This window comes from Callorhinus ursinus, unplaced genomic scaffold, assembly GCF_003265705.2.
Source record: "Callorhinus ursinus isolate GAN/ISIS: 27379988/994484 unplaced genomic scaffold, GSC_fseal_2.0 scaffold54, whole genome shotgun sequence".
Lineage (NCBI taxonomy): Eukaryota > Metazoa > Chordata > Mammalia > Carnivora > Otariidae > Callorhinus > Callorhinus ursinus.
In genome coordinates, this window is record NW_027397116.1 from 15,928,170 (window position 1) to 16,000,258 (window position 72,089).

Sequence of the window (72,089 nt, forward strand, 5' to 3'; positions counted from 1 at the left end):
TACATTTGTATCTTTGGGATAAATACCCAGTCGTGCAATTGCTGGGTCGTAGGGTAGCTCTATTTTCAACTTTTTGAGGAACCTCCATACTGTTTTCCAGAGTGGCTGCACCAGCTTGCATTCCCACCAACAGTGTAGGAGAGTTCCCCTTTCTCCACATCCCCGCCAACATCTGTCATTTCCTGACTTGTTAATTTTAGCCATTCTGACGGGTGTGAGGTGGTATCTCATTGAGGTTTTGATTTGGATTTCCCTGATGCCGAGCGATGTTGAGCACTTTTTCATGTGCCTGTTGGCCATTTGGATGTCTTCTTTGGAAAAATGTCTGTTCATGTCTTCTGCCCATTTCTTGATTGGATTATTTGTTCTTTGAGTGTTGAGTTGGATAAGTTCTTTATAGATTTTGGATACTAGCCCTTTATCTGATATGTCATTTGCAAATATCTTCTCCTATTCTGTCGGTTGTCTTTTGGTTTTGTTGACTGTTTCTTTTGCTGTGCAAAAGCTTTTTATCTTGATGGAATTCCAATAGTTCATTTTTGCCCTTGCTTCCCTTGCCTTTGGCGATGTTTCTAGGAAGTAGTTGCTGCGGCTGAGATCGAAGAGGTTGCTGCCTGTGTTCTCCTTTAGGATTTTGATGGATTCCTGTCTCACGTTTAGGTCTTTCAACCATTTGGAGTCTATATTTGTGTGTGGTGTTAGGAAATGGTCCAGTTTCATTCTTCTGCATGTGGCTGTCCAATTTTCCCAAGACCATTTGTTGAAGAGACTGTCTTTTTCCATTGGACATTCTTTCCTGCTTTGTTGAAGATTAGTTGACCATAGAGTTGAGGGTCCATTTCTGGGCTCTCAATTCTGTTCCATTGATCTATGTGTCTGTTTTTGTGTCAGTACCATACTGTCTTGATGATGACAGCTTTGTAATAGAGCTGGAAGTCCGGAATTGTGATGCCGCCAGCTTTGCTTTTCTTTTTCAGTATTCCTCTGGCTATTCGGGGTCTCTTCTGGTTCCATACAAATTTTAGGATTATTTGTTCCATTTCTTTGAAAAAAGTGGATGGTATTTTGATGGGGAGTGCATTGAATGTGTAGATTGCTCTAGGTAGCATTGACATCTTCACAGTGTTTGTTCTTCCAATCCATGAGCATGGAAAGTTTTTCCATTTCTTTTGTGTCTTCCTCAATTTCTTTCAGGAGTATTTTATAGTTTTCTGAGTACAGATCCTTTGCCTCTTTGGTTGAATTTATTCCTAGGTATCTTCTGGTTTGGGGTGCAATTGTAAATGGGATCAACTCCTTAATTTGTCTCTCTTCTGTCTTGTTGTTGGTGTATAGGAATGCCACTGATCTCTGTGCATTGATTTTATATCCTGCCACTTGGCTGAATTCCTGTATGAGTTCTAGCAGTTTTGGGGTGGAGTCTTTTGGGTTTTCCACGTAAAGTATCATATCATCTGCAAAGAGTGAGAGTTTGACTTCCTCTTTGCCAATTTAGATGCCTTTGATTTCTTTTTGTTGTCTAATTGCTGTGGCTAGGACTTCTAATACTTTGTTGAATAGCAGTGGTGATAGTGGACATCCCTGCCGCGTTCCTGACCTTAGGGGGAAAGCTCTCAGCTTTTCCCCATTGAGAATGATATTTGCTGTAGGTTTTTCATAGATGGAGCTTATGATATTGAGGTATGTATCCTCTATCCCTATACTCTGAAGAGTTTTGACCAAGAAAGGATGCTGTACTTTGTCAAATGCTTTTTCTGTATCTATTGAGAGGATCATATGGTTCTTGTTCTTTCTTTTGTTAATGTATTGTATCACGTTGATTGATTTGCGGATGTTGAACCAACCTTGCAGCCCAGGGATAAATCCCACTTGGTCGTGGTGAATAATCCTTTTAATGTACCGTTGGATCCTCTTGGCTAGTATTTTGGTGAGAATATTTGCATCCATGTTCATCAAGGATATTGGTCTGTAATTCTCCCTTTTGATGGGGTCTTTGTCTGGTTTGGGGAGCAAGGTAATGCGGGCCTTATAAAATGAGTTTGGAAGTTTTCCTTTCATTTCTATTTTTTGGAACAGTTTCAGGAGAATAGGTATTAATTCTTCTTGAAATGTTTGGAAGAATTCCCCTGGGAAGCCATCTGGCCCTGGGCTTTTGTTTCTTGGGAGATTTTTGATGACTGCTTCCATTTCCTTAGTGGTTATAGGTCTGTTCAGGTTTTCTCTTTCTTCCTGGTTCAGTTTTGGTAGTTGATACATCTCTAGGAATGCATCCATTTCTTCCAGGTTATCTAAGTTGCTGGCATGGAGTTGCTCATAATATGTTCTTATAATTGTTTGTATTTCTTTGGTGTTGGTTGTGATCTCTCCTCTTTCATTCATGATTTTATTGATTTGGGTCATTTCTCTTTTCTTTTTGATAAGTCTGGCCAGGGGTTTATCAATCTTGTTAATTCTTTCAAAGAACCAGCTCCTAGTTTCGTTGATCTGTTCTACTGTTCTTTTGGTTTCTAGTTCATTGATTTCTGCTCTGATCTTTATTATTTCTCTTCTCCTGCTGGGTTTAGGCTTTATTTGCTGTTTTTTCTCTAGCTCCTTTAGGTGTAGGGTTAGGTTGTGTATTTGAGACTTTTGTTGTTTCTTGAGAAAGGCTTGTATTGCTATATACTTTCCTCTTAGGACTGCCTTTGCTGTATCCCAAAGATTTTGAACAGTTTGTTTTCATTTTCATTTGTGTCCATGAATTTTTTAAATTCTTCTTTAATTTCCTGGTTGACCCATTCATTCTTTAGTAGGATGTTCTTTAGCCTCCATGTCTTTGAGTTCTTTCTGACTTTCCTCTTGTGATTGAGTTCTAGTTTCAAAGCATTGTGGTCTGAAAATATGCAGGGAATAATCTGGATTTGGGTCATTCTAATAGGTGTACAGTAATGGCTTTTTGTTGTCTTAATTTGCATTTTCCTGATGACATATGAGGTGGAATATCCTTTCATGTGCTTATTTGACATCCGTGTATCTTTTTTGGTCTTTGGCCTATTTTTAAATCATTTTAAAAAAAATTTTTGTAAGCTTTATGTATTTTGGATAATGTTCCTTTATCAGATATGTCTTTTGTGAACATTTTCCCAGTTTGTGTGTTGTCTTCTCTCTCAACATTGTTTTTCACAGGGCAGAATATTTAAATTTTAATTAAGTCCAGCTTGTTTAATTATTTCTTTCATGGATTATGCTTTTGATGTTGTCTAAAAGTCATTGCCAAGTTCTTCTAGGTATTGTTGTATGTTCTAGGAGTTTATAATTTTACATTTTACATTTAGATCTGTAATCCATTTTGTGTTAATTTCTGTGAAAGATGTAAGGTTTGTGTCTAGATTCTTCCTCTTTTTTTTTTTTTTCAAATGGATATCCGGTTCTCTAGATAGGTTTTCCTTTTTTTTTTTTTAAGATTTTATTTATTTGTCCAAGAAAGAGGGCACAAGCAGGGGGAGTGGCAGGCGGAGGGAGAAGCAGGCTCCCCGCTGAGCAAGGAGCCAGATGTGGGACTTGATCCCAGGACCCTGGGATCATGACCTGAGTCAAAGGCAGAGCTCAACCGGCTGAATCATCCAGGCATCCTTTTTTTTTTTTAATTAAAAGTTATGTGTTCATTTCTGAAAAAGAAAAATGAAAACTCACATCTAAATCTCAACATCTGGTGAAATAATCTATTTAAACCTGCAATATCTAAGAATTGTGCAGTTATATACAATTATATACAATTCATTATATAGAATAATGGACATTCTGTACCTTGTACAATAACACGCAGCACCTATGAGGTAGAATGTAAGACTAAACTTTGTAGGTTAACAGCTCTAAATATCAGTGAAGGCTTGTAATTCTATCAATAATTTTAGCAGTATAAATTGTATTTTCATAAGAATACACTATATTTTGTCTTTTATTTTTTTCTTACAATATCCAAGTTCAAATGATTACTTTATCTTACAAGATTCAAGATCAATTACATTTATAGCATTAAATTAATTAATATATTTTAAATTGTGTAAACATCCTTTGTTACCAGAGCACTGCCTAACACAGATATGTAGTTATTAATTTTTATTGAATAAATCAATACATCCTTATATTTGTGGTTGTTGACCCATAAGTGGGTCAATAAATAATTAAGTACTCAACATTTTCACTTCAACGTATTTTATACTGTTAGGATACAAAAATGAAGTATGACCCTTGTTTCAGGTTCATAACAAAATCAAGTAGACATGAAAATTTTCAACAAGGAATAGTTTTTTGATAATAGCCAGTATAAATAGATGAATTCTACATTTATTTTCTTCTGTTTTCCTCACATACATCATTAAATTAGTTGTGATTTCTATTTATGTATAAATTAATGATTAGTTCAGGTGAGCGCCTTGCTCTTAAATGATTCTAGTTGGGCTCTACTAATTATAATTCTAGACTATATATATAAATGAAAATCAATATGTACTACATTCAGATAAGTGAAAAAAATACTTTGTCCAGGAATTCCATAGTTTGGGTTGATCACTGAGGACTGGATGGTTGGGGGGAGTCTTAGACCAGTTAAGTATTGGATGAAGAATATGTGACTTCCAGGGGGAGAAGGAATTCAAACCCTGATAGTTTAGAACCAAAACAGGCTGAAGGATTTGATCTTTTCTGCTCTTTTAACCTAGATTGCAGGCCTGGATATGACTGCTTCAGTGCTAGGAAAGATCAGTTAGTCCTATGGCAGAAAGAAGAAATTAAATGACATGTGTCCATATGTTTGTGGCCCATCTGTGCCGGGTGTTGTTCGTTTTTAATTAGGGATTGTTTTAGACTGTTCAGGTTGATAAAACAAAGTACCATAGACTGGGTGGCTTATAAACAATAGAAACTTAATTTTTTAAAAGATTTTACTTATTTATTTGATCGAGAGAGAGAGAGAGAGAGCGCGCACGCACAAGCAGGGGGAGCAGCAGAGGCAGAGGGAGAAGCAGGCTATCCACTGAGCAGGGAGCCCCATGCGGGGCTTGATCCTGGGATCCTGGGATCATGAGCTGAGCCGACGGCAGAGGCTCAACTGACTGAGCCACCCAGGTGCCCCAATAGTAGAAACTTATTTACTTGTGGAGGCTGTAAAGTCAGATCAGGATGCCAATATGGATGAGTTCTCATGAGGGCTCCCTTCCAGGTTGCAATCTGCCAACTTCTTTTCCTGTCATCACATAGTGGAAAGAAAGTGAGCTTGCTTTCTGGCCTGGTCTTATGAGGTCACTAATCCCATTCACTAGGGCTCCACTCTTATAATCTAATTATTTTCTCAAGTTCTTACCTCCCAATACCATCCCACTGGGGTTTAGGTTTCAACATACGAATTTTGGGGGAGGAAAACATTCAGCTATTAACAGGGAGGATGAAGAGTCGGTGGTTCTCAAAGCAGTTGCATCTGGGACCCAGGGCTAAGACCCTTATGTGTAGCATCCAAAGAAAGCCAATTCAAGCCAAGTGTGATGTGACCCATAAAATGTTTTAAAACCTGTTCAATCAAAACAGTACTTTCTCTGTCTCTCTCTCTATTTTTTGAAGGTTTTATTTATTTAAGTAATCTCTACACCTAACCTGGGGCTCGAACTCATGACCCGAAGATCAAGAGTCACATGCTCTTCTGACTAAGCCAGCCAGGCACCTGATTCTCTTTGGAGGTAGAATGTTGCATGGAGGACAGAGTATTGCATGGGAGATAGAATGGTTGGAGAAGAGCCATGAGCTTTCCTTTGAGCTGTGGTCCTCATTGTTTCCCAACACACACAAAAAAGTATGATACAAGACCATTAGTAAAAATGGATCTTGGTGGCAGTGATTTCTAAATAGGGCAAGGGAAAGAAAGCATTCTCCCTCAGGAAAATGATTCAGACTCTGAGGGAGGAGTAGGTACTTTGAAAAAGTCCCTTCCTGCCCAGGGGATTCTGATGCACCATCCTTTCTAATTCGTTATGAATCTTGCCTTAATTTCATCCACAGTGAAAACACAATGTAGGGAGGGTGGTGAATACAGAAGAAATAAAATGTAATCGTTATCGTCCTATTGGTTGTGACCGATACTAAAACAGAGGGGAATATGTGAAAATATAAGCGATAGCCTGAGATGGAGGGAAAACAGCTAAAATGGAAAGATAAATAATAGTTCTGACTATATGTTGTCTAAAAATGTACTATTCTTAATAAGAATAATGAACTGTGGAAGATGTGTTGGCATTTGTGGGTAATTGAGGTACGGATCACTGAACAAGTCAATGCGATTTCTGTCATGTATGACAGATGGATCAGCTGGATTCTATAAGAAATCTGACAATTCTGTGAAGTCTGGATAAAGATTTTTCTAGATTTATTCTGTGGTCCCATTGAATTCTTTAAAATATTATCAAAATTTGTTATTTAAATGATATTTGTCTGTTTTGGTCATTAAAATATTTTATAAGGACATTTCCCACTTTTAAATTAGGGAAGTGCCAGTTAAAATCACATAAGTACCTTTAACTGGAATTCAATAGTTTCTGCAAGTTCTCATTCAGCAGTGAAGTGCTAATATTCAGATACTGTGGAACTGCCCCAGGGAAAAGTTTGTAATACTAGGAGATTTCCTGTGCTCATTTGGATTTACCCAGTGTTGTTAAATTGAATCATTGTGAAATATCAGACATTCCCTGAATGATTTCATCTTACTATAAGATTCCTCACCAGAGCATTTCAACCAGTTCTTGGCTGATGTTATTACTGCAGTGATGTTTGAGAAGGGAAATGGAGCAAATTTCTTTGTGCGTATTTATGGACCTGAAAAGACAGTTCTCTGGCCAAAATAGGATGATCTTGAAATTAGAGCTTTCCATCTAGACAAGTCCCAGCATTTTAGAAATAACACAACTTAACCTGGAGACTATTCTTAAAGTCTGCATCATGTAAGCCTCTAAATATTCATGTTAATTGGTGAGTAACTACAATATGGAAAACTTTCTCTTATGAGTTTATTTTGACTATTTTTTTTTTTTTAGAGAGAGCAGTAGAGGGGCAGAGGGAAAGGTAGAGAGAGAATTTTAAGCAGGCTTCACGTCCAGTGAGGAGCCCATCCTGGGGCTGGATTTCATGACCCTGAGATCACTACCTGAGCCAAAATCAAAAGTCAGAGGCTTAACTAGCTGAGCCACCCAGGCCCCCCTTATTTTGCTTTGGCCAATTCAGAGCATACTCTGGTAACTGGCACTTTTGTGTTCTTACAGTACAGTGGTGAGTGATGTTTACGTAGTATCTCAAAGGTACCATAAAAATCAAGTTCTTCCGTGTCGTCAAAGAAGCATAAAACTAATCAAAATAATTGTGTGAAACATGCTTTATTATGTTGATTTTTTATTTTGAAAATGTAAGATATTTAACTGGAATTCTCCACTTCTGAACCATATTATATAATTTACTATACTGATTTGATTTACTGTATTTATATATTATTACGTTTGTCCCAAATTGTATTACTCATGTACATTGCTAGCAAAACAACATGCAAGTCTTTTCTTTTTGAAGAGAATAGAGGCTAGTAAGACCAGCAGAGATCTCATAAGGAATTGAAAAAAAATTTATAAGATACTAAAAAAATGTTACATTGCATGATTCCAGAAGTATTTATGTATGTAACTAAAAAGAATATAAATTTATGCAATTTCCATCGTGATTTTTGTGTCCAATTGGATATCTCTATATAAACATCCTTTAGTCATTTCAGGAACAAGGTATAAATGTAATCACGTACCATTACATTGAAGATTAGTAACCCAGAAAAAAAAATAAATCTTGTTTAAACACATTCTGTAAGAGAAATGTTAATATATCCCTCACCCAGCTACACAGCATATACTAAAATCTGGTTAGCAAAAGTCAGGTGTGGTTTATTTGGCGATACCTGTTTTTTTTTTTTTTTCTTAAACAATTGAAGGACTAGTATAAAATGCATGAATTTATAATGTGGAATGGAAACTATAGGCATTTTCTTATACAATTAAACATAATTATACACAACTGTATATAAACTGTATCCAGTGAGGTTTTGTTTTTCTCTCATTTTATGCTAAGTTCTGCTTTGGAAATAGGCAACCCTCACATCTTAGTTGCTTCACATGCCGACGTTGATTTCATCCCTGTCTTCCTGTCTGACAGAGGTTGGCCTTTTCTCTGCTCCATGTTATCTGCACACAAGCACCGGACCGACTGGCTGGTTATCTCTGGAAGTTGCTGGTCTGAAGGCAGAGGGGAAAAAAATGACAAATCATGAGCTTTAAGGTTTACGGTTTGGCTTAGAAATAACACACTTCTCTTCAGCAAGTATCTCACATTTCCTGTCAGCGTGGCAATGGATAATCTTCCCATAGGGAGGGCTTCCTGGTGGGGTAAACATACAGAGAGGGGCAGCAAATATTCTGAACAGTAATATATTCTAACAAAATCCACAATAATATATTTTAATAATATATTCCAATAAACTTCTGGTTACTTCTCATTAAAGAACTGATAAAAATCCTTAGACCAAGTGTGGTTAAATGTGATTCAATTCATATTAATTTGTGATTTTGTTTTGTGAATCCACTGCTTTTACTGCCCAACTGTACCTTAATGGATTCTTTAAATAATTTTTTCTTATTATATAAAACTCTAGTATCTTTATCTGTAGCTGCTCCAAGTTATTTTATTCGGCAGTTGCTTAAGACACACTCTTAAATATTCACGGATATGGTAGAGTTCCTACTCCTCAGAAGCTCACAGTTTGGGGAAATAATTACGTTGAATATTGTGATGATAATAAAAAGAAAGTCTATGTAAGTTGTTCTGGTGAATATTATTGCAAAAATTGTGAAATGTGCTTTAGGTAGATTTTCTCATCTAATTTAAGAGGCCTGCCATGTAGATATCATTAGTTTTTCATGATTACAGATGAGGCTTAAGGTGGGTAAGGGATGTGCCCGAGGTCAGATAGCTATGCTTAGCTCAAACCAGGTCATGTGCTCTACAGCTTAAACTCTTCCACCACACTCTCCTCTCAGCCCCTATTTTTATTTCTCTGAGATTGTGTTGCTTTCAGTTTGTGTGATCCTAAGGTTATTTACTTTGTGTTCTGCATCTGGGTTATTGGCCATACAGATGGCTAGTCTACCACTTTTGATAGGATAAGTACCTGTCCTCTCTGCTTTAGGTTCAAAACTGAAATGTACATCCCACATGAGAAGAACCTGACCTTCTGTACATCTTTATTCAACTTTCCCTGTGGCAGCTGTTTAGGAGTCTTTTATTATTTATCCACTCCAAAATGGTGGATCAATTTATGTTCAATGTACTTATTCTAAAATGAAAAAAAAAAACAACAAAACTTTATGATGAAAATAGGTTTAAGTACATATAGTAGTACTTAAGTACTACTTAAGTAGTACTTATAGTTTTAGATACTCTCACTTTGAATTACTAAGCCTCACTTCATGGACAGTAAATTTATCCAAAATATTTCTATTGAATAGAGTACAATCTACTTTTTAATAAAACTGTTGGACACTTTTCTGGTGCTCTGCGTGAAGCTTTCATGCTCCCAAAAGACTGATGAAAATTGTGAAAAACTCAATTGCTTTTATGAATTCTAAAGATTTGAGGACCGTAATAATTTCCTTAGTATATTTTTTTAAAAGGGGAGGTAAATTTTTTCTCTGTAAGCATGGAGAATAAACTTAGAGATAACTACATGGAGTCATATAATGCCTAAGTATAAGGAAAATAATTTTCTTCTTCTTCTTCTTCTTCTTCTTTTTTTTTAATTAGAGTTTTTCACCAAAAAATTGAACACTTTTGGAGGTGGAGAATTTTTTAAATCATTGCAGATGTCTGGGAGAATCCAGATACCTACTTGCAGAGATGTGATGGAAGGAATGTAGCATTAGATAAAATGCAAAATATACTGTAAGTCTTTCCTTGCAGACTTTGTCTTTCATCACTGAAGCAGGACTCCTCTGTCTTCTACCCATTCCTTCCTAATGTAAATTTATTCCCCAGACACAAATGAGAGATGGACATTTTTTTTGAGTTTTTATTTAAATTCCAGTTAACATACAGTGTAATATTAGTTTCAGGTGTACAATATAGTGATTTAATATTTTTATATATCACCCCATGCTCGTTACAACAAGTGTACTACTTAATCCCTGTCACCTATTTAACCCATACCCCCAGTCATCTCCCCCCTGGTATCCTTCAATTCGTTCTCTATAGTTAAGATTCTGTTTCTTGGTTTGCCCCCTTTGTTCATTTTTTTTCTTACATTCCACATATGGGTGAAATCATGTAGTATTTGTTTTTCTCTCACTCTTGACTTATTTCTCTTATCGTAATACTCTAGCTCCAACCATGTTATTGCAAATGGCAAGATTTCATTCTTTTTTATGGCTGAGTAATATTCCATCGTTCACATATATACCACTTCTTTATCCATTTATCTATGGATGGATACTTGGGCTGCTTCCATAATTTGGGTATTGTAAATAATGCTGCTATAAATACAGGGGTGCATATATCTCTTTGAATTAGTGTTTTTGTATTCTTTGGGTAAATACGCAGTGATGGGATTCCTAGATAGTAGTTGGGGAGCTCTTTTTTTAACTTTTTGAGGAACCTCCATACTGTCTTCCAAGGTGGCTGCCCCAGTGTGTATTCCCACCAACAGTGCAAGAGAGATTCCCTTTCTCGACATCCTCATCAACATTTGTTTCTTGTGTTGTTGATTTTAGCCATTCTGACAGGTGTGAGGTGATATCTCATTGTGGTTTTGATTTGATGATGAGTGATATGAGTAATGTTGAGCATCTATTCATGTGTCTGTTGGCCATCTGATTGTCTTTGGAGAAATGTCTGTTCATGTCTTCTACCCATTTTTAATTGGGTTATTATTTTTGGTGTTGAGTTGTGTCAGTATTTTTTAATATATTTTTTGATACCCCTTAGTGGCTATGTCATTTGCAAATATATTCTCCCATTCACTAGGTTGCCTTTTAGTATTGTCAGTTGTTTCCTTTGCTGTGCAGAATCTTTTTATTTTGATGTAGTCCCAGTATTTTATTTTTGCTCTTGTTTCCCTTGCCTCAAGAGACATATCCAGGAGGATGTAGCTACAACCAATGTCAGAGAAGTTACTGACTGTGCTCTCTTCTAGGATTTTTATGGTTTCCTCTCACATTTAGGTCTTTCATCCATTTTGAGTTTACTTTTGTGAGTGGTGTAAGAAAGTGGTCCAATTTCATTCTTTTGCATGTAGTTGTCCTGTTTTCCCAGCACCATTTGTTGAAGAGGCTGTCTTTTCCCCATTGCTCTTTTGTCGAAGATTAATTGACCGTGTAATTGTGGATTTCTGGCTTTCTATTCTTTTCTATTGATCTATGTGTCTGTTTTTGTGCCAACTGTTTTGATTACTACAGCTTTGTAATATCAGTTGATGTCTGGAATTGTGATGCTTCCAGTTTTGCTCTTGCTTTTCTTTTTCAAGGTTTCTTTGGCCATTTGGGGTCTTTTGTGTTTCCATACAAATTTTAGGATTGTTTGTTGTAATTCTGGGAAAAATGCTATTGGTATTTAGATTGGGATTGCATTAAGTCCATAGACTGCTGTGGGTAGTATAGACATTTTAAAAATATTTGTCCTTCCAGTCCATAAGCATGAAATGTCTTTCCGTTTTTTTGTGTGTCATCTTCTATTTCTTTCAGCAGTGTTTTAGAGTTTTCAGAGTATAGATCTTTCAACTCTTTGATTAAGTTTATTCCTAGATATTTTATTATTTTTGGTGCAATTGTAAATAGGATTATTTCCTTAATTTCTTTCTGCTGCTTCATTATTGATTTATAGAAATGCAATGGATTTCTAGACATGGATTTTGTGTACTGTGACTTTACTGAATTAATCAGTTCTAGTAGTTTTTTGGTGGAGTCTTCAAAGTTTTCTATATGTAGCATGATGTCATCTGCAAATAGTGGGAGTTGTACTTCCTTGCAGATTTGGATGCCTTTTATTTCTCTTTGTTGTCTGATTGCTGTGGCTAGAATTTCCAGTACTATGTTAAATGCAATTGGTGAGAGTGGATGCTATCCTTGTCTTGTTCCTGACATTAGGGGAAAAGCTTTCACTTTTTCCCTTTTGAGGATAATGTTAACTATCGGTTTTTCATATAAGGCCTTTATTATATTCAACTATCTTCCCTCTAAACCTACTGTGTTGTGTTTTCTTTTAGTTTTTTTTTTTTTTTTTAGTTATTCATTCGAGACACAAAGATACAGAGAGAGAGAGAGAATGTGAGCAGGGGGAGAAGCAGAGGGAAGGGGAGAAGCAGGCCCCCCGCCGAGCAGGGAGCCCGATGCGGGGCTCGATCCCAGGACCCTGGGATCATGACCTGAGCCGAAGGCAGACGCCTAACCATCTGAGCCACCCAGGTGCTCTTGTGTTGAGGGTTTTTATCATGAATCGATGTACTTCGTCAAATGCTTTTTCTGTGTCTATTGAAATATACTGTTTTTATCCTCTCTTATTAATATAATGTATCACCTTGATTGATTTGTGAATATTGAACCACTCTTGCATCCCAAGAATAAACCCGACTTGATCATAGTGAATGATTTTTTTTAATGTATTATTGCATTTGGTATGCTCATATTTTGTTGAGGACTTTTACGTCTATGTTCATCAGAGATATTGGCCTGCAGTTCTCTTTCTTCGTGGTATGTTTATTTGGTTTTAGTATCAGGGTAATGCTGGCCTCATAGAACGCATTTGGAAATTTCCTTATGTATTTTTTGGAAATGTTTGAGAAAAATAGTATCAACTCTTCTTTAAATATTTGGTAGAATTCACCTGTGAAGCTGTGTGGGCCTAGATTTTCGTTTCTAGGGAGTTTTTTAATTATTCACTTTCATTGCTGGTAATCAGTCTGTTCAAATTATCTACTTCTTTTTTGGTAGGTTATAGATTTCTGGATATGTATCCATTTTTTCTAGCTTCTTTAATTAGTTAGCATATAATTTTCCATAATACTCTGTTACAATTGTTTGTGTTCTGTGGTGTCAGTTGTTATTTAACCTCTTTCATTTGTGATTTTGAGTCCTTTTTTTTTTAATGAGTTTGACTAGAGGCTTATCAATTTTGATCTTTCCAAAAACCAGCTCCTGTTTCAATGGATCTGTTCTTTTTTTTTTTCTCCTGTTATTGGTTTTCTGATTTTTTTTGGTTTTGTTTTTGTTTTTTTCCTAGCTCCTGCGCATTTGAGGCTAGGTTGTTTATTTGAGATATTTCTTGCTTCTTCAGGTGGGCCTGTATTGCTATAACCTTCCCTCTTGGAACTGCTTTTGCTGAATCACAAAGATTTTGGACCATTGTGTTTTCATTTTCATTTTTCTCCATGTTATTTTTGATTTCTTCTTTGATTTCTTGGTTGACCCATTCATTGCTTAGTAGCACGTTATTTAACCTCCATGTATTTGTGCTCTTTCCAGATTTTTTCTTGTGGTTGGTTTCCAGTTTCATAGTGTTGTCATAAAAGATGCATGGTGTAACTTTGATCTTTTTGTATTTGTTGAGACTTGTTTTGTGGCCTAATATGTGATATATTATGGAGAATGTTTCATGTGAACTTGAAAAGTATGTATTATGCTGTTTTAGGATGGAATGTTTTGAATATGTCAAATCTATCTGGGCCAGTGTGTCAGTCAAAGTCATTGTTTCCTTATTGATTTTCTATTTGGATGATCTGTCCATTGGTGTAAGTGGGGTGTTAAAGTCCCCTACTATTATTGTATTACTATGAATTAGTTACCTTATGTTTGTTATTAACTGTTGTATGTATTTGGGTGCTTCCATGTTGGGTGCATAAATATTTACAATTGTTATTTCTTTTTATTGGATTTCTCCATTATTATACAGTGTCCTTCTTTGTCCCTTGTTACAGTCTTTGTTTTAAAGTGTATTTTCTCAGTATAATTATTGATATCCCAGCTTTCTTTTCACATACATTTTCATGATAAATGTTTTTCCATCCCCTCACTTTCAATCTGTGTGTGTCTGAAATGAGTCTCTTGCAGGCAGCATGTACATGGGTCTCACTGTTTTATCCATTCTGTCACCTTTTGTTGTTTGGAGAGTTTAGTTCATTTACATTCAAGGTAATTTTTAAAAAAATATTATTTATTTGAGAGATATAAAGAGAGAGAGAGAACACAAGCAGAGGGAGAGAGAGAAGCACGCTCCCCACTGATCAGCAAGCCCAATATGGGGCTCAATCCCAGGACCCTGGGATTGTGACCTGAGCCGAAGGCAAACGCTTAACTGACTGAGACACCAGGTGCCATTCAAGGTAATTCTTGATAGATATGTATTTATTGCCATTTTGTTATTTTGTTTTGGTTGTTTCTATAGATTTTCTCTAATTTCATGGTTTACTGGCTTTCTTTAGTGATACAGTTGGATTTCTTTCTCTTCATTGTTTGCATATTTATTAGTGGTTTTTGTTTGTGGTTCCATTAGGTTTGTATTATAACATCTTCAGCATATAGCAGTCTATAGGAACTTGGTGGTTGCTTGAGTTTAAATCATTCTTTACTCCTCTCCCCCTGACATTTTAGGTATATGGTATTATATTTTACATCCTTCTATTTTATGAATCCCTTGACTGGCTTTTACAGATACATTTATTTTTTGCTGCTTTTGTATTTCCTACTTTTCTTACTCTTGCTTATGGTTTTCCTTTCCACTCAAAGAATCCCATTTAACATTTACTGTAGATTTTGTTTAGTGATTATGAACTCCTTTAGCTTTTGTTTTACTGAGAAATTCTCTTCTCCTATTCTGAATGATAGCCTTGCTGGATAGAGTATTCTTGGGTACAGATTTTTCTCTTTACCCTTTGAATATATCATGACACTCTCTTCTGGCCTACAAAGTTTCTGCTAAAAAAATTTGCCAGTAGCCTTATGAAGTTTCTCTTATGTGTAACTGTTTTCTCTGGTGTTTTAAAAATTCTCTTTTTATCACTACTTTTTGCCATTTTAATTAATATGTGTCTTGGTGTGGATCTTTTGGTTTGATTTTGTTGGGGATTCTCTATGCCTCCTGGTTTAGATATGTTTCCTTCTCCAAACTAGGGAAATTGTCAGCTATTATTTCTTCAAATAAATATTCTGCTCCCTTTTGTCTCTCTCCTTCTTCTGAGAGCCCTATAATCCAAATGTTATTATGCTGGATGGAATTGCTGAGCTCCCTACATTTATTCTCATTTTGCATAATTTTTCTTTTTTCTTTTCACTGCTTGATTACTTTCCATTACTGTCTTCCAGGTCATTAACTCATGTCTCTGCTTTTAGTCTCTTATTTATTCCATGAAGTGTATTTTTAAATTTTTTAAAGATTTATTTATGTATTTGAGAGAGACAGTGAGAGAGAATGCACACTCAAGTGGGGGGAGAGGCAGAGGGAGAGAATCTCAAGCAGACTCCCTCCTGAGCACAGAGCCGAATATGGGGCTCGATCTCAGACTGTGAGATCATGACCTGAGTCAAAATCAAGAGTTGGGCCTTAACAAACTAAGCCACTCAGGCACCCCTGTATTTTTAATTTTATTTATTGTGTTCTTCATCTCTGATTTTTCTTTTTAATCTCTGTTTTAAGGGTCTCACTGGTGTCCTCCACTCTTCTCAAATCCAGTATCTTTATGATCATTACATTAAATTCTCTATGGGGCATTTTAATTATATCCATTTTGCTTATGTTTTTTGCTGTGGTTTTGTCCTGTTCTTTCATTTGGAACACATTCCTCTGTCTCCTCATTTTGTCTAACTCTGGGTATGTTAGGAAAGTGTTCTATGTCTCCTGCTCTTGAAAGTAATGGCCTTATGGCCTTATGAAGAAGATGTGCTATAATGCCTTGCAGTACAGTGTCCCCTGTTCAAGAGAATCTGGTGCTTGAGGAGTATCTCCTGTGTGTGTTGTGTGCGCCCTGCTGTTGTGTCCTGGCTACTTTTCCCTTCAGTTCAGTCATCTGCAGAGCCTCTCTTTGCCTATTGTGATCTCCAGTTGGGCTTGGCAGGTAGTTTTAACAAGATACACCTGGATCTGCTTGTGAACTGAGACTTGCTATTGTGAACCCACCAGGACTGGGGAGGTCTGTGTGGAACTGCAAAGTGTGGGATGTAGGTGGGGCATACAGTTTTAACAAGTTGTGCCTGGGGCTTCCACAGGGCCTCCCACCTCACCAGGACCAAGGCCCCACAAAGTGCCTGGGTCAGGAGATTAACAGGTCTTCTGGGGGAGGATACTCACAGCACTAGGACTAAGGCAAAGGTAACTGGAAAGGGTAGATCCACGGAAGCTGGGGGTTGTGAGGCTTGGTGTAAGCAAGTTAGGTAGTCAGTATCAGTGCTTTGCTGGATCCCACAGTTGGCTGTGTGTTTATGCTGGTGGGGGGCAGGTGTGCACAGGTGAAGGAGATGGTACTTGCCAGCTCCTTGTCCCTGGAGAAGACTTTAGAGATCCCTGCCCCTCTGGGACAAGCTCTGAAATGAGTAAACTACTCTCCTTTTGGTATGCCCCAGGCATTTTTCAATGGCTGCTTCTAGGCTGTATCATGGAGGGTTGTTTGTTGTGCTCTCTAATGGTGGGGATTCAGCTTTCTGTTGCCCCCAGGGTTCTGCTAGAACTAAGCCTGATGATTTTAAGAATTCCAGGTTTTAAGTCCCTCTGGTTGTAAGAGCTCATGAAATCCAGCCCCTCTCACTTTCAAAGCAAATGTTATAAGAATTTGTCTTCTGCACATGGGCTCCCTGGTATGACAGTCTGTTTCTCTTCTCTGTCATGCCAGCGACTCCCCGTGTGCCTCCCCACCCCACCTGTAACAGCTTCCTCACACATGGCCATTGTCCACTTTGCTCCCCATGGTGTCTTTGCCCTTTCTACCCTCTTCGAGGTGGCCACTTCTCTACCTTTATTTGTGGAGTTTGTTCTGCCATTTTTGGGGTCATTTTCTGGGTTATTTATGTTGATGTGTTACCTGGCTGTATTTGTAGGATGATGTGATCTTAGGGTACTCTTATTCCACCATCCTCCCAGCCTTGTTGCAGAATTGTTTTTAAAGAATCCCAGTATCCCAACAGATACTTGGAACATTTAGAAATTAGGCAATAGATTTTGTCTGCAGTAAAACACCTGCCATGTTAATATTTTGTGGTATTTTTATAATATAGGTTCACTATTTGTGTTCTACATACGAAATGCCAATATGAAGATTTAAATATAGATTTCATGGTTAGTTTCTTCACTGAATCATCAGTATTCAGTACCTTCACACTTTGAAATATTTTGAAATAAATTTATTTTCCATGTAGTTGAGGCTTAGTAATTTAAGTGAGGTTATATAGAACTATTATATGTATTTAACTTTATTTAATATACCCTAACATTTTCAATTTCTTTTCATTGTAGAGCATACTGAACATAAATTGGTATTTTATTTGAATCTCAAAGAGTATAAACATGCCACTTTCATTTGCTGCTTTTTGGGTTTGAATATTAGATTAGGCCTGTATTGGTTGACTAGGTCTTGATGTCAACTCTGGCTTTAAATCTTTCCAAGTGATTCTTTAATATAAAAATTAGTGAAGTATTGTTTGGTTGATTGATCTTGCTAGGTAAAATTATTGGACATTGTTAAGTGGGAACCTGTTATATCTAAATTATAAAGATAATTCCTTTGAATAGATTAAAACTACCTGACTCATGATACATATTCACATAAAGATTTATTGAATGAATTAATGGATGAATGCATAAAATGATATAAACCTATTCTGTATTAATACTTTAACCTTTTTTCTTTCTTGCCATTTTCTATATAGATAGCCATGTCCTTTAGATTGCTGCATTTTAAAAACACATTTGTTTTGGGAGCCTGGATGGCTCAGTTTGTTAGGTCTCCCACTCTTGATTTCAGCTCAGCTCATGATCTCAGAGTTGTGAGATGGAGCCTCACATTGTGCTCCACACTAGGCATGTGGAGCCTGCTTAAGATTCTCTCTCTCTTTCTCCCTCTGCCCCTCCTCCCTCAAAATATATTTGTTTTACTTTTTATTAAAATGTGTATTCCTCTGTTATGTTCCTATCTGTATACTACAGTAAAGGGTATGGGATTACTGTATTGTTTTATAGTTTATTTTATCTTAATTTACTCACTAATCTTACATTATTTCTGTATGCTTGATCCTTTGCTAGGAGGGGAAGATACATAAATAAGACATACCCTCAAGAAGTGAGGAAATAGAAGTGTTCACATTTAATTATAAAACAGTCTAGAGCATACATACTGTGCAAAACATAGGCACTCTAGAGAAAGGGTGACTTTATCGTAGAGGAAGTCAAAAGAAGATAAGTAGAACTTTCCCAGGAACAATGGAAGACAATAAATTCCAGGTCCAGAGGATTGAGTAAACAGAGATAATCAGAAAAGTGGGAGTGAAGGAAAGCAGAAAGAAGGAAAGTAGAAAGAATCAGCTCTAAGTTTGAAGGAGAGGGTATGGACATAAGAGACTGGAAGAGACTGAAGAAACCCAGACTTGTGAGTGAATATTCCAGAAGGGAACTAAATGACCAGTGTATTTCTCTAAAAAATGGACCCCGGGGCTGTCAGGAGACTTTGCCTAGGCATAGCCTAGGAGAATGAGGTAATCATTCTGTAGGACACTGGATAGCTTCTCTTCTCCAAGTTGTATCATGTTTCCATTACTTCTAACTGGTTACAAACATTAATGAAAATTTAATCTTTTGATATACATGCATTCCAAAGAGTGCCCTCACTAGCCCTTTCCTTTTTCCCATATGGCTTGACATTGCTTTCAATCTTTGGATGAGTCCAAATTCTAGTGTGCCTCTGAGTTGGCAAGAGTGTGAGAAGCCAGGGGTGGGTGTGTAGATGTGGTGGGAGAGCAACTGTTTCTCATGTTAATTTTATTTTCCTTAAGTTAGCTTTGGATCATTCCCACCACTGAGATTTCTTACTGTGGTCTGTGGATGTCTCACTGTTGACATTGCTCCCTGCTGGAAACCTAGTGCATAGTATTTGTTTTCTGCTTCATGGTGTTCATCGGTATAATGTCCCTTCTTCAACTGACTGCCAGCTTGGTCAAGATAAAGATCTTGTGCTGCTTGATACATAATAAAATTTCAATAAATGCTGAAAAATGTTCCTGTTATATTAATGATTACATGGATGAACACATGAAAGAAAAGTGTCTATTATCCAGGCCATGGAATATTAGAGAGTAGAATCTAGGTTTCCAATTCCCAGCCCACTTTTATTCTCACTCTGCTTCTGTTTTCTTTTACCTAAGTTCTTTTTCTTTTCTTTTTTTTTTTAAGATTTTATTTATTTGAGACAGAGAAGAGAACATGGGTTGGGGGGGAGCGGGGCAGAGGGAGAGGAAGAGCGAGAAGCAGACTCCCCACTGCGCAGGGAGCCCGACGTGGGGCTCGATCCCAGGACCCTGGGACCTGAGCTGAAGGCAGACGCTTAATGACTGAGCCACCCAGGTGCCTCCTAACAATTATTTCTTATGAAATTCTCTGCTTATTTACCTTTTAATATGAGTGAAGCTAGGTACTCTTACGTGCTTAAAAAGCATGTGTATTTTCTGTAAACTGTTTATGTCCTTTATGCATTCTTCTTATTCTTGGCTTTTTTTCCCTTTTTCTCATTTTATGGCTCACTTTATATTAGGGAACATCATCTTTTGCCATAAATATTTTCCCAGTTTGTGGTTAGCATTTTGACTTTTCTCATGGTGTTTTGCCATATGGAAGCTTTCATTCACTGTTAGGGGAATTTATCAGTCTCCTGTGACTTTTGGATTTTGAGGCATGATTATGTTCAATGTTGACTCCTCAAAAGAGTAGGAAAAAAATCTGTTTATCAAGTATAGTTAAACTAATTAGTTAATTAATGCAGTAAGGGAGAACAGCAAGAGTTCTTAAAGTAATATCTCAAAATGAAGAAATTAGGGAAGAGTATTACAGGGTTTTAGAGTCTGGGTGGTTGAATAGAAGGCGGGTCTTAAGGGAGGACTTGGCTGAGACTGGGTAAGATGCATGCTAAAATTGTTTTGTGTTGTGACTACTGAAATGAGGATCTTGAAATGAGCCTGTTAATGTCTGTTAATCATGATAAGTAAGTTTATAATCTTATCTTTTAGTAGCTATTTCCTGGAGAAAGCAGCCAAGATATTTTCGCCTGGTCCTAATATTTAGTATAGAAAGAGTAAATTATGTCCATTCCATATTGAACACAAAGAAAGATAATTGTTAGATTCACTTCTCACTTATAAAGAAATTCACTCATTTTACCTTTTATTATTACTGTTATAATTTGTTTTTTACACTTAAGTCTTTGTTGTTAATGTAATTCATTCTGGTGGATTGTGTAGATTCTGACCTAACCAGCCTTCTTATCACAAAATAACTACTTGATTATCTTAGTACTATTTACTGAATAATGTTACTCCAGTGAATTGAGATGCCATCTTTATTATGTATAAATATTTACACATATTTGCCTCTATTTCTGCACAGTGTCTCTTGTTCCATTAGTTTATTATTTGCCTTTGTATCACTGTTATGCTGTGAATTATGGAAGCTGTGTATATTTTAAAATTTGGTAGTGATCATTCTCCTTCATTGCACTTCCTTTTCAGAAACATTTTCCTGGCTCTTCCTATTTATTTTTCCACAGGAACTGTGGAGTCAACTCTTCTTCTAAGCTGCTATTTTTAAGAAATTTTAGAATAGAATTAGAATATTTTCTAATAAAATACTCATTTAGAAAAAACTGACTAATTTTTCACAACTTGGATTCTGTTCCTCTAAGACCATCTATACCTTTCAGAGTGTTTTGATATTTTCCTTGTACAATACTTGCATAATTCTTTAAAAACTTGTAGCTTGCTGTCTGTTAGCCTTTGCATTATAAGTGAAGGAGTTTTTCTCTAGCTATATGTATACATTCAAGTTCATGGTTGCTTTCATTAATTAAAGCTATTATACTTTATATGTCATTTACTCTATTGAATTCTCTCATAACATTTTTGAGTTTATTGTTTTGATTTTCAAGATGTTCACTTACATCATCAGTACTGTTAGTTTCACATCTAATTAATTTATATACACCTTTATTTTTTTAGCTACCTGAACTGACTAGTTCCTTCAGTACTGTGTTAAATAACAGTGGTGGTAGTGGGCATTACTTGTTTTTCACATCTGTGGTAATGCCTCTAGATTTTCCTCATTAAAGATAAACCTGCCTTTTAGGCAGCATATCAGTGTTTCAGAATATCAAGAATCTTTCTAGTCCTCTATCAATGTCCAGTAACTTAACAAAGTTATGTCTTCTAGCAGAAAGTTTTAGGTCCATTTCCCCTGCTGTGTGTCCTTTTTAATAGTGCTGGATTCAAGTCATCTTTCTTTCATGGGGCTTTTTTTTTTTTCTTTTTGAGATATAATTGACATATTACATTAGTTTCAGGTGTACAACATAATCTTTTGATGTATGAATATGTTGTGAAATGATCACTGCAAAAGTCTAGTTAAGATTTACCACCACACATAGTTACAAAATTTTTCTCCTGTGATGAGAACTTTTAAGATATACTCTAACAACCTTCAAAAATACAATACAGCATTATTGACTATAATTAATGGGACTCTTTTTAAATTATAAATTGTAATTTTTTTCTGTGCCGTACTTTTGGGTTTTTTTTGAGGGTTCCAAGCATGAATGTGTTGAGTCTGCTTTACATATCTTTTACATATTATCTCTATTTTCTCCTCCTTTATTTTTCTTTATTTTCTCAATTTTTCTCAGTTATGACCATCTTATGCTTCCTGTAGTATTTATTCTTTATCCAAACTCTAGTTATTATCTTTATTACTGTGAATTTGTTTTCTTCAAGTCTTTTAATGTCAGTTCAGTTTCTTCTCCTGTTTTATTCATTGGTCTTTATGCTGAGTTCCATCATGCAAGTTTTGCAGTCTGTTTGTAGCAATTGCTTTTTTTTTTCTCCAATGATAGAATTTATATTCACAGATTTCATATGCTCTGTAGCACATATTTTCTCTTCTATATTTCTCGACTGTAATAATTTTATTATTTTCTACAGTTTTCTTAGGGTAACTTTGTGTTGAATCTGTACCATGTTACTATATATTTCCCTTTCATAGCTTTTTGAAAGAGGCTCCTTTGGTGATGTGGGCATAGTTTTTTAATCTTTACAACCCAAACCTCCCTCCTACCCCAATTGAGATGACAGAGAGACAAACCGCATATATTTCTGCATATATGGTTCTACTTTGTGTGTGTGTATGCGTGTGATGCTCCACTTCTTCTGTTCTCTTGTGAACCAGGTACATTAAAGAGCATAGCCCCCATTCTTCAAGGTAAACCTCTCATTTTCAAAAACATGTTTTTGTTGTCACCTTTTCAAGTCTTCCATCTGTGATCCCCTGAACACTCTTCTGGACCTCTTTACTCAGGGATTCTGTCCTGTCTGAGATGTGTCATGCTGCTCCTTCTGTATTTTGAAGTCTGAAGTTTAAATTGATGTTGTGGAACTTTAAAAATTCTTGTAACTCTATACAGTTTCCAGAAAAAGGAAAGTTTTTGAATTATTATGGTAGTATGTTTAGGTCAGAAATCTGAGTGTCCTTTTACTAATTAAAGGAGAGAAACAGCTAGAAAACTGAATGCTCATTATTATAAGATGTGACCATTATAGGATGGGGTAGGATGTATTACTCATAACTAGGTTAAAAGTTACTTTGAAAATTTTTCATCTTTCACACTATTTGTATTTTGGCAGATTGTATCAAATGGCCACAAATTTCTCCCATCTCTTTATGTACACACCCTTTTGTCTAGTACTTTGACTGTCTTCCCATCAGGAGGTGGAATCTGTTTTTCCACCCCTTTGTAACTTGTTCTGGTCAATAGATTAGAGCAGAAGTGCTATCATAGGAGTTCTAAGCTTAGATCTCAAAGACCTCTTAGCTTCTACTCTTACTCCTGAGGAACTCTGTGCTGACAGAGTTCCTTAAGACAACAGGCTTAGCCTTTTTGAAGGTTTTCAAAGACATAGGAGAGTGGCCCAACTGACCTTGAGCACCAACTGCCAGACAAGTGTTTGAAGCCATTTGAGATCATTCAGTTGCATTGGAACTACCAGGTGATTACAACTGTGTGAATGACCCTAGGTGTGACCAGTTGAACATCTGCACAGTTGAGCCTAACCCAAATTGCTGACCTACAGAACTGTGAGCATATAAAATGGTGGTTGTTTTTATCCTATGTATTTTCGGGTTTTTGTTTTAGAGCAATAGAAAACTGATGTAATAGTTTAGTATATTTAATATTTTATTATATATGTGGTATACGTCCTCATGATATGCAAATAGCTCATGTATTATTACTATTTTTAAATAATTATACTACATTATAGAATATGGTCTAATGATGTGCTGAAAATAAGTCCTTTGACAGTATATAAAATTAGACTTGTTAATGTATTCAGAATTGTTTTATGAAAGATTCAGCAGCATTCCAAATTATTGCTCTCATTCCAGTCCTTTGTTGGCACTATGTGGCAATACATGTAAATGTGTCAACATTTAATAATTTATCTAATAAATTTTATATATGATTAAAATTATTCTAAGATTATGAAATAAATTTTATATATACTAGTTGGGATATATTTATCACTTTTTGACTTGTCTCCAGAGCTTTTCAGTCCTTCCAAATAGCAAGGCCTTAAATTGATTTCTAGGCAGAATTTCTCTGAAGATATATAGAACTTATGGTGAGTAAATAATCAAAGAAAAGTTTTAGTTCCAGGGCAAAGGTGAGCAAGTTTTGAAAAAGAAAGCTAGCCTTCTCTCTAATAAATCTCCTTCACATAATAACTTGTATTTAAATTAGGTTACTTCTTCTTTTGTTGAGATAAATAAGTTTTTAAAATGCCAACTGGGAACACCTGGTGGCTCAGTCAGTTAACCATCTGAGTCTTGATTTTGGCTCAAGTCATGATCTCAGGGTTGTGAGATCCAGCCCAGGCTGGGCCCCATGCTGGGTGTGGAGCCTGGTTGGGATTCTCTTTCTCCCTGTCCTCTCCCCCAACTTGTAGACACACACACACACACACACACACACTCACTCTCTCTCTAAAAAAATAAAATGTCCACTGTTTCATGTATAATGTATATAAATAAACTGCATTCATTTTTAGTATAGATTTTGATGAGTTTTGATAAAGGTATACACCACATAATAATTCAATCAAGATCTAGAACATTTTAATCACCTTGGAAGTTATACTTGTATTCCTTCCTAGTTAATATTCACCCCCAGTCCTTAGCCTTAAGCAACCACTCTTTTGTACTCCATCACAATTGATTATAGTCCCATTTAAATGGAATCATGTGGTCTTTATTTTTTGTGTCTGAGTTCTTTCACTTAGCATAATATTTTAAGGATTCATTCATGTTGTTATATGTATCAGTGGCTTGTTCCTTTTTCTTGCTCAGTATTATCTGTTGTGTGGATATACTACAGGTTGTTTATCCATTTACCTGTTGATGGGTGTTTGAGTTGTTTCCAGTTTTTCACTATCAATACAACTTTTGTGAACATTTGTGTACAAGTCTGCATTGATAGAGGTTTTCATTTCTCTTAGGTAACTATTGGAGTGACCTGGTCAAAGGGTAAGTGCATATTTCACTTTGTGAATTACCAAACTGTTTTCCAAAGTAGCTTTACTATTTTACATCACCACCAGCAGTGTATGAGAGTCATAGTGGCTCTATGTCCTTGCATTGTTACTTGTCTTCTAAATTTTAGCTTTTCTAGTGAGTATGTAGTGATGTCTCATTATGCTTTAACTTGAAATTCTCTGATAGTTTAGAACATTTTTTTAAAATATTCTTTTGGTCAATCTTATTTTCCAAAGTATCCATTGAAATGTTTTGCTCTTTTATTTCCTTGGTGTTTGTCTTAATGATTTGTGAGAGTTTTTAAAAATATTTTCTGGATATAAATCCTTTGATATTTATAGGATATTTTCTCCCTGTCAGTGGCTTACCTTTTATTCTCTTAGTATATGAAGAAGAGCTAAAGTTTTAGATTTTGATGAAGTCTGGTTTATTAATGTTTTTCTTTAATGGCATATGCTTCTTGTGTCACATCTAAAATATCTTTGATTATGCCCAAGGTTGCAAAATTTTTCTCTTATGTTTTCTTATCTTTTTGTAGTTTTAACTTTTACATTTAGATCTTTGGTCCATTTTAAGATTTTTTTGTGTATTACGTGTGGTAAAGGTCAAGATGCATTTATTTTTTCCATATGGTTATGCATATGGTTCCACATGGTGCTTTGCTCCACATGGTTGTTAAAGCACTATTTGAAAGCTCTCTTTCTGCATTGAATAACTTGGTCCACTGTGCTGCAATTGAATATATGGGTATGGATCTATTTATGCACTCTTCATTAGAACAGGACACTTAAAAAATAAATATATTAAATACCATTTTTATTTTGCTTTTATCCCAATTACCTTTTAACACTTAATGATAATTTAAGAGACGCTGAGGAACCAATCAGCGAAGGGAAAGAGAACTGGGAAGGAGGCATTGTAAAGACTGAAACATAGCAGTGGGGCAGCGTCAGTAAGAAATGAAGATGTGCAGCAACCTGCATGCACTGAAGACTGGCCATTAGAAGGATATTCCATAACAAAGCTTTGTCTAGATTTAATAGATTCTTAGTAAATATGTATTTTAATTAAATAGTGGATGATAGGTGAATAAATGTGGGAAGTGGAGTGGCAAATTTTCTCTCCTTATAAATTACTGGTATTTCTACTTTTTTTTTAAGGCTTTAAACAGGTTTTATTCTGAGGCACATTTTGCATAGTGTCAATAACTAGAATAAATTTAGATACCATCTGGTAAAAGTTTTACATTTTACATATTAAGAAAACATTTCAGCCATGAGGGAGATAGTGTTCAAGGCACTTCACGAAGGGAAGACAGAATCTTGATCTAGATCTTTGGACATTTTGTGCAGGTTTTCAGTTCCTTCCACTATAAAAGTTTTGTTTCAAACACCATAAAAGGTGCTTTAAAATAAATAATTGAATCAACTTTGGTAGGCTAATTTTTTTTTAATTTCTAAGGGAAATATTTTAGAAAGAAATGGTCCAGGGAGTGAGTCTATTGCTAATAGTTAAATCTAATTCTTCCACCCAAGATTAGTTTGCTTCTAAATAATGCTTAAAGGTTTTGTAGGACTATGTGTTGATATAATAATGTTTAATTGTCTAGTACCCAAATCAAGCAAGGGGTACGTGCACAATCCCAAGGAATTAAACTCTTTGTATTTTTAAAAAAATATTTTGTGTATTTATTTGAGAGAGAGAGAGAGAGCTCGAGCAAGCAAGCAGGAACAGGAGGAGGGGCAGAGGGAGAAACAGACTCCCTGCTGAGCAGGGGTGCCTGATATGAGGGTCAATCCCAGGACCTCAAGATCATGACCTGAGCCAAAGTCAGACACTTAACTGACTGAGGCACCCAGGTGCCCCTCTTCTGTATTTTTTAGTAGAGTTACTCTGCAGAAATCAAGTATCTGTGGTAGAAATGAGAAGGTGAGAAGTTGTGAATAGTTGTTTCTATCTTTTGACTGTATATAAACTGTTATATTTACTGAAAAAGAGATCCCCACTCAAGAACATGGAATTAAGACTGCTTTCTGCAAACTAAATTATACAATCAATACATCATATATCAAAATAGAGATACTCAACATTAGATTAGGGAACACAGTGGCTTTCACAGAGTTAGTTTTGAGGCTAAAATAATTTGAAGGCAGTAATCTGTTTAAAGAATGAATTTGTCATTCAGGAGAGGGGCTGGTCAGTAGTGGAAGGATGCACAAAGAAAGATGGGGATTCACACACATGCAGAGACCGAGTCGGTGGTGCTGAGAGAAGAGAATGTTCTTTTTCTTTTTCTCTTTTTCTTTTCCTTCTTCTCCTCTCTCCCTCTCTCTCTTACTTTCAGTTAGAACATAGAAGTTCTACTCTCTTAGCAAATTTCCATTCTACAATACAGTGTAATAAACTATAGTCTCAATATTATACATTAGATCATCAGAACCTATTCATCTTATAACTGAAAGTTGATACTCTTTCCCTATTTCCCCAACCTCCCAGCTTCTGGCAGCCACTTTTCTACTCCTCTATGAGTTATTTTTTTCCTTTTTAGATTTTGCATGTAAGTGATACCATGTGGTACTCCTATCTCTCTGGCTTATTTCACTTAGCATAATGCCCTTGAGGTTTATCTATGTTGTTGCAAACACCAGAATTTCCTTCCTTTTTAAAGGCTGAATAGTATTTCATTGCATGTATATTCCACATTTTCTTTATCCATTCATCCTTTGGACACTTAGGTTGTTTCTATACCTTAGCTATTGGGAATTATGCTGCTGTGAACATGAGAGTACAGTTATCTTTTTGAGATGATGGTTTCATTTCCTTTGGGAAGTGAGATGGCTAGAAGTGAGATTGCTGTACTTTTGGTAGTTCTATTTTTAATTTCTGGAGAAACCTCCGTACTCTTTCACAGTGGCTATAACTGTTTATTTTCCCACACATGTTACATGAGGTCCCATTTTCTCCACATCCTTGCCAGCATTTGGTGTCTCTTGTCTTTTTGATAATAGATATCCTAACAGGTATGAGGTGATACCTCGTTGTGGTTTTGTTTTGCATTTCCCTGCCAAGTGATGTTGAACACATTTCCATGCACCTTTTGGCTCTTTAGATGTCATCTTTGGAAAAATGTTTATTTAGGTACTTTGCTTATTTTAAAATTTTGTTCGTTTTGTGTGTGTGTGTGTGTGTGTGTGTGTGTGTGTGTGTGTGTGTGTTGCTACTGAGTTACCTGAGTTCCTTGTATATTTTGGATATTAACTCCTTATCAGATATATCTTTGCAAATGTTTTCTCCCATTTCGTGGGTTGCCCTTTCGTTTTGTTGGTAGTTTCCTTTGCTGTGCAGAAGCTCTTTAGTTTGCTACAATCCCCAAATCCCAATTGTTTATTTTTGACTGTTTTTTTTTCTTTCTTTTGCTTTTGGTGTCAAATTGTTGTTAAAGTCAAGGAGTTTGTCCCTCATGTTTTCATCTAGGAGTTACTGGATTTCAGGTATTACATTCATGTCTTTAATTCATTTTGAGTTGATTTTTGTGTAAAAGATAGTAGTCCACTTTTACTCTTTTGCATGTGCCTATCCATTTTTCCCAGCACCATTTATTGAAGTGACTGTTCTTTCCCTATTTTTGGTTCCTTTATTATAAATTAATTGATCATATATGTGTGAGTTTGTTTCTAGGCCCTCTCTTCACATTGATCTATGTGTCTGTTTTATGCCCATGACATATTGTTTTGATTAAAATAGCTTATAATACTCTTTGAAATCAAGAAGTGTGATAACTCCAGCTTGTCGTTTTTTCAAGATTGGTTTTGATTATTCAAGGTCTTTTGCTGTTCCATTCACATTTTAGGATTGTTTGTTATAGTTCTGTGAAAAAACACCCTTCTAATTTTGGTATGGATTGCATTGAATCTGTAGATCAATCTCAGTATTAAAGAATTTAAGCAATATTTATTTGTTCAGTCCATGAACATGGAATATCTTTCCATTTATTTGTATCTTCAGTTTCATTCATTAATGTCTTACAGTTTTCAATGTACAAAACTTTTACCTCCTTGGTTAAATTTATTCCTAAGTATTTTTTCTCATGTTGTTGTTAAGTGGGATTATTTTTCTTAATTTCCCTTTCTGATAGCTGTTGGTGTATAGAAATGCAACTGAGTTTTTTTATGTTTTTGTATCCTACAATTTTACTGAATTCTTTTAACAGTGTTTTTTTTGAAGTCTTAGGGCTTTCTATATATAATCTGTAATAGAGACAGTTTTACATCTTCCCAATATGGAAGCTTTTTATTTCTTGCCTAAGTGCTCTAAGACTTTCAATAGTATGTTGAATAAAAGTAGTGACAGTGGGAGTCCTTGTCTTGTTCCTTGTCTTAGATGAAACGCTTTCAGCATTTCACTATTGAGTGTGATGTTAGCTGTGGACTTGTCATTATAGGGCCTTTATTCTGTTGAAGTATATTCCTTCCATACCCAGTGTGTTGAGAATTTTTGTTATAAAAGGATGTTAAATTTTGTCAAATACTTTTTCTCCATCTGGTGAGATGATCATATGATTTTTATTTTTCATTTTGTTAATGTGTGGCATATCACATCAATTGATTGGCGGATGTTGAACCACTCCTCTTTTCCTGGAATAAATCCCACTTTATCATGGTGTATGTATTGCATTGCTCGATGTATTCTAATGTGTTGTTGGGTTTGGTTTGCTAACAGTTTGTTGATGATTTTTGCTTCTGTGTTCATCAGGGATATTGGTCTGTAATTTTCTTGTGGTGTCCTCATCTGGCTTTGGTCTCAGGATAATGCTGGCCTTGTAAAATGAGTTTGGAAATGTTCCCTCCTCTTCTGTTGTTTTGGAAGCATTTGAAAAGGATTGGCATTTATTCTTTTTAAAATACTTGGTAGAATTAACCACTGAAGCTCTCTGGTCCTGGACTCTTTTTCTGTTGAGAGGTTTTTGATTAGTGATTCAGTCTCCTTTCTCATTATTGGTCTCTTCAGATTTTGTGCCTCTCCATGATTCATCTTGGTAGCATCTTAGTCTATAGGAATTTATTCATTTATTTTAGATTGTCCAGTTTGTTGCCACATATTATTCATCATAGTCTCATGATTTTTTGTGTTTCTGCAGTATCAAGTGTAATGTGTCTTCTTTGATGTCCAATTTTGAGTCCTCTCTCTTCTTAGTCTAGGTAAACACTTGCCAATTTTGTTTATCTTTAAAAAAAAACAGTTCTTAGTTTCATTGATCTTTTCTATTATTTTTCTGATCTTTATTTCATTTATTTCCTTTGTTATGTCCTTCTGCTAACTTTGGGCTTAGTTCTCTTCTTTCTAATTCTTTGATGTGTAAAGTATGGTCATTTTGTATGAGACCTTTCTTGTTTCTTAATGTGGGTGTTTATTACTATAAACTTCCATCTTAGAATTATTTTGCTACATCCCATAAGTTTTCTTTATACTTATATCAGCTAAAGTAGACTTTAAGCTAAACACTGTAACAAGGGACCAAGATAGTCATTATGTAATGATAAAGAGGTTAATTCATCAAGAGGATGTAACAGTTATAAATATTTATGCACTGAACATATATGGGCACCTAAAAATATAAAGTAAATATTAACAGATCTGAAGGGAGAAATAGAGAGCAATACAATAATAGCAAGAGATTTCAGTACTCCACTTTCAGCAATAGATAAATCATTGAGACAGAAAATCAATAAGGAAACATTGGATTTAAACTATACATTCAAACAGACCTAACAGACATATACAAAACATTCCATGTAACAGCAGCAGAATACACATTCTGCACATGGAATGCTCTCCAGAATAGATCATATACTATGCCACAGAACAAATCTTAATAAATTTAAGAAGATGGAAATCATATTAAGCATCCTTATGACCAAAATTGTGTAAATAGAAATTTTTAACAAGAAAATTGGAAAGTTCACAAATATGTAGAGATTAAACAGCATGCTCCAGAACAATGAATGGGTCAAAGAAGAAATCAAAAGAGAAATAAAAAAATATCATGAGATAAATGAAAATAGAAACACAACATAACAAAACTTTTGGGAGGGTGTTCTGATCTATAGACATTGTGTGTCTTATTTGGGTGTCTAGTATATTGCTTTTGTGAAGAGGGTTGCTTTAGGTTTCCTGATGCTATTTAAACATTTGATTTTTATGTTTCACTTCCCTTGCTCTGATTTGTGGATATCAGGTGATCTTCAGTTTATATTTTGGTTTCCCAGAAGCACACTCACATTGACAGTGTTACTGGACAGGGGATATTAGTTTCTGGTTCTATGAGTCATTAATATTCTAAAAGCTATTGAGTAAAGTGCCAACTTGATTTCACATCTCTATTTACAGTATATTTGGGTAGAGAGTCTGCATTCATGAATCTGATAGGCAGCTGAGGAGGTGAACAACTGTGAGTCAGTGAGGGAGAAGTAGGGATGTGGTAGAAAGAAACTTTACCTTGTGGGGGATAAATCATGGCATCATGTCAGAAGTTACATAGCCTGGCGGCTATGGGTTTGTCTGTGAAGGGACTCCGGAAACAGTAATATTTGGGATTCAGTTTTAAATTTTCCTTATCTGTGCTATAGTTCACTTACATGATCTGCATTTCAATAGCAACTTATGTAGATATGCGTTGGAGAGAAGGGAACATAACTCCGTTCACCTGTGTAGCAAAATGGATTCAACTCAACTCCAGAAGAGCTAAGAATTGTTTATGCATATAAGAAGGGGCTGAGAGAAGCCTGGAGCTGCTATCTGCAATAGCCCCAAATCATTACGTGTAGATTTGCCAAGTAACAAAGCAAAAGAGTGAGTGTCCTTTCATCCTCAATAAAATTGTTCAACACAAAGAAGTATTGGATGTATTGTTTTTGTTATTTCTATTTGTGCAACGATTTTCTTTTAAGAACTAAGTTGAATTGATAGTCACATAGAATTATTTTTAAAATCCCAGGTAGCATTTATATTCTTTAAAAATGCAGTTGCTTGTAAGAAAAACATGCTTATAAGGTCAAGATAGAAGCACAGATGACTTCTTTTTCTCAAGGGTGTTATTAGATGTGCAGAAAAAAAAATATTAAAGTTGTCAGCTGACATTGGTGATAGTCCTTTGTCACCACCCTGGCTCAAATGGGTATGTTTTAAACTTAGATTTTGGAACAAGAAAGACATAGCTATGAAAAATGATCTCATCATTTTCATCAGGATAATCTCTAGTGACTTTCAATAATGATAGAGTCTGACAAAGTATTTCCATTTAAAAATGCACTTTTTTTGTGAAGTAATACAGTAAAGAGGTTCACTATCATTCTTCTACCTAAGCAGGATTGAAGTTTCTGGTGAGCGCTTCCCCCGGACTGAGTTAGGTTACATGTTTGTAGTCAAATGAGGTATATTCTTCTTAGTTTAAAAAAAACAAAAACAAAAACAAAACATATACCTCATTCTCTTTGCTCACTGCCGATGAAATTGGGCACTTTACTATCCCCTTAATAATGTATAGACAGTACCATGTCATGGATTGTGAGAGGGTATTTGGTAAATTAGTGAAAGCATAAGCTTTAGCATTACTTCTATGAAAATTAAATGTGGAATTCAATAGAGTGTGTCTAAACTGAACAGAGCATTAAATTAAATTTGTATTCCTTCATTTTGGTTTAAGAAAATAAAGGAATTATTGGTGGAGCATAGAATGTGGATTATTCATAGAACTGAAGCAAATTATTAATTTTAGATGGAAGACTTATTCCTATTTAAAAGAATGCTTGGTTATTTAATGTAAGCCATAATTTGTGAGCTTAAACATACAGCAAGAGAAAAAAATGTTAAGCCTGAAAAGTTGGAAATTGATTTTGTTTTTATCATTTATTTGGAGGAGGGAAAGTTTACAAAAAATTAGAATTAGAAAACAGATTCCAAACGGAAAATACAGGTTACTGATTGGGGAAGAGACTTAAGGGGAAAACTGGGTCTCATATAAAAACTCTCAATTCCTGCTGCTGCTGCTGCTGTTGCTGCTGCTGCTGCTGCTGCTGCTGCTGCTGCTGCTGCTGCTGGAGGATTGGTTGTAGACTGGCCTTCATGCCACGAAACAGCTAGAAAACTGAGGAAAATATAGGACACATCTGTTTGTTATATAGAACAGCCAGCGTATGATTCTGATCCCTAAGAGAAGGGAAACAAGCACCATGAGCTCTCCTCACCATGGCTTTCTGACTAAAGGAAATGTCTGAATTGCAGTGCGGGGATGTATAGCCAAACAGACCCTGGCATTCTTACTGAATTGAGGACATAGAGATAGTAGTTCAGGGAGGTCAAAGTAGGTGGAATTTGTAGGGCAGAGTGTTAGAGAATTTTGGTTTACATAGAGAGCTCCAAAAGCCAGCAAATTGGACCTGTCAAGTGTTTGTGTAGGAGGAAATTCCACAAGGCCAAGCAAAGAACAGTTGTGAGGAAGCCATCACTTATACCTGCCAGAGAGATATCAGCATTCCTACTAGTCAGAGTCAAGAGACCTTTTAAAATACCACAGGCCTTTGATAGAGGAATCTATAAAGGTCTCACACCTTAGTAGTACAGTCTCACACCTTTTGCGCGCGAGAGAGGTTATTCTAGAACCACACTAACACCACTTAAAACACAAGCCTTGAAAAGATTAAGCTGGGGCGCCTGGGTGGCTCAGTTGGTTAAGCGACTGCCTTCGGCTCAGGTCATGATCCTGGAGTCCTGGGATCGAGTCCCGCATCGGGCTCCCTGCTCAGCAGGGAGTCTGCTTCTCCCTCTGACCCTCTTCCCTCTCGTACTCTCTATCTCTCATTCTCTCTCTCTCAAATAAATAAATAAAATCTTTAAAAAAAATAAAAAAAAGAAAAGATTAAGCTGATTTGCAAGAAACTTAGTGTCACAAACTCTAAATTTTTGATTGAAATTTTACCCTACTTGTATGTTAACCTGTCAGCCTGCCATACTTTCATAGAAGCTGGTAGGAGACATAAGACTACTGGATTTGAGACAAAGGATAGTTTATTATTTGTAGCAATAATAGTAACTAGAATATAAGTATTTTTGTGTTGGTTTCCTGAGTCTCAGTTCCCACAGGCAATGCAGAGAATTGTCTATAATGTGGGTCATGGTACAGGAGAGGAATCTAGATCTTAAGGAATCAGAATCTTTTATAATGGGAAATAAGCATGCTTCTTCTTGGCTCTTTATTTATAGTGGACACTGAGGATACCTGACATTTGTTCCAGAGGGAGACAATTTTTCTATATTCCAAGGTTGGTTGCTATGAAAACATCATTGAAAAGAGAGAACAAAACAAGGGGCAGTTTGTCCTCGCTCACGACATTTGCAGAAATGTGAGAGACCTGTGGAGGATTGTCCCAACAATATTCACCATCATTTTTATACCGTTTTGCCTTAAGTAAGCAACTCTGTTGGCCACTCTGATTTATGTAGCTGACAGAGTCTGGGACCAAATTCAGTCTATTTATCTCATGGAATATTTAATTAATATCAATAGGACTTAAAACAACAGAATATGGCCAACCTGCTGTTTTGACCTCAGTCACGCCCCCAACCAGCTTAAATTCTCATAAACCATTAGAATCCACTTTAGAAAGCAGTTTTGAGCAGCCTATAGCTCTAAGATACTGAGTTATACTGAAAAATTTTTGAAATTGGATGATAATGAAAACAAAATATAAAAAAGTCAGGAATGCAGTTAAAATAGTGTTTGGACAGATTTATAGCTTAAATGCTTATGCTAGAAGATAAGATCTAAAGCCAGTGATTTAACGATCTGTTTTAAAAGTTGAAAGGGCAAATTAAACTCAAAATATGTAGAATAAGGGGAAAAAGGGATATCAACAAAATAGAAAACAGTACAGAAAAAGCAACAACACTAAAAGCTAGTTCTTGAAAAGATAATTAAAATTGATAAAACTGTAGCCAAACTGTTAAAGAAAAAAGAGAAAGGACACAAATTATGAATATCAGGGGTGAAAGAAGTGATAGTCCCAGAGATCATAGAGAAATTAAGTGGCGAATAAGAGTATTATGAGCACCTAAATTGCCAGTAAAATATGTCGGATGAAATGGACAAACTCTTGAAACAGAAAAATAACCAAGCTGATACATGAAGAAATAGAAAAGCTTAACAAATTTATTTTCTCACAGTTATGGAAGCTGGAAGTCTGAGATCAAGGTATAGGCACATTTAATTTCTTCTGAAGCCTTTATCCATGGCTTGTAGATGGATGTCTTCTTCCTTTCTGTCTTCACATGATCTTTATTCTGCGTGTACCTGCCCTAATTTCCCTTTTATATAAGGTTGCCAGTCACATTAGATGAAGTCTGATGATCTCATTTTAATTAAATTACCTCTTTAAAGACACTATATTCAAACACTGTCAAATTCTGAGGTACTGGTAGAGCTTCAACATTAGTTTTGGGGGGATACAGATCAGCTTATAACACCCTATAAAAGAAATCAAATTTGTAAACAAAAATGTTCCCTCAAAAAGCCTAGATCCTGATGGTTTCACTCATGAACTTTATTACACATTAAAGAAATAATACCAATCCTACACAAGCATTTGGGAGAAAACAGAGGAAGAGAGAATGTGTACCATCTTGTTTTATGAGACCATCATAACTCTAACCCAAAGACATTAAAGATAGAGGAGATACAAATACTCTTTAAAAAATGGCAAATTGAATCCAGCAATATATAAACATAATACATTATGACCAATAATTATAATTATTCCAGTAATGCAAGTTTGGTTATACATTTGAAAATCAATGTAACTTATCCTTATTAAGAGAAAAAAAGGAAAAAAAAAACCCTGTACAGTCATAGTAATCTTTCCAAAAAAAAAGAAAAAAAAATTAGGCACCAATTCATGATTAAAAAAAAAAAATTCTTTAAACTCAGAGTAGAAGGGAACTTCTTCATACTGATAAAGATAATCTCCAGTCATCCTAAGCTAACATCATACTTAATGGTGAAAATTCAAATTCTTTTCCTGCAAGTACAAAAATGTTTGCTTTCATTCCTGTGTAGTATTATACAGAAAGTTCTGACCAGTGTAATAAAGCAAGGAATAGACATAAAGGCACACAGATTTTAAGTGAAGAGGTAAAACTATATTTGCAGACAACATGATCATGTGCATAGAAAAATCTGTCATCTTTAAAAAGGCAATTATCACAAATAAATGAATGTTTTAAAAATATTTTATTTATTCATGAGAGACAGAGAGAGAGAGAGAGAGAGAGAGAGAGAGGTAGAGGGAGAAGCAGGCTCCCAAGGAGCAAGGAGCCCGATGTGGAACTCGATCCCAGAACCCTGGGATCATGACCTGAGCCGAAGGCAAATGTTTAACCATCTGAGCCACCCAGGCTCCCACAAATAAATGAATTTTTTTTAACAAGATTGAAAAATCTTAGGTCAATATAAAAAAATCACTTCTATATACTAACAGCAAATAAACACTGATATTAAAAAAAAACGAGAGTAAATTCATGAAATACGTAAGAATAAATTTAACAAAATACATAAATGACATTTATACTGAAAACTATAAAATACTGCCAAGAGAAATTAACAAAGACCTAAATAACTGGAGAAACATGCTACATTCATGCTTATAAGAGTCAATATTGCTGAAAATTAATTGCACCAAAATTTGTACAATCAATTAAATCTTAATAGACTTTAATTTTGTTGAAATTGACAAGTGAATTCTAAAATCCAAAAGGAAATTAAAAGGACCTTTATGTAGTTGCTAAAATAATTTTGGAAAAAAATTGAAGATTTATACTACATAATTTTAAGACGTACTATAAAGCTATGGTAATAAAGACAATGTAATTTTGGCACAAGGGTGTATATATATCCCAATAAACATATTAGAACCCAGAAATAGACCTAGGCATATGTCAGTTAAGATATTACAAAGCTCATAATAGAGTTAGGATTGTCTTTACTATAAATGGTACCTGAACAACTGGGTATCTTAGAAATAAATAAACCTTGAATTTACCACATACCATACACAAAAAAGAACCCTGGATTTTAATATAAAAGCTAAACTTACACAATTCTTAAGAAAACAAAGGAGATCATTTTCATAAACTTGAAGTGGGTGACATTTTTTTAGATAGGAAAACAAAATCAAAACCATAAGAAACTAATTGACAAATTGAACTTGATCAAAGTAAAAAACATCTGTTCAAGTGACATCATTAAGAAAGTGAAAAGGTAAGGCACAAACTGGGAGAAAATATTTGTTAGTAACATTTATATTTGGCTTAGGATTTATATCCAAAATATATTAACTTCTAAGCTCAATAATAAGACAAAAAAGTGAAAGATTTGGACCGTTTCCCAAGGATGACATAAAGATGGCCAGAAAGCATATGCTAAGCTGCCAAATATCCCAGTTTTCAGGAAGATGCAAATTAAAATCACAGTGATACATTACCACTAGCTACCAGACTACTGATGAGAATGTGGAGCAACTGGAATGCTCCTACATTAAGGTGAGAATGTAAAATGGCACACTGCAATTCTACATTCCTGAAAGGAATAAAAACAAATGTCTACACAGGTCCATGTTTCTGAATATTCATAGCCCTCTGAATAGTAATAACTTCAGAAACTGGACACAACCTAAATGTTCATAAGTAAGTAGCTAAACATATAATGGAATACTACTTAGAAGTAAAAACAAATGAACTATAGATACACATATTGATATGGAGGAGCCTCAAAACATTTGTGCTAGTGTAGGAAGCCAGATCAAAAGATTATATCCTGTGACATTTACATAAAATTCTGAAAGAGGGAAAACCATCTATGGTGACAAATGTTTGCTCGGAGTCAGTGTTGGGGATATGAGACTAATGGCAAAAGAGCCCTAGAGGACTTTTTCAGGTAATAGAATCGTTCTTTGTTGTGATGGTCATTATAGTTATACATATAGATCCACAGACACTTTTCGAAAAAAACACATTCTATACTTAAAATTGGTGCATTTAATTGTATATAAATTATCAATGAAGTTGATTTTAAAAAACTGGAAGAGTAAAATATTCTTGGTGTTAGGAAAACAATTGACTTACCTTGATTTATTCAAAATATTAGAGTTGGCCAAGATTTTCTTTGGTTCAGGAAATGTGAGCATAGGTCACATGTGTCATTTCTTGTTGGGGGATTAAAACACGTTAAGTGCTTCCCGGTGCTCTCTTTTTCCTCTTGTATCATAACCAGTAGTATTTGGAATGGCGGTTTCTTCATTGGCCTGGATTTCTGAGTGACTCGGATGAGCAGAAGCTTCCTGTTGATATAGGATGGATATATATACAGTAAAACTTTGTTTTTAAACTACTAAGATTTTTTTTTGTTTTGTTTTTGTTTTAGATTAAAAATAACCTACTTGGATGGACACAAAGATTTTTCCTTTCTTAGATGTGCCTGGCCTAATCATAGTTTTACTATGTATTTGAGCCCATATCTTCCTTTATGGGGTATAATCTATTTATGTAGTCTTGGCCATGATTTCTCTCCTTAGATGTGCCTTCTTGGTGTCTTTGTTTCATGACTATGTCCCATAATTCTTACATTCATTGTGGTGGAGAAGGAGATGTGACAGAAAATGGCCGGGTCAGCCAAATGTATCTTCATAACCGTCATATCTTTCTGATGGTCAACTGGTGTAACCATATTTGTATAAACCAATTCTCAGTGTCAATTATATGAGTTCTTAAAGTGGAAACTTTTATAATAGTTCATAAGTGGATAGAGTCAGACAGAATTTTGGCTACCTAGAAATCGTTCTGGGATATTATATATTTTTGAGTCATATAACATTATGGCCATTTGTGTTTGACTTCTACTTGCCATGATACTTTTGAGTTGTATGCTTGTTGTTTTATATATATATATAGTTATATATATATAGTTAGTTAGTTAGTTAGTTAGTACTGTCCTTTTTTATTCCAGAATATTGTTCTATTGTATAGATATACCACTATTTATCCTTTCTGTAATTCATGGACAGAGTTTTAAATTGCCTATTTAAGACTTTAAGGAACATTAACTTTTAATTATTCATATTATTAAGCATTATTATTTGGGATGATGTCAGATCCAGAATAAGGAAAATACAGTAGATTCAAAATGGATAGGAATTTGATATAAGAAGTTTTGCAGTATTTACAACAGAATGATATAAATTCTGTATTCTAATTCCAGAGGCCAAGAGTTACTGACTTTTTAAATGTTAAATCATGGTAAAACACTGGTTAAGTGGATGGATTCCCAGGTCAGATTTCTTCAGTTGACATCCCAGTTGTGGCACTTACTCATCACTGAACATTATTTTGGTTGATTAAACCTGTTTCCTTCATGCCTAAATTAGACATAATGTCTCTACATCGTAGTGTGGTCTTACCAGCATCACAGTGGTGCTATGGTGGATTGAATGAACTAACACTTAGAAAGAAATTAGAACAATGCTTCTATTAGCTATTATTTTCCTTCTCTTACATTCCTGCAACTACACATTTCAAACCAGCACCATTCCTCTCAAGCCTGCTTCCTCAGCACTTTGTACCATTGCTTGAAGCTATTTTTCATCAGCAGTCAACTGATCAGTAAAGAGTAGTCTCCGTCATTGCAAATTTGTTTGCCTATAGAATACTGCTGATGGATTCTATCTGTATGGATGTGGAGGTATTTATACTCTGAAAGATCAGTGTTCTGTATATTCTAAATTAGAGACTAACTTACTAGATATTCTATACACACACAAAAGAGTTTCAGCTCTGATGATATATAAATCCATTTTTCAGTCTATTTTATTTAAAATGTAAGCAAGTTTTGGGTAAGGTTGTACACTGGAGAGCAATCTTACTTTCTTTAACATATGGGGGCAAACTGCCAGGAATGATAGATTCTTACTATATTAACTTTTACTCAGTCTTTGATTCTAGGGAGAGGGATTGTTATGGGCTAACTTTAGGAGGCTCAACATAAACTCTTGACAATCGATGTTCATATAGAACCTGAATCGTAATAGCTACTGGACAGTCAGGCTGTGCCTTTGGTCTCTTAATCAGTTAGTGATTTCCAGTGACATAAAAGAGGGATATTTTCTCTCTTTACCTCAAAAACAGTTTTCCTTAGTAAGTCAATACTATTTTTTTTAATGAATTAGGCACTGTTGTAGTGAACAGAAAGAGATAGGTTCTCTTATACCTGACAGCATTAAGGACGACACTTGGAATTATGACTGAGACTCAAACAAAGAAAATCAGGGAAAACACACCTGTATTCAGTGCACTTAGGCTTCTTGCAAACTAGAGAAAAAAAATTATTTCTAGCTCAGAGGGCTTCCCTAAAAACCTATTTAAGCACTGGTTAATGAATAAGGTTCTTGTGGAAGTTCACTTCTAAGACATCTGATCATTCTAATAAGATTTGATTTCTTTTTTTTTAGTCAAATAAACTGATATGAAACAGAGATGCTTGTATCATTACAAAGAAGGCTTCCAGGCTTTTTTTTTTTTTAAAGATTACAATGACATGTAATGAAACTTGTAATTGCCTTATAAAATGGTGTCTTTCTGGCTCACTTCAGAGATTGCTTTATCATTAAAAGGGGACACAGTTCTTTTAGTGTTACAGCAATGAAGCCTTTTCTTACCTTCTAATTCCCAGCATGAACTGGTCATTTCCTCTGTCAAAACTGTTAACTGGGCTTAAATTTTGGATGTTAGTGCCTGAACCAACTTACTCTTAGGTTCCCCAAGAGATATATAAAATCTTTCTCAAAAATTCTTTGGACTTGTGTGATTGACACTTCCTTCTTTTGAGAGCCAGCATATGACTCACTTCACATTATATCCTGTATGTTTGATTTTCTCTATTTTATGGTCCTTTTTGTTTGAAATAAAGGATCAAGCAGCTGAGTTCAGAAAAGGCCTCATGATTGATTTGGGGTACTGGTGGTTATAAGCAGGGACACTTCTCTTAATCCTGTTGAAGTGAGAATTGGATCTACATGGAGGAAAGTAGTCTCAAAGGGCTCAGTTACTATTTTTAAAATATGAAAATTAGGTATGTAACTTTGTGAAAAATTAAAAAGTATTTTACCCTTGGAATAATTGGGAACTCTTGCTCACCCCAAACTGTCTTGGCATGTAGTTACCTTGTAAGGCTTAATTTTACAGGACTAAGGATAAACATGTACTAAAAATTCTTAGATTGAAAACCTAAAATTCTTCCAGAACTGTTTTTATATTGCAATATAATTAATACTCTGTTTTCTACTTTATTTTTGAATATGAATCTATAGAATTTGTGTGATTAAGTTCCTAAAAAAATCACTTTCATTTCAAATATTCACAGAACCAGGCCTGTGGCACTTTTCTCTCTTGGCTCTGCTAAGGCTCCTGCATCTTCCCTAGGGCTAGATCTTTGAGAAGAGGCTCTTTAACTGGGTCAAGTCCTTGGAAAATAAGGTGGTTTAATTGTGTGCCTAGGTTCACAATGCATTTAAATATTTGTTGCCTTTCTAGAATAGCCACTTGATTACTTCAAAACTTCACTACTTATCTTACAAGTCAGAGGAGTAGTATGGAATATGTTAAATAAAACCTGTTAAAATCCATTCAAAATAATATAATTAATAGAACATATCTGGTGTAAGAAACCATTAAACTGTTTATTGGTTTATTTCCAATTGAGTGTCATTAATTTCTCAAATAATTCTAAATTTATCACTAGTTAATCCCTCCTGTTATGTCAGGCCTCCTAGAATGAATTTGGAAGTTTTACTTCTCTTTTTTTGAATAGTTTGAGAAGCATAGGTACTAACTCTTCTTTAAATATTTAGTAGAATTCACCTGTGAAGCCTTCTGGTCCTGGACTTTAGTTTGTTGGAAATTTTTTGATTACTTATTCAGTCTCCTTACTAGTAATTGGTCTGTTTAAATTTTCTATTTATTCCTGCTTTAGTTTTGGTAGGTCATATGTTTCTAAGAATTTATCTATTCCTTGTATGTTGTCTAATTTGTTGGCATATAGGTTTTCATAATTTTTTTTCTAATTGTTTGTATTTCTGTGGTCTTGGTTGTTATTTCTCCTCATTTGTGCCTTTGAGTCTGTTCTCTCTCTCTCTCTCTCTCTCTCTCTCTCTCTCTTTTTGAGTCTGGCTAAAGTTTTATCAGTTTTGTTGATCTTTCCAAAGAACCAGTTCCTGGTTTCATTGCTCTGTCATACTGTTTTTTTTTTTTTATTAATTTTCTATAGCCTTTATTTCTGCTCTAGTCTTTATTATTTCCTTCCTTCTGCTGGTTTTGGGTTTTGTTTGTAGTTATTTTTCTAGCTCCTTTAGGTATAAGGTTAGGTTGTTTTTTTGAGATTTTTCTTGCTTCTTGAGGTGGGTCTGTATTGCTATACACTTCCCTCTTAGAACAGCTTTTGCTGCATCCCAAAGATTTTGAACTATTTTTTTCATTTTCGTTTCCATGTACTTTTCGAATACATCTTTGATTTCTTGGTTGACCTGTCCATTGTTTAGTAGCATATTATTTAACATCCATGTATTTGTGCTCTTTCCAAATTTTTTCTTGTGGTTGACTTCTAGGCTCATAGCATTGTGATCAGAAAAGAGGTACGGTATGAATTCAGTCTTTTTGAATTTGTTGAGACTTGTTTTGTGGCCTCATATGTGATGCATTCTGGAGAATGTTCTGTGTGTACTTGAAATGAATGTGTATTTCTCTTTTATGATGGAATGTTCTGAATATGTCTGTTAAATCCATTTGGTTCAGTGTGTCATTCAAAGCCACTGTTTCCTTGTTGACTTTCTGTTTGGATGATTTGTCCATTGATATAAGTGGGTGTTAAAGTCCCCTACTATTATTGTATTACTATAGATTAGTTACTTTATGTTTGTTATTAATGGTTGTATTTGGGTGCCCCCATGTTTGGTGTATAAATATTTATGTTGTTATATCTTCTTGTCTGATTTTCCCCTTTATCATTATATAATGTCCTTCTTTGTCTCTTGTTACAGACTTAGTTTTAAAGTCTATTTTATCCAATATAAGTATTGCTACTCCAGCTTTCTTTTCATATACATTGCATGATTGATAAGTGTTTCTCCATCCCCTCACATTTTTTTTAATTTTATTTATTTGAGAGAGCAAGAGGGAGAGCACTGTGTGGGGGGAGGGGCAGAGGGAGAGGGAGAAGCAGACTCTCCACTGAGCAGAGAGCCAGACATGGGACTGGATCCCAGGACCCTAAGATCATGAACTGAGTGGAAGGTGGATGCTTAACCAACTGAGCCACCCAGGTGCCCCTGTATCCTCTCGCTTTTAATCTGCAGGTATTTTTATGTCTCAAATGAATCTCTTCTAGGCAGCATATAGATGGGTCTTTTTTTTAATCCCCATTCTGTCACCCTATGTCTTTTGATTGGAGCATTTAATCCATTTACACTCAGAATAATTATTGATATGTATTTATTGCCATTTTGTTACTTGTTTTGTGGTTGTTTTTGTAGTTTTTCTCTGATTCTTTCATGGTTTGCTGGTTTTCTTTAGTGATATATTTGGATTCTTTTCTCTTTATTATTTGTATATCTATTAGTGATTTTTGATTTGTAGTTACTAGCAAGTTTGTATATAACATCTTCTGCATATAGCAGTTTATGTTAAATTGAGAGTCACATTGTAACCCATTCTTTACTCCTTTATCCCTGCAAGTTTTAGTTATATGGTATCTAGGACACTAGTTTTAATAGAATAATTTATTGCAATAGTTATTGCAAATGTGATCTAGATCAGATTTCTTTTTTAGGGTCCTGGTATACAAATTACACTTATCATATGATAACAATCTGGCAGTATTATCTCAATTTAGAAATTGCTTTAACACATCAGTAGACACAATGTCTATTATTTGTTATTAGGGTTGAAAATAAATACTAAAAATGATAGTTAAGTATTTTAGGGAGCATCTTAATTTATGGAAAATAGTGACACATCAGGTCACCATTTTCAGATACTTTTATTTTCTCCCAAGAAAACTCTCTTGGAAGGCTTAGTAGGAAGTAGCATTGTTATATAAGCTAGGTATTCTCTGAATTCTTTATAGATTGATTTTTTTTTAAAGATTTTATTTGTCAGAGAGAGAGAACACAAACAAGCACAAGTGGGGGGTGGGCAACAGGCAGAAGGAGAAGCAAGCTCCTCCCTGAGCAAGGAGCCTGATGCGGGGCTCTATCCCAGGACCCTGGGACCATGACCTGAGCCAAAGGCAGGCGCTTAATGACTGAGCCACCCAGGTGTCCCTATAGATTGATTTTTATAGCTGAGTAAGAAATTTCATTGTTTCTCTCAAACTTTAAAGCTAAAATTAATCTCTAAATAGTGATCTGTATATTAAAATGTGTGCAATATTTTTTTTTCCTAGGATTACCTCTGCAGATAATCCCTAAGTTTAACATTGAAGTTATAACAACCTAACTGCAAGTATATATTCTCTAGTTTCTTTAATCCTCATACAGCAATATTCTATTGTGGAATTTAAATGACAAATAGTAACTAAATAAATTTAGTTCATAGCAAGTTGTGTGAGGATTATCATGTTCTGATTTTAAGTTACCTGCTCTACTTCATTTCTTACCTCTCTGGTCATTCTGAAATATTTGTCTTGTTGGTAGAAACCATTGATTTTTTTAAAAATTATTGTCATTTGTCTGAAATGTGCCTCCTGCAGCAATTGCCCACAAAGCCCTTCCCATCTTCCCACAACTGTTTGTCTAGATAACTTCTGCATACTCTTACTAGAGTCTGCACTGCATCCAGGACATTATAACTCTTTACCCCTTCTCCTTGGTCTGGATCAAGTGCATGTGCTCCCATGATTAAAGTGATCATATAAGTTGTTAGCTGAGATACTTTGAGAGACAAAGGAGGTGCTAATTGGATGAGGTACTGGAAATGGGCATAAAAGATTTTCTAGGTAAACTGGAAGGTATGCTCAGGCTATAGTGTTATTCTGGGATAGCTTTATAAGTATTTTTATGTTTTCCAGTATCCTGCTAGCTTTCTATGGGTAGTGATTATGTCTTTTAATTTTGGGCTCTATTACCTGGCATTTTATAAATGCTTATGGAAATGAAATAAAAATGAATGAATATATAAATAAGAAAAAGAAGGGGCTGCAATAGAATCTAAGGCTCTCTTTTAAATTATAAAGGAACCCAACAGTCATACTGGGACTTGGCACTCACATCTTCTGTTGCAGGTAGCAAAACTGCCTGCATTCCCCAGCTATTGCACCCCTGGATTCAGCCTCACCTTTGCACCGTGTTCTTCAGGCTACTTCTAGCCAGTGGGGATGCTGATGGAGGCTCATTCCAGAAATAAAACTTTTATATTTATTCATTCATTCCTTTAACAGACAACTTTGATTTGGGGACTCTCCAAAGACCTGGAAAATCTTTCTCGGCACTGGTCTGCAGTCAGATTCTTCCCTACCCAGTTTCCCTTCACAGGGGTCAGATCTCTGTCACAGTTTGATGGCGATCTCTTCCATCTTTCTGTTTTGTTTTCTTTTTTTTAATCCACAATTGGCATTTCTCCCAATGAAGTTCTTGGAAATTGTTTTAGGTTAAGTAATACCCTTCGAAGATGTCTATGTCCCTGTCCCTAGAACCTATGAATAGGTTATTTGACATGGCAAAAGAGACTTGGCAAATGTGGTTACGTTAAGGTTTTGGGGAATAGGATATTGTCCTGACTATCTGGGTGGGTCTGCACAATTACAGTGTCCTTAGGAGAGGGAAGCCGAAGGGTCAGAGAGAGAAAAGGCAGTATGACCACGGAAGTGGAAGGAACGATGTGATGATGGCAGCAGAGGTTAGAGTAATGTAGCCAGGAGCCAAGGAGCTCAAGCAGCCTGCAGAAACTGCAAAAGGCAAGGAATGGATTCTCCCATGGAACATCCAGAAGGACCACAGCCTTTTTTCTTTTAGCCAGAAAGATCTGTTTCAGACTTTTGACCTGCAGAATTATAATAAATTTGTGTCGTTGCGGCCCCTACATTTGCAGTGATCTGTTAGAGCAGCAACACACGCATCTAGTTGCATTTCGACATCTTCTTGATGGAGCTAAACTAATGAAACTCTGAGTGTCTAATGTTTCCGTATCAGATGGAAAAAAAAATACATACAAGTGATGGTTTACAAGATTGTTCATAGAATTACTTCATTGTGTTGTCACTTCCGAAAGTCTTTACTTTTTTAAATAAATAGAAGTTCCCTGATGGAATAAAATTCCAGAAGGAAGAGACTCTCTGACTTCAAATGGCAGCTTAAATCATTTAGAAATATCATATGTAATATCTGTTGTTGAGGGAAGAGGTTTCAGACACCTATACATTGATAAAATATTAAGAAATCATTCTGAATAATGAATGATGCCAGTTGGAGGAAACAATAGTTTAAATCTTGGTCATGGAATATATTGTAGGGTTTTGTCTGTATTTATTAGACTGAAAAGCCTAAGTGAGTTCTATGAAGGCTTCTATTGTTTTGAAATGTACAGGGACAAAGAGAGTACGAGACAGCGTCTGCCAACCAGTTAGCCTACATGTCTGCAGCGTGCACAGTGCAGCATTGAGCCTATCCTACAATGCTGTTATTGTTCAAGTTCGTGCCTTTACTCCATTGGGCACTTATGCAATATTGAAAACATCGTATTCTCACAACAATCTTTATTATTAGCCAAATCTAAGATAAGTAAGTCTGTTGGTTTTTCAGTTTTCCTTAGAGACTTAAGCATCAAACTTTCCATTAAATCTGAAGTAAAGCCTACAAAACATGTTGTCTTCATAGCTTTTTTCTTTGTTGGAACTTGGCATATCTTGGTTGTTATCTGCTCTGCTTGGGTTACATGTATTATGTTGCATTCTGTGGTGTGTCCCTATTACTCTGAGAGTCTGAATTGAATTAACTAATCATTAATGGCTCTGTCTGAGAAATTGGAACTTAAATTGATGGGAATTAGTAAGAATAGTCTTTAAGAAAAAGAAACAAACTCCAGGAAAACTAATATTCACTGTTGTGGTCAGGCCTTTTGTGAAGTCTTTCAGTTCAATTTCCCATAAAGCATAATGCTAATGAGGCAGAGTTCAATTTCCCAAATAGCATTTTGACATTCCTGTAACTTCCTTTGGCTGATCATAGTTTAAGTATGATGTGGCACCTACATATTTTCTATCACAAGAGGAATGGTGAGAATGGTACAATGGACAGATTGATTCAGATCCACCCTATTATATATTAACTCATTAATTTATTTGCCGACTCAGTATTTACATTTTTATTATTTATTTATTTATTTAAATTTTATTATGTTATGTTAATCTCCATACATTATATCATTAGTTTTTGATGTAGTGTTCCATGATTCATTGTTTGCATATAACACCCAGTGCTCCATGCAGAATGTGCCCTCTTTAATACCCATCACCAGGCTAACCCATCCCCCCACCCCCTCCCCTCTAGAACCCTCAGTTTGTTTCTCAGAGTCCATAATCTTTCATGGTTCGTCTCCCCCACCGATTTCCCCCTTTTCATTTCTTAAAAAAAAAAAAATAAGGTAGTAGGAAGGGAGAAATGAAGGCAGTATTTACATTTTCTAAACATAATTGTTTAGAGAATTTGTTTCCAGACCGTATAAGGTAGGTACAGAGAAAAGGAGTTATAGTCTCTGCCCCCAACTAGTTCACAGCTGAGTGAGAGTTATATGAGTAAGTGAAGTGTCACAACCATGGTATAGAAAGAACTACCATAACATTATGGGTAGGTAGAAACACAAAGGAGGGTGCCAAAATCTGGCCCAGCAGGTGAGTTAGAAAAATCATCTTGGAGTGGGGAGTAGCACTTCATCAGAGAAGTAGCTGATAATGAGTTAGGTAAGGAAAGAGGAAGGAGGAGTTAGTCCACAGAGTGGGAACAAAATATATAAGGTGAGCAAAATCATACTGCATTTGGGAAAGTAGTTTGGCATTGCTATTGCTATGTAAGGATGCTTCTAGGTCGTGGTGATAGATGAAAATGAAGTGGTAGGCAAAAATTAAATGTACTCCAGGCAATTTCTTTAACCTTTTGCCTCCCGAAATATCTCTTAATACCTATTACTCCCTCTAAATTTTTCCCCCTCATCTCCTTGATTTTATTTACTTTTTCCTAAAGAAGACAGTTTAGTTCAGATTCAGTTCTGTCTGGCTTCTCCCCTGGGGAACATCTTTTGAAAAAAATTTTTTTTTCTTTGAGTTGTGGATTGTGACTTCTGATAATGTTGGCACCATCCACATCTGTATTTTCTCAGATCTGAGAAGTCAGCTTGGGTGCTTGCTATGAAACAGGTTACAGAGTAGAGGAAAGTTTGAGAGGCTGGGTATGCTGGCTTGAGTTTACCAAAGAACATGGCAGGAGATTTTATTTTAGAAACCTCTTCCTGGTAATGATATTTGGTAGTCAGAAGTGATAGAGACAGAATAGAGAAAAGCAGAGTAATTAGGAGGTCAGAGAAGACACTGAATCAAGAAATAACAGTAGGAACAGTGAAGAAAGGATAGATTTTAAGGTACAACTAATAAAATTGCTTACAAATTGCATTTTTGATAATTTGTAGTTTGGAAATCTGAGTGGATGCTGATATGATTACCTAAGCTAGAGAATACAGATAGAAAAGTAGGTTAGGGAAGAAATATTGTGGCTTCCTTTTGTTGATGAATTGAATTGGAACTGCTGGAGATCTCTTCGGTGGAATTAAATATATGGTTCTGTAACCAGGAAGTCCATTCTCAAATTGTAACTTGGGTTGGAGTGTCATCAGTCAAGAGATAGTAATGAAGACTTTGGCATAAATAATACCCAGAAAATAAAAATAACTAAACATAAAAGAAGTACTGGTACCAAGCACTGTTCCAGTTGCTGTACACATGTTAACTCATTAAATTATCACAGTTCTCTGAGGTAGGTTCTATTTTATCATCTCTATTTTATTAATTGGAAAACTTACACCTGAAGAAGGTAGTTGTCCACATTACAGCAAACCATGGAGGAGCTGAACTTCAAACCCAACTTTTCTAGATCCAGGTTCCCTTTTCTTGACTATTACACTACAATGTGAGGGTAAAGAGAACAAAATAGAAGCATCTGAATATCAGATCTCTGATGAAATGCCGCTGTATGTGAGTTGATAGAAGAAACCATAAAGGAACTTGAGAAAGAACAAGGAGGAGAGGGGAACAAGGATAAATTACTTCATAGAAACACATGGGAGAGAGCTCTATAAGAAGGAGGGAGTCGTCAATGGCATCAAATACTGGAGGAGAGCAAGGGAGTTGAAGCTGAAAAACATCTGTTAAAATAGCTTTTAATACTATTCTTGTCTTGGAAAGAATACTCCTAAATACTCAATTTGTATTTTTGCTGGGCCCAGAGAATTGTGCTTCTCTGCTATCTTTGAATACAGGGAAGCCATATAATTTTCTCTGAACAGTGAAATATAGTTGAAATGATTCCTGTCACTTCAACATCCAAGTACCTTACCACATTTCACCGTGTTCGCTTTTTCTGCCTTGCAAGCCTGGAAGCTAGAGATGCTCCTGTTAGCTTGCTTTGAGTAGTCCCCCTACCCCATGTCACCTTGTATTGGGCATGTAATATGAAGTGTATGTGTTAAATTACTGTAATCCAGCCCATCATAATTCATCAGTAGATCAATGGCAGTTTGTTTTAATTCTAAAAGTCATAATAGGCCTGTGTAGGAAAATATATCAGAGAATAAGAATATATGTGATTCTTATGCTCTTGGGAATTAAAATTTAGTACAAAAATATTTGACTAATAAAAATATCCAAGGAATTAATTAAAAACAATTTAATAAATGTAATAGACATATTTCTAAGTCAAAGGTTCTTTTTATTCTAAGTTTATAAAATCTAGTAAATGCAATATCAGGTTTATGGAGCATCACATATTTAGAATAAGCCATGGTAGCAAAAACTTTTATAAAGCTGAGCTTATAACCTCAACAATTTGTAGTGATTTTAAAAAATAAGTTAAAAATCCATTCTATTATAATTTGAATATCTGTTGACATATAAAAACTTTACTATAATTCCTACAATAATATGAAATACCAAGTAGATAGAGTATTAAAAATGCTTCTGTTTCTTTCTTTGGATTTACATAGAGCTTTTACATTTATAAAACACTTCTAAGGTACATTATTTTGATTCATCAACTGACACATGAGGTATTTTATTAATTTTTTTAAATGAGGAAACTGAGGATAGAATTTCACATGTTCTGTTTAAAGGGATTTATAATGATGGGGGCTCCTGGGTGGCTCAGCCGTTAAGCGTCTGCCTTCGGCTCAGGTCATGATCCCAGGGTCCTGGGATCGAGCCCCACGTCAGGCTCCCTGCCCACGGGAAGCCTGCTTCTCCCTCTTCTCCCTGCTTGTGTTCTCTCAAGCTATCTCTTTCTCTCTCTCTCAAATAAATAAAGTCTTTAAATAAAGAGATTTATAATGATTTGTATTTCAAATTAATATTTTTTCTCTGAAAAATATATTTACTACCTTATAGACACATGAACTCACTGTAGCGTATTATGATACAATGAGTATTGTCATCATGAAGGAAAAGGCCAGAAAATATCTATCATGTTGTATTAGGGTAGTTAATGTTTATAATTGAGAAATTTAAGCAGATAAAGCTTTAAAATATATATAAGAAATGCCCAAGGGTGATTACATTAAGTGCCAAAAATGTAAATAACATGTAATCCTGTTCTTAATTTTGTATTGTACTCTGTGTCTCTCTTCTCCCAACTGTGTGTTCTAGAATTTAATTTAAATGAGCATTAGATATGGAGCCTGAGGAGCATAAATGTTTAATTTTGTCAGTTGCATTTTTGTCTTTTTGTCTCCTTGTATATAATGTGATCTTGATTTTTCTGGGTTCATATTTCTTTGATTTCTTTGAGAAATCTATTGATGTTTTTCTACTGTAAAAATATGAAAAACCAGAGATTTGGCAGTTGTAAAATGTCTGGTGGTAGAAGTAGTCCAGGGCGTCGGTTGTGTGGCAGACCTTGAAAGGGGAATATGGGGAAAGAGGAAGTGCAACCAATGAAATTTCTTTAAATAGAACTTCCTTATTCATTAAAGATAAAGTTAAAGTTAAGATCTGAAGAACCCCAAGGACAGGGAAGAAAACCCTGGGTCTATTGATAAATCAATGACAGAACATGTATCCACACAGGGCTCTCATGACTTTGGGGGCCACATTGGTGGGGGAGGCAATGGGTACCACAGGGGATAAGGGGTAGAAGGTAACTGCAAATGAGAATAGATGCAGGTTTATAATAGAGGACCCTGTGGGTCCTTCAGGCACTCAGATTATTTTCACAAATTTGTCATCAGTGAGGTACGTGCTAGGAGACAAGAGTCCAGTGATTGCTGCCCCTCTATAGCGAGGGAGCTCCTGGCAGTAGAACCATGTTTTGTGCATCTATAGATTTCAAATTCTTAGTACCTAAAGGAAGAAAATAAATGTCTGAAGATTTGACTTTTGTAGTATATCTCCTTCAATACAGTGGTAACAATAATGCTAAAGAAATGAAGGAAAAATGAGGAGTGTTTCTGTGGCTCGGTCGGTTGAGCAGCCAACTTTTGATTTCAGCTCAGGTGATGATCTTAGAGTCATGAGATCGAGCCCTGCATCAGGCTCCATGCTCAGCGGGGAGTCTGCTTGAGATTTTCTCTCTCCCTTTGCCCCTCCCCCTGTTTACACATGATCACATGCCCTCCCTCTTTCTAAAAATAAATAAATCTTAAAAGAAATGGAGGAAAAACGAAAGTTTTACTAAAATTTATTATCTAGGTTTGTCACAGTCAAGGCAAATAAACAAAAATAACAGGCTATTAGTTAAATTGGAATTTCAAATAAATTTGAAAAATTTTTTAGTATAGATCTTTCCCAGCTATTGCCTCCATGCTTTATCTAGTGATACTAGACTTCTCTGTACTACTTTACTCCTATGTATGTTTGACTGAATTTACTGTTTTCTTTTCTCTAAACATTTCTTAATTAAAACTGATGAATGGATTACAGACATAACTTTAAGTTTTATTTTTACTTACAGACAAAGATTCCTTTGAAATTTTATTATATCTTTTCTCTCTAATAGTATCAGGTATAGTAATGTTTTGAGAGCTGTGCTCATAGAACATGATAAAATCTACATTTTTGAGGACGATGTAAATTGACATCTTACTGCAGTTTTCATGGAATCAGACTGTGAGTTCACTGAATACAAATAGCATATCAAAATAACGTGAATCATCTCACATTATCCAACTCACGCTGACAAAGCAAAGGGATTTATAGCCATAGCTGCCATTCCTTTATTTAGACACTTATTCATCTTTTTTCAAATATAAGTACCTACTCTCATTATTTTTATCATTTATCTTGAGAGCTGAAACTGGTAGGACCATATTTTCTTGTGCCTAGAGCATACATACGATTTTCTGAATAGAACTTAGAAATATGTATTCAGTGTTGGTTTTAATATTTCTCTGGTTTCTTCCTGTAGGGTGAATTGGTTTATGAAGATTTAGGCTGCAAGAATCCTGTCTTATCTAGATCCTTATATACAATTTGAGGAATTTAGTTATAGAAGGTATTCTGAAATCATGTCATTGATAATGATGAAGTAAATAAAAAACTAATTGCCCTAATAAATGTCTAACTCACATAATTTCTTGTTATTCAGCCTTTTATGACTTGACCTATTCTAAATTATTTTCCTTAATGTATGCATGCAGATACAAGTAAACAACAAAGCAGGTGTGATGTGGTCTTTAATTTGGGGCCTTTTACCAGTAATATTATAAAGCAGCTCGTGTATGCTTCCTATTTATGAAAGTTTTAAACCACTTATTTAAAAAGCTTTTATATTTAAAACCCTTTTAATACTGTTTCAATTACAGTGTAACAACTTGGGATTTTGACGGGTGGCTATATATTATCACTTCCTATTTTAAGAAAATTGGGCTGTAAGTAATAGTGAAACAAAATAAACAGTGGCTTTAAACGGCTGAAAGATAACGTTTGATGATTCCATAGAACGTATGTGGAGTAGGTAATCCTGGTGTTCGCCCACCAGCTCCGAGACAGCCTGCTGTCATCAAAGTGTTGGCCTTGTGTTCTCAGGTCTGATGTTTCATGATTCCAAGTTGGCTGGTGCATCCCTAAACATCCCATCTTCCCATTCATAAGCTCAAAGGCCTGCAGCTGTAGGGTCAGAATGGCTAAAGAGCTTCCTTTTATGTTTTAATCAGGGAACAAAATGTTTCCCAAATGTTTTCCAGCAGATTTCCCTGCTTCTCTGCAGAATAGATTCAAGAGAACATGCTTAGTTTTTCCATTTTTGAGAGGGCTGCCACTTGTGTTTTATAAGCTCCATTAAGCTGCTTGTCTTATGTTCCATTATTGAGGTTTCACTGTTAGTTTCATATTCATAGACTAGAGGAAAATGGGATTGTGGTTGAAAAGTTGCATTCTAAGTGTTAAGAGATGTTTGTGTAGTTCCTGTATTCCTGTGTTTATGTTGTTTTAATTTTGAATGAAGTGGAGAATATGATGATGTTGCTGTGAGTTAAACTTGATTTAGACATGTCTGTATTACAGCACCGAATGAAGCCAAAGCATACAGTTTCAGTGGGCTGATATTTTATGCTTATGTGCCCTCAATAATTCTGAATGCAATTTTAGCACATTAGGAGATGTAAATTATCCAGAAAATGTTCTTTGCTCTGGTCAGTTCACAGTAGAACTGTTTTTGCTGAGTATATTCTAAAAGGTGATTGGTTAAACTGAAATGGGTTTAAAACAAAGCGAATTGGTTAATGACAAGATCAAAACTCTGGCTGTTGAGGAATATTTGGAGAAGTTAGAGATGCCTAGCTTTGAGAAGGGCAGACTCACACAGATAGAATTTTCTTTTGACACCGCAGGTTTGCCATGTGGAAGGAGAATGGGCCTCATTTAAGCAGCTCCTGACTACGTGTGCAAGTTTCAGGGAAGCAGATCTGGCTGAAATCTCTCATTTTCCATCAAATGAGAAGAGGGTGCCTGCAAGCTGATGAAGACCTCTAGAGGTTTTAAAACATTGATTCAGGAACCGTCTGTAAATGATATTTTAGAGGACTCTCAGGCAGCAGGTAGCAACTAGGAAATCTCTAAAATCTCTCTAGACCCTGAACTTTTAAATCTTTTAATTCTGTGATTTAGATTATGTGATAGAGTCCAGAGCTCTGTGGAAAGATGGGCATAGACCTATCCAGATAGCGGGAATTGATAATGGAAGTCTCCTGAGCTATCCTCACACATAACACCATCTTTGGCATCTAGCCCAGTCTAAGCCTCCGTTCTGCATAGCACAAACGTGGCTTTATCCTTTTACCAGTGTTTATTACACTCCAGAAAGCTTGCACATTCCAATGAAGTTTATGTGAGACTGATGTATGGAGCCAGAATGCCAGTTTATTCATTTACAATGAGAAATAAACCTGCTAATGGAAATATATATACATACATATATATATATATATATGTGTATATATATATTTAAGTATGGAGGTTCCTCAAAAGTTGAGAATAGAGGTACCCTATGACCCAGCAATTGCACTACTGGGTATTTACCCCAAAGATACAAATGTCGTGAACTGAAGGGGCACATGCACCCCAATGTTTATAGCAGCATGTCCACAATAGCCAAACTATGGAAAAAGCCTAGATGTCCATCAACAGATGAATGGATAAAGAAGATGTGGTATATATATATATATATATATATATATATATATACACCCACACACACAACAGAATATTATGCAGCCATCAAAAAAAATGAAATCTTGCTATTTGCAATGACGTGGATGGAACTCGCTTAACTTATGCTAAGCGAAATAAGTTAATCAGAGAAAGACATGTATCATATGATCTCACTGATATGAGGATTTTGAGAAACAAGACAGAGGATCATGAGGGAAAGGAGAGAAATATGAAACAAGACGAAACCAGGAGGGAGATTTTTTAAAAAATTTTTTATTGTTATGTTAATCACCATACATTACATCATTAGTTTTTGATGTAGTGTTCCATGATTCATTGTTTGTGCATAACACCCAGTGCTCCATGCAGTACGTGCCCTCTTTAATACCCATCACCAGGCTAACCCATCCCCCCACCCCCCTCCCTCTAGAACCCTCAGTTTGTTTCTCAGAGTCCATAGTGTCTCATGGTTCGTCTCCCCCTCCGATTCCCCCCCCTTCATTCTTCCCCTCCTGCTATCTTCTTCTTTTTTTTTTTCTTAACATATATTGCATTATTGGTTTCAGAGGTACAGATCTGTGATTCAACAGTCTTGCACAATTCACAGCGCTCACCATAGCACATACACTCCCCAATGTCTATCACCCAGCCACCCCATCCATCCCACCCCCCCACTCCAGCAACCCTCAGTTTGTTTCCTGAGAATAAGAATTCCTCATATCAGTGAAGTCATATGATACATGTCTTTCTCTGATTGACTTATTTCACTCAGCATAACACCCTCCAGTTCCATCCACGTCATTGCAAATGGCAAGATCTCATTCCTTTTGATGGCTGCATAATATTCCATTGTATATATATACCACTTCTTCTTTATCCATTCATCTGTCGATGGACATCTTGGCTCTTTCCATAGTTTGACTATTGTGGACATTGCTGCTATAAACATCAGGGTGCATGTACCCCTGTGGATCCCTACATTTGTATCTTTGGGGTAAATACTCAGTAGTGCAATTGCTTGATCATATGGTAGTTCTAATTTCAACTTTTTGAGGAACCTCCATACTGTTTTCCAGAGTGGCTGCCCAGCTTGCATTCCCACCAACAATGTAGGAGGGTTCCCCTTTCTCCGCATCCCCACCAACATCTGTCGTTTCCTGACTTGGTAATTTTAGCCATTCTGACGGGTGTGAGGTGGTATCTCATTGAGGTTTTGATTTGAATTTCCCTGATACCGAGTGATGTTGAGCACTTTCTCATGTGTCTATTGGCCATTTGGATGTCTTCTTTGGAAAAATGCCTGTTCATGTCTTCTGCCCATTTCTTGATTGGATTATTTGTTCTGTGGGTTTGAGTTTGATAAGTTCTTTATAGATTTTGGATACTAGCCTTTTATCTGATATGTCATTTGCAAATATCTTCTCCCATTCTGTCAGTTGTCTTTTGGTTTTGTTGACTGTTTCTTTTGCTGTGCAAAAGCTTTTTATCTTGATGAAGTCCTAAGAGTTCATTTTTACCCTTGCTTCCCTTGCCTTTGGTGATGTTTCTAGGAAGAAGTTCCTGCGGCTGAGGTCGAAGAGGTTACTGCCTGTGTTCTCCTTTAGGATTTTGATGGACTCCTGTCTCACATTTAGGTCTTTCAACCATTTGGAGTCTATTTTTGTGTGTGGTGTAAGAAAATGGTCCTGTTTCATTCTTCTGCATGTGGCTGTCCAGTTTTCCCAACACCATTGGTTGAAGAGAATTTTTCCATTGGACATTCTTTCCTGCCTTGTCAAAGATTAGTTGACCATAGATTGAGGGTCCATTTCTGGGCTCTCTATTCTGTTCCATTGATCTATGTGTCTGTTTTTGTGCCAGTACCATACTGTCTTGATGATGACAGCTTTGTAATAGAGCTGGAAGTCCGGAATTGTGATGCCACCAGCTTTGCTTTTCTTTTTCAACATTCCTCTTGGCTATTCAGGGTCTTTTCTGGTTCCATAAAAGTTTTAGGATTATTTGTTCCATTTTTCTTAAAAAACTTGATGGTATTTTGATGGGGATTGCATTGAACGTGTAGATTGCTCTAGGTAGCATTGACATCTTCAAATTTATTTGTTCTTCCAATCCATGAGCATGGAACATTTTTCCATTTCTTTGTGTCTTCCTCAATTTCTTCATGAGTATTTTATAGTTTTCTGAGTACAGATACTTTTCCTCTTTGGTTAGATTTATTCCTAGGTATCTTATGGTTTTGGGTGCAATTGTAAATGGGATCAACTCCTTAATTTGACTCTCTTCTGTCTTGTTGTTGGTGTATAGGAATGCCACTGATGTCTGTGCATTGATTTTATATCCTGCCACTTGGCTGAATTCCTGTATGAGTTCTAGCAGTTTCAGGGTGGAGTCTTTTGGGTTTTCCACATAAATATCATATCATCTGCAAAGAGTGAGAGTTTGACTTCCTCTTTGCCGATTTAGATGCCTTTGATTTCTTTTTGTTGTCTGATTGCTGTGGCTAGGACTTCTAATACTTTGTTGAATAGCAGCGGTGATAGTGGACATCCCTGCCATGTTCCTGACCTTAGGAGGAAAGCTCTTATTTTTTCCCCATTGAGAATGATATTTGCTGTAGGTTTTTCATAGGTGGCTTTTATGATATTGAGGTATGTACCCTCTATCCCTATACTCTGAAGAGTTTTGATCAAGAAAGGATGCTGTACTTTGTCAAATGCTTTTTCTGCATCTATTGAGAGGATCATATGATTCTTGTTCTTTCTTTTGTTAATGTATTGTATCACGCTGATTGATTTGCGGATGTTGAACCAGCCTTGCAGCCCAGGGATAAATCCCACTTGGTCGTGGTGAATAATCCTTTTAATATACCGTTGGATCCTATTGGCTAGTATTTTGGTGAGAATTTTTGCATCCATGTTCATCAAGGATATTGGTCTGTAATTCTCCTTTTGGATGAGGTCTTTGTCTGGTTTGGGATCAAGGTAATGGTGGCCTCATAAAACAAGTTTGGAAGTTTTCCTTCCTTTTCTATTTTTTGGAACAGTTTCAGGAGAATAGGTATTAATTCTTCTTGAAATGTCTGATAGAATTCCCCTGGGAAGCCATCTGGCCCTGGGCTTTTGTTTCTTGGGAGATTTTTGATGACTGCTTCAATTTCCTTGGTGGTTATAGGTCTGTTCAGGTTTTCTGTTTCTTCCTGGTTCAGTTTTGGTAGTTGATACATCTCTAGGAATGCACCCATTTCTTCCAGGTTATCTAATTTGCTGGCATAGAGTTGCTCATAATATGTTCTTATAATTGTTTGTATTTCTTTGGTGTTGGTTGTGATCTCTCCTCTTTCATTCATGATTTTGTTGATTTGGGTCATTTCTCTTCTTTTTGATAAGTCTGGCCAGGGGTTTATCAATCTTGTTAATTCTTTCAAAGAACCAGCCCCTAGTGTCGTTGATCTGTTCTACTGTTCTTTTGGTTTCTATTTCATTGATTTCTGTTCTGAATTTTATTATTTCTCTTCTCCTTCTGGGTTTAGGCTTTATTTGCTGTTTTTTCTCTAGCTCCTTTAGGTGTAGGGTTAGGTTGTGTATGTGAGACCTTTCTTGTTTCTTGAGGAAGGCTTGTATTGCTATATACTTTCCTCATAGGGCTGCCTTTGCTGCATCCCAAAGATTTTGAACAGTTGTGTTCTCATTTTCATTGGTTTCCCTGAATTTTTAAAATTCTTCTTTAATTTCCTGGTTGACCCATTCATTCTTTAGTAGGATGTTCTTTAGCCTCCCTGTAATTGAGTTCTTTCTGACTTTCCTCTTGTGGTTGAGTTCTAGTTACAAAGCATTTTGGTCTGAAAATATGCAGGGAATAATTCCAAACTTTTGGTACCGTTTGAGACCTGATTTGCGACCTAGGATGTGATCTATTCTGGAGAGTGTTCCATGGGCACTAGAGAAGAATGTGTTTTCCATTGCTTTGGGATGGAATATTCTGAATATGTCTGTGAAGTCCATTTGGTCCAGTGTGTCATTTAAAGTCTTTATTTCCTTGTTGATCTTTTGCTTAGATGATCTGTCCATTTCAGTCAGGGGGTGTTAAAGTCCGCCACTATTATTGTATTGTTGTCAATGTGTTTCTTCGCTTTTGTTATTAATTGCCTTAAATAATTGGCTGCTCCCATGTTAGGGGCATAGATATTTACAATTGTTAGATCTTCTTGTTGGATAGACCCTTTAAGTAGGATAGAGTGTCCTTCCTCATCTCTTATTACAGTCTTTGTAATCTAATTTGTCTGATATAAGGTTTGCCACCCCAGCTTTCTTTTGGTGTCCATTAGCATGGCAAATTGTTTTCCATGCCCTCACTTTCAATGTGGGGGTGTCTTTGGGTCTAAAATGAGTCTCTTGCAGACAGCATATTGATGGGTCTTGTTTTTTAATCCGGTCTGATAGCCTTTGTCTTTTGATAGGGGCATTTAGCCCATTCACATTCAGGGTAACTATTGAATGATATGAATTTAGTGCCATTGTATTGCCTGTAAGGTGATTATTACTGTATATTGTCTGTGTTCCTGTCTGGTCTATATTGCTTTTAGGCTCTCTCCTTGCTTAGAGGACCCCTTTCAATATTTCTTGTAGGGCTGGTTTCGTGTTTGCAAATTCCTTTAGTTTTGTTTGTCCTGGAAGCTTTTTATCTCTCCTTGTATTTTCAATGACAGCCTAGCTGGATAGAGTATTCTTGGCTGCCAGTTTTTCTCATTTAGTGCTCTGAATCTATCATGCCAGTCCTTTTTGGCCTGCCAGTTCTCTGTGGATAAGTCTTTTGCCAGTCTAATGTTCTACCATTTTGGTTACAGATCTCTTCTCCTGAGCTGCTTTCAGGATTTCCTCTTTGTCTCTAAGACTCATAAGTTTTACTATTAGATGTCGGGGTGTTGACCTATATTTATTGATTTTGAGGGAGGTTCCCTGTGCCTCCTGGATTTTGATGCCCGTTTCCTTCCCCAAACTAGGGAAGTTCTCTGCTATAATTTGTTCCAATATACCTTCTGCCTGCCTCTCTCTTTCTTCTTCTTCTGGGATCCCAATTATTCTAACGTTGTTTCGTCTTATGGTATCGCTTATCTCTTGAATTTTGCCCTCGTGATCCAGTAATTGTTTATCTCTCTTTTTCTCAGCTTCTTTATTTTCCATCATTTGGTCTTCTATATCACTGATTCTCTCTTCTGCCTCTTTTATCCTAGCAGTTAGCGCCCCCATTTTTTATTGCACCTCATTAATAGCCTTTTTGATTTTGACTTGGTTTGATTTTAGTTCTTTTATTTCTCCAGAAAGGGTTCCTCTAATAACTTCCATGCTTTTTTCAAGCCCAGCTAGTATCTTTAAAATCATGATTCTGAACTCGAGTTCCAACATCGTACTAAGGTCCTTATTGAGTAGTTCCCTGGCAGTCAGTACTACCGCTTGTTCTTTTTGTTGTGGTGATTTTTTCCATCTTGTCATTTTGTCCAGAGGAGAATAGATGAATGAGAGAACAAAATTCTAACAGGGTAACAATGTTCCCAGAAAATATACTCTAAACAAATCAGAAAAGTCCTGACGCTGGGGGAAGAGAAAGTGAGGGGAAAGAAAGGAAAAAGAAAAAGAAAAAAAAGAAAAAGTAAAAGATAAAAACAAACAAAAACAGAACAAAACAAGAAAAAACAATATGAACAAATATGATCAAGCTGGTGCATAGATCAGTGTCACACACTTGATTTTGGGTGTATTTTGGTCTGTTAGAAGAAAGTGCCTCCAAAAATTTTAAAGAAAGAAAATGTTATATATGTACAAAAATAAGGGTTGTTACAATGAAGGGATGGAATATGACTGTAGATAAATTTATAAAAAATCTTTTAAAAGGAATTGATTAGAGAAGAAGTTGTTTGAAAAAAAAAGGATTTAAAAAAAAAAAGAAAAAAAAGAGCGAATGTGATCAGGCAGGAGACTAGAACAAAGCCATACACTAGAGATTTAGGGTATATTTTGATCTATTAGAAGAAACTGTATCTCAAAATTTTAAAGAGAGAACAACTTATATATATATGACAAAAATAAGGGTAACTATTCTGAAGGGATAGAATATGAGTCTAAAAATGAAAAACAAAAAATATGTTTTAAAAAAGGTATTCGTAGGATGTTGTTTGAAAAAGGGAAAAAGAAGAATTATAAAAAAAAAAAGAAAATTTAAAGAAATTAACTTTGAAAGACTAAAGAATCATGGGAAAAAAGGCATGAATTCTATGTGCAGTATTCCCCTAGCTCTGGAGTTCTCCCGTTCTCATTGATCAGTAATCTTGGTCTTGGCTGGGTGTTCTTGCTGATCTTCTGGGGGAGGGGCCTGTTGCCGTGGTTCCCAAATGTCTTTGCCGGAGGTGGAATTGCCCCGCCCTTGCCGGTTGGGCTAAGTAATCTCGGGTTTGCTCTTGGGAGCTTTTGTTCCCTGCAAGCTCTGGGTACAGCTTTGGAGGACGAGAATGAAAATGGCAGCCTCCCAGTCTCCGCCCGAGGAGCCGAGAACTCGGGGCCCCACTCCTCAGTGCGCCCCCACTCCTCAGTGCGCCCCCAGGGAAAGCAGTCAGTCCCTCCAGTCTCCCCGGTCTCCAGCTGCACTCTGTACTGACCCGGCCTGTGACCAAGCGTTTCTATCTCTGGCTCCCGACCCCGTGCAGAGTCTCCAAACCCAGCCGATCCCTGCGGTGCGCTCCTGCTCCTCTTCTCCCGGGGGAGGAAGGGGAGTCTCTCTGGATCTGCCACTTGTTGGGTCCCTGCTGGAGGAGCAGTGGCCTGACTGTGCCACAGATCACTGTTTATGGCAACCCTGAGCTGAGCGTGCACACCTCAGCTCCGTCTCTGCAGCCGGCTTCCCTGCTCCGATACCTGGGAGCTCTGCTGCACTCAGCTACCCCCAGTCTTTCTGTGACCCCAAGGGTCCTGAGACCACACTGTCCCATGAGAGTTCCACCCCCGGCTTAGCCACTAGAGTGACGTCCTTCAGTGGATCCAACTTCTAAAAGTTCCGATTTTGTGCTCCGCGGCTCTATCACTTGCCAGAAGCGGCTTATGGAGGCCCCCTCCCCCGCTGTCTATCCTCTGAATATCGCCTCAGATTCACTTCTCTGCACCTCCTACCTTCCAGAAAGTGGTTGCTTTTCTGTTTAGAGAGTTTTTGCTATTCTTCAATCTCCTGTTGAGTTCGTAGGTGTTCAGCATGGTTTGATCCCTATCCAGCTGAATTCCTGAGACCAGACAAAATCCAGGTCTCCTACTCCTCCGCCATCTTCCAGAGAGGGAGACTCTTAATCTCAGGAAACATACTGAGGGTTGCTAGAGTGGAGGGGGTGGGGGGGATGGGGTGGCTGGGTGATGAACACTGGGGAGAGTATGTACTATGGTGAGCGCTGTGAATTGTGTAAGACTGATGAATCACAGACCTCTACCCCTGAAACAAATAATACATTATATGTTAATGAAAAAATTAAATATATAATAGCTCAATAAAGCCAAAAAAAAAAAAAAAGAGTACAGACTGTGTGGGTTCCAATTCAGGTTCTCACATTTACTACTGTGGTTCTTTTGGCAAGTTGCTTAGCCTCACTGCTGCTTTTGCCACATCTGTAAAAAACACAATAATGCCCATCTTCAGTATCGTAAGGATTAGTGATGGATTATGTCTAAAAGATCTTTGAATAATGCCTGGCACACATTAAGCACTCACATATTAGTTGTTATTAACGTTATTAGCATTACTAAAATTTCAAGTTAGTCAAGTGATTTTGTTCTGAGGGACATTGCTTTTATTTAATTTTTCAAAAAGTATTTTGGTGTTTTTTTGTTGACATTTTGTTTTAATTTCATATGATAAGGTTAATGGCTTTATTTCAGTGTTCTTGGAGGGCACTTCACTATTTTCTGCCCACCCACATACATACCAACATCAAGCATGCAGGTAGTCAAAGAAAGAGAAAGTGTTACCGTATGCTATGATTAGTCAAGGGAAATTTCAAGATTAAATGAGTGTAAAATTTATGACAGAATTGGAAAATACCATACAAGTCCTATAAATTGCATCAAACTTTTTTTTAAAAAAAGGGCATTTTAAGCATATAGAAAAGGTTGTATTTTATGACACTGAATTTTTTCTCTAATGCTGTATCTGAAAATAGTTTACTTGGAAAATGTGAGGTCCTTTTGGTAATCGTTTTTCATTTAGCTCAACTGAGTAAAAAAAAATTATCGAGTTAAAAATCTGATGAAGAGTTTCTGTCAACAGATTACTTAATCTTATACCTGATAGGTCAGGTACTAGTCTTGTCAACTTGTTTGCCTATTTGACCCTATGAGTTTGATGCTTCCGTCTAATGATTATACATATCTACTGTGCCAAATATATAACATATATTATAAATAACCATAAACTAGGTGGTTTAAAGCAACATAAATTTATTTTCTCACAGTTCAGGAGGCCGGAGATGTGAAATCAAAATGTCAGTCACGTTGTTTTCTTCTGCAGGCTCTGAGGGAGAAATAATCTGATGCTTCTCTTTCAGCTTTAGTGGATACTGTCAACCTTTGGTGTTCTTTGGCTTGTAGTTACATCACTTAAACATTTCAAAATTAATCTAGCATCTGACTCTTACCTAATTCTGTAGCCATTTTCACATTTTATGGTATTTGTTACAACAGCATTCCACTTCCTGGTACCAAAATCTTTATTAGTTTTCCAGGGCTGTCATTACAAGTTACTATAAATCGTGACTTAAAACAGCAAAAATTTATTCTCTCATGGTTCAGGAGGCCAGTAATCTGAAATCAAGATGTCAGTCAAATTGGTTCTTTCTGAAAGGTCAGAAGAAGTAATTGTCCCAAGCCTCTCTTGGTTTATGGTGGTTGCTGGCAATCCTAGATCTATAATCCCTTGGTCTATAAATGAATTACTTCCATCTCCACCTCTACCTTTCCATCACTTTATTCTCTGTGTCTCTTCTCCATTGGGTCTCTATATCTTCTTATAGAAGGACACCAGTCATTGGATTTAGGACCCATCCCACATCCAGGATGGGTTCATCTCAAGATCCTTAACTCATTATGTCTGCAATGACCTTATTTCCAAATAAGGAAATGTATCTGTGTTTTTGTTGTAAAGTAGAAATGAAATCCCACTTCACTAGCTTCCAGGACCCTTCAGATGTACTGATGGTGTCTGACTTACCATGGTTCCACTTAGGATTTTTTGACTTTATAATGGTGTGAGGTGTCAGTAGAAACCAGACTTGGAATTTTGAATTTTGATCTGTTTCCAGGCTAGTGATGTGCTGTACAATACTCTCTGATGATGCTGGGCAGCAAGCTGAGCTCTCAGTCAGACAGATCACGAGGGTAAACGACCAATCCATTTATAGTCACCCTGTACCCACACACCATTCCACTTTTCACTATCAGTACAGTATCCAACAAATTACATGAGATACTCAACACTTGGTTATAAAATAGTCTTTGTGTTAGATGAGTGTGCTCAACTATAGGCTAATGCTGGGCTAAGCTGTGATGTTTGGTAGGTTGGGTATATTAAAGGCACTTTTGATTTAATTATATTTTCAACTTACAATGGGTTTATCGGGACATAACCTCATCTTAAATTGAGGAAGATCTGTACATAATTTTGGAGGACACTATCCAACCTACTACAACGTCCATTGTACTGGTGAGAAATAAGTAAAGATGAGTGCTGGTGAGTGTAGACGTGTTGGTGGGAAGTTCTATTCTGCTAATTAGTACATTTTTTTGAGAAGTAGTTTCATCATCTGTGTCTAAGAAGCTTGTGGAGTTCAGTGTAGTTAACATAGGATTGACATGGTTGTAATGGAAAATGGGAGAGAGTAGACTAACAAAACATATTAGTATTGAGTTTTGGGATCATGAATTTACATCTGCTACTAAGAACTTGAGCTTGAGATGCCATGGTATGGCCTTCAGTGTCCTCCATGATCCTAAATAGATTACATCTTCAGGTTTGCTGTTTGGCCTTCAGCCCATAATACAGTTGCAGGAACTTATTGCTGTTCTATAAAATTTCCTATCAAAATTCATACCTGTAAACCTTTGGTCATTTAAAAAATTAAAAAAAAATTGGCATTCCTTCTGTACTTTTTCCCTTTATTGACAGTCTATTCAAGACGATCCCTTAAATGTAGTTATCTCAGATAGGCTGTTGTAAGACTGTTCCATTTTCTGTGTTTCTAGAGCATGGCCCTTTTATATTTAGTTTATTTAATTCTTACATCTGTTATAGTTGGTAGTTAGTCTGCATGTCTGTCACACCATCTCGACTGTAAGATCAAGTAAGTGAAGGAATTGGTCACATTGAGTTTTGGATCTGTCTTGTATCTGGTACATTGCATTGCATAGAATAGACATTTGATAAATGTTTTTAGAACTGAGTTGGTGACAGCTCGCTAGTATATTTATATTTTATAGTTCGTATAGTAAGATAAACCTACTTACACAAATGGTTATGGTTGTTTGCTTTTCCAGTAAAGGAGATAGATTATTAATAAACTATATCTTCTCTCTTGCCAGTAATTCTTTGATTATATGGCTGGCCAGTTTTAACAGTACAAACCAAGAACCTTGAAACAGTGCAACAAACTGGCTTATATAACAATTTAATTTTGTAGCTTATTTTAATCTTGCCATGAGATTTAACTTGTTGCTAGCAGTAGGCTTCAAAGATTGGCATTGTTTATTATTATCAGTACCCTGTTTATTTTTTCTTTTATAAATAATATCTTAATAAAAAGCTATATTTTTAAAGGCTGTATCCATACACTTGAAATCATTTACTTAATGTCTACTTTGTACCCACTGCTATGCTTTATGTCTATCAAGGTGGATGCAGATTTGAGTGCAAAGCATAAATCCTGCCCTCTGGGAGTTCATGGTCTTAAATATACAAGATGACAGTGAGTGATACCAGAGAGTTGGTTTATATCAGTGTGCTAAATGATATGAAAGGAATTCTTTCATGGTGATTATAATACAAAAAAAAAAAGATTTCAGTCATCTTAATTAAAATGTGCCCTACATGTTGTTATTGTTAAAAAAGCAAGTGAAAATTTTTATTTGTATTGATGTAACCATCATTTATTGTTACTCTTAGGCCATACCCAGATTTTTTTAGGGCTCTGGAAAATTTTCTTTAAAATAGAGAAATCGATTCTCCATTTGGAATTCACCAGAAAAGGGAAAATGCTCAATTAAACAAAACTTAAAGAAAAAGTCTGTAAAAACCAGTTATTTTTATTATAGGTTAATTTAATCTAAGCCTTTATAATAAATGATAAACTATGTAAAAACCTAATTTTTATTCCCTAAAACGAATATGTGAAATTTAAAAGTAGACTGTTCTTTGGGAAAATAGATACATTTGGATACTAATATCTAATGGCTAGCAAATTAGAGCATGAAAATTTATGGAAAGTATTTTTTGAGGTTTAAATTATTAGGGAAAATAAAGGAAACTAGTTTGAATAGTATTTAGTAGTTTTGATAGTATTTCCTTGAAAATAATAAAAGGCAATTTCTATCTCAAAATTTGTCCACTCTGGGCCAGGCAAGATCCTGTTCTTTAAGAATTCAGTGGTGAGGGCCCAACAAGTTCCCTCTCTCCAGACAGCCTGCATTTTAGTGGCAAGAGGTGGTATAATTATAGATTACAAAAATATGCTCAATAAAATAAATAGGATTATGTGGTTGAGTATAACGAAGAGACCTAACCTGGTAGGATGGTCATTTAGCACTAAGCCGAGACCTCAAGGTTGAGAAAGAGCCAGCCAGGCAAAGAATCAGCGAAGAACAATTCTTTCATGTTCCACAGGTTATAACTGATTATGTTAGGTCCAGAAATGTCCATGCAAAAATGTACTTGTTTTTATTAGAAAGTAGAAATCACATTTCATTATATACCTAACTTTACTTGGTATGAACACACTTTTTTCAAATGAATCATATGGTTAATAAGGTGAAAAATATGCATTTTAAAATGAAGAGTAATTTGCATTAAAATGAAGCTTGTGAAGTTCAATTGCCTATAATCTCACTAAGCCATTCTAAAACGTACTTTTATTGAGTTTCAGTGTGTTACAGCATGACTGCATGAAGAAGCACATTCTCAGTGGGGAAAAAAAAAAGCAAACCTTCTAAAAACACATCCAGAAAGATGCCCTATTTAAATGTAATGACAACACAAAGAAGGTTGAGGTTTGAATTTGGAAAAGACTATTCATTAGAAATAGGTTTTCCCTTAATTATGCCCTTTTTCCATATTGTGCATTTCTGAATATAGTTTTGGGCCAGCATTGTATATCATGATTTCTAGTTTCTATGTTACTCAGTCTTTCTATCACATTACAGTTACTTTAAAATGTGAAAAAAAGATTATGGTAGCCCTGATGAGGTTTCTGAGAAAATATCTGTCCGGTATTTCTCATTGAGAAATTTCATGATACACTTCTGCCCAAAATGGTGAAATAAAGCCTGGTAATGATAATACCATTAGGCAGGTATAACTAATTGTGTCACCTTACATCAGATTCATGTTTATTGCACTGATATCTCTCCTTTGAGGGGCCTTTAAAATTTTTGACAATTATTAAGGAAATAGAGAGTATGTAGTGGTTTTTGAGTACCTAGTTGTTTTTTTAAGCACATATCTGTTGAGTGCCTGCTATGTTCAAGGTACTTTTGTACAATGTTTCAAATTAGTACATAATCTTTTGTGTCTATCATTTAATCCCCAGAACAAATGTGTGAGATAGGTAAACACTCACACTTCATACTTAGTTTGCTAAGCCACTAGATTCTGCTAATGTCCCCAAACCTGTGTTTGTGCATCATCATTTTTTTTAATACAAGGATTTAAAAGAGGAACAGTGCTCTTTGAATTTTCTTTATTTTTTTATATTACTTCTAAACACATGCTTTTGAATTCTTCCTCCTTCCTCCTTTCTCAAGTAAATTTTTTCATCTTTAAAAAAGGATGTTAATCTCTACCAATATAGAATTTATTAAAGTTTATTATAAAGGATACAGAAAACAGTGTGTATAAAGTGATTATTACAGTTCCAGTTATAAAGAATAAATAATGTACGCAAAACAATGATTATAGTGTTTAACATAATAGTTTGTAGTTTCAATTTTCTGATGATGCTAATGGTATTGAAAATAATGTGATAGCATCAGAAACTCTTCCCACTTATCAGTCGTTCAGCACACCATTTGAAATGGCTTTTGGATTTTCCTGTTCCTCTCTGTTACCACAGTCAAGTGCATAATGCTGTGTATTAGGAATGATAATGATAATGAACCACTCTTTTTAGTTAGCCACCCAGGTACTCTTAGCATACTAGCTTGTACTATATCACCTTGCTCCTAAGCCGTATCTTTGGAAAACAATTCCAGTCTCACTTCCTATAGAAAAAGACCTCCAAAATCAGCCTAAGCAATTCTGACTCAAATGCTTTTTCTCTGACAGTGGTCTTTGAAAATGAAATAAATAACCATGAGAGTATCTTATAAAATGAAGCAAGTACCTCTTCCCTCTATGGTGTATCTTCAGTTGAACGCCAAATAACAAAAATAACAGATTCACAAACATTTTCAAAAATGCAGAAATATAAAATACTTATATTCAAGAACACTGTATATTAAAACAATACCACTTAATTTGAATCCATAAAAAAGTTTAATTAAAAAAACATTTGAAATAGCACTTACTCTCTAAGAGAGATGGAACTTTTTTCTTGAGAATAGAACAAAATATATCTGGCTGTTGACAGATGGGAGAAAATTAACAGATTATGGTTATATGGTGATTTAAGAAGTGCTGAATGGCCAGTCCAGAGATCTGGAGCTGTGCTGTCTATATTAGGCCACTCCTCTAGGTGGCCACTAGCCACGTGTGACGGTTTAGCTGTTGGAATGTGCTAATGCAAAAGGAGAAGTGTTCTAAGTGTGAAAAACACTGGATTCTTGAAGACTTAATTCTAAAAAAAAACACAGAGTATCTGATTTACAATTTATGTTGACTGCATGATACAATAACATTTCAAATATATTGAGTTAAATATATTTTTATTGTGGATATTAAAAATTTAAAATCACTTCTGTGATTTGTATTGGGTTTCTTTTGGACACTGCTGGTCTAGAGTCTAGTAATTGTATTTGTCCCTAAGGAGCTCTGTGTCATGGCCGCAGCATCCTTAACCAATTTTTTTTTTTTAAAGATTTTATTTATTTATTTGAGAGAGGGAGAATGAGAGATAGAGAGCACGAGAGGGAAGAGGGTCAGAGGGAGAAGCAGACTCCCTGCCAAGCAGGGAGCCCGATGTGGGACTCGATCCCGGGACTCCAGGATCATGACCTGAGCCGAAGGCAGTCGCTTAACCAACTGAGCCACCCAGGTGCCCCTGGCCGCAGCATCCTAAGTATGCAGGTATAGCGGGGATCTACAGTCCTTTTGTTTTCCGAATGTTCCATGATTCAGTTGTAAGTCTAGCTTCACACCCTTACAACTTAGAGAAGTCAGTACTTAACATATGTTTCACTCTTCTTTTCTGTTTGTTTCCTTGTTCTGAAATAGTTTGCCTATATGCAGAGCATTTTTGTAAAGATCTTTTCCAATCTGATGTGTTTTATTTTTTTTTAAAGATTTATTTATGAGAGAGAGAGCGGGGGGAGAGAATGTGGGAGGAAGGGCAGAGGGGGAGAATCTTCAAGCAGACTCTTTGCTGAGTGTGGAACCTGACATGGGGCTTGATCTCAAGACCCTGAGATCATGACCTGAGCTGAAATCAAGAGTTGGCCACTTAACCTACTGAGCCACTCAGGCGCCCCCAATCTGATGTATTTTAACAGACTGTTTCTCTTGTGGTACAAGACCACTTGCATAGATTAATGAAAAGGTATTAAAATTATTTATGCACTTTGGAATTGTACCATGACAAAGGTCGAATTTCTCATTTAATATTTTTCATGCCACAGGATTAATGTCAGGTACCCCTTGTGATGATATTCAAATATTACCAAAAACCTATTTTTTAAACCTGTCTTTTGTATTTGCTATTTGAACCATTAATGAGAAAGATTAGTTTCTTTGAAGGCTGTAGTAAAAACAAAACTCTGATGTAATTGTCATGTTTTTAATTCTTGATAGATTTTAGTTAATAAAGATCTGTGATTAAGATATTCATTGAATGTTTAGTAATATTTGTGCATTGGGGGAAGACATCAACAGATTATATTACCTATGAAATTCAGAGACAGTTAATAGATTTCTTAAGTGGATAATAATAAAAAGAATATTGCATGGACTTGGCTCATGCCTGCATAATGTGAATTCCACTGCTTACTCAATGTCATTATTCGAAGGAAAAAGTCAAGAAGATAAATTGAAACAATTAGATGAACTAAAGTATTTGGAAGAAAAATGTTTCCATTAAGTTCCCTTCTAACCCTACTTCTTTACTTATTTCCTGTTCTTTCACTTTTTAGTAAAAAATGAATGAATGTCATCCCCCAAGCATCTGTTGATCATTGAAGATGTCAGCACATGTAAACTGGAATCATATGGATTAAACATGGTCTCATTTGGGGCCTAAAAATGCCATAGTGTGTGCATGCTCTCATCTTAGGAAAATATCTTTATTCAGTTGCAAGGGATCAGATTAGATTCTCTAGGAGGAAGCTGACTGTGAGACCGAGTTCAGTGTGTCGGATGTTTATTAGGGAGTGTCCTTGGGGACAAATCCCAAGAGGGAGAGAATGCAGAGTTTAACCCAGGAAGAAGCTGAGCTGACATGCAGTCCTGACAACCCTCTTAGTGGACTCTCTGGGAGCTAAGCTGAAATGGCTGACCCATTATATACCTGCATCAGATACTCGTTGGGTATGGGCCACCCTGGAAGGGATGTGACTTGAGTGAGGGACTCTGTTCCTGAGGGCATCCCTGAAGGTTCTGACAGTATACTCAGTAGTTGGGGCAATCAGCCCCTCCTTAAAGGAGGTTCTGGGCAAAGTACCAACGAAACCCCCATAGAGAGCATTTATATAATTTACAACAAAGACTGTAGCACTTCATTCTTCATGATACTTACATTTTTTTAAAATTTTTTTTTAAGATTTTGTTTATTTATTTGACAAAGAGAGACACACAGAGAGAGGGAACACAAGCAGGGGGAGTAGGAGAGGGAGAAGCAGGCTTCCCACGGAGGAGGGAGCCCAATGCAGGGCTCGATCCCAGGACCCTGGGATCATGACCTGAGCCGAAGGCAGACGCTCAACGACTGAGCCACCCAGGTGCCACCTGATACTTACATTTTCATAAAATAAACATATATTGAGATCTCTGTGCCAGGCTCTATGCCAGTATTTCAGGATGCAGAGAAAGTAGATGGAATCTCTGAATTTAGGATTCCTGCAATCCAGTTACCTCTCTCTGGGCATTCCACTCCAGCAGTTCACTGACCCCATCAGAACTTGCAGTTGGTCGAACCCATGATGTCCACATGATGCTTCATATCTGTCATGTCATCTTTCCTTCCTTGCCTACCATGTATTCTCTGGCTCAGCACAATTACTTTCTTAATTCCTTAGCTCCTCTGTACACAGCTGATAAAACCCTAACTCTGCCTAAATTAAGCATTCCAGAGCCTCGCCTGAGCAGTTAGACATGATTGGAGAAAGACACACACACATCTACAACTCCCACTCCTATACTCACTCTTGTCACCTTGAACCCAGGGCCACAAACCTGAAGTGAGCCCTCAGTGCTTCCTGGCAGTCCTTTTATACTGTATTTCCCTAATGAGTTCATTTTGCTTCTGATACGGATGACTAATTCCAGTGGTGTGCTGGTAAATGCTTTAAGATTAGCTCTCCAGGGGGAAAAAAAGCCCTGATTTGTAACTTGTGCTGATTTCTGTGATGTAAATAGACTGGTTTCAAATTACAATATGCCCTCACTGAGGGTAGAGTTGGGGAGAGAGATGCACACTCAGCTGTCCTGAGCTCCAGCAGGCACTGAGTGTGAATGACACTGTGTTTCTTTCTCCTCAAGCCACAACCGTTCCCCCTCTTCTTTACTTTCGGACGATGACCTACCTGCTTTCTTTACTTAGATAATGGAAACACTTTGGAGAAAAGTCCATATCCTTACG